The sequence below is a fragment of the Peromyscus californicus genome, unplaced genomic scaffold (assembly GCF_007827085.1).
Source record: "Peromyscus californicus insignis strain IS unplaced genomic scaffold, ASM782708v3 Scaffold_8__1_contigs__length_139910024, whole genome shotgun sequence".
NCBI lineage: Eukaryota > Metazoa > Chordata > Mammalia > Rodentia > Cricetidae > Peromyscus > Peromyscus californicus.
Window position 1 is genome coordinate 29,674,437 of NW_026294606.1, and position 72,089 is coordinate 29,746,525.

General features: G+C 42.4%; 1 protein-coding gene across 5 annotated transcripts; it reads left to right on the plus strand.

Annotated features, from left to right (window-relative positions):
* The first annotated feature begins 11,483 nt into the window (after positions 1-11,483).
* Positions 11,484-47,661, plus strand: LOC128103300 (enoyl-CoA delta isomerase 2). 5 transcript variants are annotated; one of them, XM_052727552.1, is made up of 11 exons: positions 11,484-11,591; positions 16,242-16,327; positions 28,243-28,405; positions 30,643-30,741; positions 31,067-31,255; positions 32,981-33,050; positions 35,596-35,695; positions 36,991-37,111; positions 40,716-40,805; positions 42,239-42,382; positions 42,991-47,661. In XM_052727552.1, the coding sequence occupies exons 3-11, from the start codon at positions 28,298-28,300 to the stop codon at positions 43,144-43,146; spliced, it is 1,077 nt and encodes a 358-aa protein (XP_052583512.1). In that variant the 5' UTR covers positions 11,484-11,591; positions 16,242-16,327; positions 28,243-28,297; the 3' UTR covers positions 43,147-47,661. The 5 variants fall into 5 exon arrangements, with proteins under 5 accessions (XP_052583512.1, XP_052583513.1, XP_052583514.1 ...); XM_052727553.1 differs by lacking the exon at positions 16,242-16,327 and having other exon boundaries at positions 11,493-11,591; XM_052727550.1 differs by lacking the exons at positions 11,484-11,591; positions 16,242-16,327 and adding an exon at positions 27,353-27,559.
* Positions 47,662-72,089: the final 24,428 nt, after the last annotated feature.

Sequence of the window (72,089 nt, forward strand, 5' to 3'; positions counted from 1 at the left end):
TTATGGTCGCCTGGTCAGTAAAGATCACTAAGGGGCATGAGGAAAACTTCCGTGGTGATAGGCACATCCACCATTTCCATTGTGGTCAGAATTTCACAGGTATCTGCACATGTCAACATCATCAAACTGTACACTGGAAACACATACAGTTTATTGACTGTCAGGAGAGTGCAATCTTTCAAATGCTGTCACTGTGCAGTTCTGAGGCCCTTGCAAGTAGCTTGGCCTTTCCTAAGTAGCTAAAGAGGCCACACCACCAACCATCTCCCCTTATCTGACAGTCATATTACAGAGGACCAGGTACCACAGAGCCAGGGACAGATGCTAAGGCATTAAATCTAAAGCTGTTTGAACTGATTTGGCTGGAGCCTGCCAGCCCTGCCTTTCCTATTCTTTCCTGCAGAATCCAGAGCCAGTGCATGTCCACAGTCTGACATCCTGGTCTGTGGACCCACTTGTGCTTCCCTGAGGGCCTCCGCCACTGCAGCCTTCTGCTTCTCTTCAGGGGGCTTTCCTCATATCTCCCCAAAGTCATGGAGTTAAAATATCTAATGGAGTGGGGGTACAGGCTTGCCTAGTATGTGTGAGGCCCTGAGCTCAATTCTCTGCACTGAAAAAAAAAAAGTTAAAGCATAGACAATTGTGCCTCCATAATGTTGCTATTGGGGGGGGGGGGTAAGTAAAAAGAAATATAAAGATGGCTTGAATTTAGCCTGTTGTTGCTTTTGCAGTGCTGGGAGTGGAGTCCAGGGCCCCTCACACAGGTCAGGCAAGTCCTCTGTCACTGGGCTACACCTTCAACATTTAGAAAAGGAAAAGGAAGGAGAGAACCGTCTCCTTCCCCTGGCTGGGGACAGGTGATGATGCGTAAACCATCTGCTGAGTCTTGTCCCTAGATCACTAGCCACACCGAGGGACCTTTACTCTCAACATCTCCAAGCCTCATTGAGTGGATGGGGAAGGAGAGTATCCCGGAGCAGAAAGCACATCTCTGCATAGAAAATGATCATAACAAAAACCCAGGCAGACAGAACAGAACCAGTATGCAAAAGGAGAAAGCAGCTGTGGCCACGTGTGCAGAAATTATATAAATGACAGACTCCAAACCATCAATGCAAGGCCCACTAAAGGTTGGGCCACCAGAGCATGTCTATCAGACCAGAGGAGCCTTTCCTCTTGGATGAGATTTGGGCAACAGACCGGTTCACATAATGATAGTCACACCAAGCAAAGGCCAGAGCTATTTGGCTACGAACAAAGACACAGGTGACCCATCCACACCCACCACAGACATAAAGACAGCTTTCAACCTGATGCCTCCCACCCCTAGTGGCAGTTCAAAGCAGTCCTCTTTCTTCTTGCCTTTGATACCCTTGCTGCATGCAGCATCCCAAGACTGCCTCTTCCCAGCATATGTTGACTGTGACACTGACTTCTGGTCCCATCCATCCTTGCCTGCCAGCTATAAACACAGCAGCCGTAGGAAGGTTCTGCCTAGTTGCAGCATGGCACACCAAACTCCAAGTCACCTAGAGGATGAGAGGGCCTTGTCTGCCTTTTCAAACCTCCTTGCCCATCTGTGGCGATCACACTATGAAACAGGCTCCCAGGGGTTTTTATCCATACCTCCAAATAGTGATTCTTTAAGAACTAATGACCAAATGACCAAATTTGCTAAAGGACTTATGGCCAGAGCCAATTTGCTAACATATTTGCTGAATGGGACTTTGAAATGATTGACTTGGGTCAACAAGCAAAGACCAGGAACTTGAGATGGAGGTAAATATTGGGATAATAAGCGGAGACTTTGCCCTGGGAATCACAACATCCTCTGTGTAGATCTAGTGAATTGTGTTAGCAATTGGTCCAAGAATTTGGGGATCCCAGGTCTTCACCACTGCCCTCTTGACCTATTACCCAGAAGCTGTGGTGCCCCTCACTCCTCTGGTATTGTTCATTAGAAGTCCACTAGCCCCTGGGTTGGAGGTCAAGATGGCTGGTCTCCAAAGTGGCTGGGGGTGGGGCACAAAATATTCATTTTCTTGGTGTCTGAAGGGTCCATACAGCAACCTGATGCTCTTGACAAATAAACCCCAGGGAGGAATTGGATTATGGGCTGGAAAGAGGGCAGCTTCCCAGAACCCTTGAATCTTTTATAGCTCCCAGTGGTAAAATAGCTTACTCCTGGTTGCTCTACCCTCTGCCTCTCTCAGTTACAATCTTATTATGACAAGGGATCACCAGGCTGTTAATGATTTATTTTGAAATGTACTCTTTGTCTTTTTTCTCAAGGATCAGATCTGCCCAAGGCTTGCTTGGAACACTGCCATGTTCTCAAGAAGCCAGGGAAGACTTTGTCACTCAGACATAGATTCTAATTTGATTATTACAAAATGATCTGGCTTTCTGTGGCCTGACCTGCATAGAGACCAATCCATCTCCTACTCCAGGCTTCAGAACCTCAGCAAGGATGTGGTACATAGCCTGTATCAAGGATGTAGTACATGGCCTGTACCACCCTCCTCAAGTTTCTGCAGAGACCTGAGGAATATGTTTTGTTGATCATTTTCCTGGCACATGAAACAGACTTTCCATGTTCCAGCAGCAAGCTTTCATTGATTTTATCTCCTCCCTATTCCCTTCCCTCCGCATTCCAGTTCCATATCTTCCCAGGGCTCCTTTCTCTCCAAAAGGAGAATTGGCTCTGTTTAAAGGCTGTCATCAAAAATACTTGTGTCTGATCTCTCCTTCAAAAGTTTTGTAGGACTAACATGGACTAATGAAAGACCTCGAGTCAAAGAGAAATGAATATGTACTTTAAGTCAGGAAATGAGGAAGAATGCCTCTGGCCCAACCTGTCTGCCATACCTCATCTTGTCAGTTTCAGGCACTTTCCATGAGGACCCTTCCAAGCAGTAAGAAATCGGTTTGTGTTTCTCATAAAAGCTAAACAAGAAACAAAAGCATCCATGGTAACAATCCATCTGGACAAATCTACCCCGTGAGAGCATGTTGAACTCAGCACTTTTGAAATGCAGATGTCAAAAGCCAGCTGTTTTCCCAGCCCCTTTAGTGGCCCTGAGCGGTTTGGAGTAGGGGAGCAAAGTTCAAGAACAAACATAGACAATGCGGGTGTTGACCTTCATTCCCATCACAGATAAGTGAGGGCAATGCCTCTGCTGTACGTTACCAATGCAGGGACCCAGCTGAGCTCTAGTGCTGGGTCAGATGCTCACAGAAATGCCTGGCGGATATCAGAACAAAGACTGATGTTAGTCTAAGTTACCCCAGACCACAGGATCTTCTGACTCTTACATTAGGACTCGTTCCCCAGGAGCCCCAGACCTCTCATCCTGCATGGTCACATGCCGCACACTGAGATGGCAGCCTTAGATGTTTCTCCTTTGAGCTATTTTTGCTTTTTGCATTTTATGGATTCCATTAACATCCTATGTGTCGTATCACCTGGGTCTCTACTATTCTAAAAACCAGGAAGAATTCCCTTTAAAATCAGTGAGAATCTGGGGCTGGAGAGATGGCTCAAAGGTTAAGAGCACTGGCTGTTCTTCCAGAGGTCCTGAGTTCAATTCCCAGCAACCACATGGTGGCTCACAGGCATCTGTAATGAGATCTGGTGCCCTCTTCTGGCCTGCAGGCATACGTGCAGACAGAACACTATATACATAAATAAACAAATAAATCTTTAAAAAAAAAAAAAATCAGTGAGAATCTGGCTGTCTCATATGTAGCCACGTAGCTTGCATCCTCTTGTGGCTTAGAGCCACATTCAGGTTTTCAGCGTGGACATAACAAGACAGAACAGACTCCAGGGAGTGGTCATGTGCCAGGAAAGCACCAGCAGGGCTGGGCTGCAGAGAAGTTGTTGAAGTAAATAGCTCTCATCTGAGTGAGGGAGATGTGGTGATCCCAGACAAGGGGCAGTCTTATATTAGTGCTAACAAAGCCCAAGAAGAAATAAGGGAAGTCGGAGGGGAGCCTGGTGGTAGCCAGAACGTGGTATAAGAGGCACAGATGTCTATGCACAGTGACCACCAGCCTCCCTCTGATGGCTGTAGGAAATCTGGCATCCTTACTTACTGCTGCCACCACTAATCTTCATATTTTCAATACGGTCTGACATTTCAAATTTGTAAATCTATCTTACTATCAAATATGTCAGAGTGACAATACCAATTAGCCCTTAATGCCATCTTCCCTCACGCAGAAGAGTTATGAGCAAGAATATGCGTCTTCCAGTGTTTGTGGACTCAGGGCAAGCACATAACGCAATCTGTTATGGTTGGAGTGGGGTTTGGTCCGCTGAAGACTCATTTGTGGAATCTCAATACTCAGTGTGGAGATCTGGGACTTGGTGGGAGGATGTCGGCTCACTGGGCATTTTGCTCTTAGGATTATTATAGTTCTCTTGGGACCCATCTCTGGCCTCCTGTCTTACTACATGATCTCTTTTTCCCATATACCCATGATGTCATTCGCTGTGCTGTGACACAGCCAGGCAAGCCCTCTCCAGAAAAATTGCCACTACTTCCAAAATGGAAAATTAAATGAACCTCTCCTTTTATAAGTCATACAGTCTCTGGTATTTCATTATAAAGCAGAAGATAAACTAATATATGATCCAACAAGCCATGAGAAGAACAGGGATTGCTTGAGTCTCAGTGAAAGCAAGAATAAGAATGTACTTGCCCCCAGGACACTTCCCTTCTCCCTCTCTCTCTTCACTTTCCTGCAGAAGACTCCATCCTCACTGTGGTGGAGTTTCTGCCTCAAGGCAAGAGATGTGGAGTCTCACATCCTACTGTTCTGACCTCCACAAAGGGACTTCACTGGCAATTTAGAGCACTCTAGAGACTGTCTGTACAGACTAAGTGTGCTAGTATGCTCACTTGAACCTGTGGCCATATCACCCACCTGCAATACTAGTTACTTGTAATGCTCCGGGAGCCCAGCAATGCCCAAACTGCAGGATTGTAGCAGAGGGGCAGCCGTGGTAGAAGGAAGGAAGATGCACATGTCAGTCCTATAGACAGATGCCCAGGTGGGTTCAGAAAGTTCTCCCTAGGGGTTCAGTAGGTAAGTGCTCTTGCTGTGCAAGCATGAGGAACTGAATTTGGATTCCCAGCACTGTGGGAAGTTTGGGGGTTTTTGTTGGTTGGTTGGTTGGTTGGTTGGTTGGTTTGGGTTTGGGTTTCTAAAGGGCTGGGTTTGGACACACACACACACACACACACACACACACACACACACACACACACACACAAGCCTGTAACCACAGCAGTGTGGAGGGGCAGAGACAAGATGATCATTTGTGCTTGATAGCTAGCTAACCAGTCAAAATATCAGCTCTAAGGTTAAAAGACCCAATCTCAAGGGATATGGCCAAGAATGATGGAGTAGGATACCCTATATGCTACACACACACTAAACATACATACACCCACCCACCCACCCCCACATACACACAGTACACACATACAAATACTACACACACTACATACTTACACACTATGCACATACTACACATACACCCATACACACTACACACACACTATATATACACACACAACTTGCACACATATACACCACACACACACACACTACACACATACAAATACCACACACACACACTACATACTTACACACTATGCACATACTACACATACACCCATACATACTATACACACACTATATATACACACACAACTCGCACACATATACACCACACACACACACACACACACACACACACACACACACACACACACACTCCTTATACATACGTCCCTCCTCTTCACCTGGAAAATGTCCATTTTTCTGTAAGGGTGTACCTTAAAAAAAAAAAACCTGATCCCCTATAGATCAGGAACCCTATAGATGAGCTCCCGAGCATCCATCTTTGAATCATTTCTCGTCGATTCAGCCCCACTCCCCAGACATGTGTCCTCCGGAATGTAACTCTGCATTTGCTCTAGTGTTCAGCCCCATGGCGGCCAAGTGGCAAGTGCTCAATAGGTGTTTCTTTAATAATGCACCAAAGAAGCATGAATAATAAACGCTGGTACAGCAGTAGAAGGGAAAAGGCCACACATACTCCAGCAACCATAAGGCAGCTCCAGGAGCCTCTTGAGAAGGTCCCAAGGGCGGCACTGCTTGTCAGCTCAGAGCAACCATCAAAAGGGGAAAATTCACTCCATTTAATGTTTAATATAGAGAATTTTTACAGATTTTAAGATTTACATTGAAAATGTTTTGATTCCTAAAAATACCTATTGCTCTAATTTCTATACAAAGTGCTTTCCGGGCCTTCAGCTCATTTTTAGTGAAGGGAGGTAGCAGTATCTCTCACATGACAGTCATGGGGCAGAGATGCTGCCAGACATCCAGCCTCAGGCTGTTGATGTACTTGGGCTGCAGAGAAGCCTGTGGCCCAAGTGAAGCAAGGCTGTGCAAGCTCAAATAAATCATCCCTGCCCTTGGAAACAAAGGAGAGGCATTCTCCCTCAAGATAAGTGGTTGATAGTCTTCCAGAAGCTTCATTAGAGAGGATGAAAGGTGAGTTAATTGGAGTTTTTACATTCTAAATACAGGATCTGAGTGTTTTACTCCAATTTCTGTTGCTATCTTGCAGAACCCGTGACTGGGCAATCGATAAAGAAAAGAGATTCTCTTGGGCTCATGCATCTAAAAATTCAAAACCATGGTGCCATCAGATGCTCAACTTCTGGTGAGGCCCTTATGATGGAGAACATGAAGAATATAGTAGAAGCTTCATATGTCAGAATAATGGGTGAATGGTGAGTAAAATTTAGAAGAGGGAGTAAAACCCCCAAGAGAGCCAGTGCCTTGAGAAAAACAACATTAATTCATTCATAAGGCCAGATCCCCTTCACAATGCATACCTCCCAAGGTCCCACCATCTCTTCACAGCATTGTACAGAGGACCAGGCATCAACATGAGTTTTGAAGGAGACAAATATATTCAGATGGTAGTGACTACCTCTAACCAACTCAAGCAAAATAGAACAGATGAAAAAGAATACAGTGAAGGCCAGCTCAGGCAAGCAAGAAGTTTGGCAGATCACGGAACCCAGCCAACAAGGACTCACTGACCAGACAACTGGAGTCCAGAGTTCCTGGCATGGGTTGTCCTTCCCTGTGACACTTCAATCATGTTGGCAAATCCGAGATGAGGACCCAGGAGCCCAGGCAGAGTTACACTGTAGCTGGAGAGCTTCTCTCCGGGTCCCGCCGAGCCCCAGCAGTCCGACAGCCCACTTATAAAATAAACACACAGATGCTTATATTATTTACAAACTGTATGGCCTAATGGCACAGGCTTCTTGTTAACTGTTCTTATATCTTAAATTAACCCATTTCTATAAATCTGTACCTTGCCACGTGGCTCATGGCTTACCGGCATCTTCACATGCTGCTTGTCATGGTGGCGGCTGGCAGTGTCTCCCTCTGCCTTTCTGTTCTCTCAATTCTCCTCTCTGTTATTCCCACCTATACGTCCTGCCTGACCACTGGCCAATCAGTGTTTTATTTATTGACCAATCAGAGCAACACATTTGACATACAGCCGATCCCACAGCATTACACCCTTTCTCCTTGGCCAGGCAAGGGCAGAGCCTATAGTTGGCATACTCACAGCCTCAGCACATGAGGTGGAGAGAACTCAGGCTCTGAAGAGTAAGGAGGAAGAGCTGTTGATTGTAGACTGAAAAACATCTGCCAACCCAGATATCAGGTAAGACAGATACCAAGGGGAGAGCTCAGTGGCTTTATGGAGAGCAGGTTTGTAGTGGGTAGCCATTCCAGCTTTGATCTGGAAGTTCCAACCCCCATTGAGTTCGGCAACTGTCACGCCTACAAGGCGGGGCCAAGGGAGGCGCCTGGAGACCTGAGATCTGGATGGGCCTGCACACTCACTCGGTTCTGGGACCCTGGACGGTGGAGGTTGACCGAGCAGAGCTCCAGAGAACACTGCTGGACTGCGATACACCTTCCCCAGACCCCGCGACCTACCTATCCCTTAATTTGTAAGTTACGACATTAAATAAATCTCCTTTTAACTACGTGGAGTGGCCTTAATAATTTCAGGTTAATGGTCTAACTACAGCAAAGGGCCAATGGGAATGGGTACAAGATTGTTTAAGAGGAGTAGACAAGGACCAGCCACAAAGCATCTTCTGGGCCACACCACAGTGCGTACCTTGTCCAAGCAACCTGAGGGACCACTGAGCAGTTGATGACAGGGAGTAAAATGATGAGACAGGCATTTCTCAAAGATCACCTGACAGAATCAAGTTGGCTGGGAGGTAGACAGACCTAGTAAAGAGCTACTGTGGGACTCAGGGCATGAGTGACCAGGGCCTGGGCAAATGGCAAGAACTATTGAAGGAGGAACCGTAGGACTTGATGGCTAAACATGGTATCACTGAAAAACATAGCTCTTCTTCCAAAGGAAATAAGTCATGGTTTATCCTGAGCCAAAGATGAAACTGTAGCATGGGACACTGATTCAGGCCCCCCTGAATGGTATGTTCCATTAAGGAAGAAGTCACTTCAACTTTCATGGTCATAGAATGAAAGAAAGTCACAAATCAATGAATGTACCAAATTACTTGGTGGGGGCATCACTAGGTGAGGTTACGACATAGTAGCAGGGATTTCTTCTGCAGGTTTCTGGTGCCATCCTGGGGCATTCTTAACTTGGGTTCGGTGGCAGCTAGTGGTCTGCTAAATTTACAGTGCATTCCAAAAGTTTTACTTGCCCTCACGAAGATGTTAGGTCAGATTCATAGGTTGGTAGTAAATGACCATTAAGAGGGCTAAAAATAGATGAACATATTTGACTCCATGTACAACTTTCCAACTTCCATTAATTGTGAATTCTTAGCCAGTTCGTTTGCAGGACCTTCCGTACAGATGCAGTTTCTTCTAGGAACTACAGTCCACTATGGGAAATAGGAGAAATGGGGTTTCCTAAGGTAATCAAAAGACTTCTACCTTGATGACTAAACATATGTGGGTTTGAAAAAAGATGGAGTCTGAGTAAAAGCTGAGCTCAATTTGGGACCTGTCAAGTCTGGGGTTCTAATGAAGTCTTAATACCCTGAATCCTACACACCCACATTTAAGCAACAGCAAAATGGCAACAACATCTCTTATTCATTATAAACATTTAATGACAATTCCCCTTGTTAAAGAGTCATTGTCCAGTAAAGACAAATTTACCAAGACATACAGTACAGGGAGATAATATGCTGTTACATAAATGTAAGTGTAGTGTGATTGCTTATGTAAACTTTCTCTTTCACCAACTGACTTAAAGCCAGCATTGGGCAGAAAACAGAGATGGATTATAATTATTATTATACTGCTGAGCTCATTTTCTTGGGATCCCCAAACAGAACATTTTCAACTTTGCAAATATCTTTAAATTGTGAAAATATGGGATTATTTTTAATTTTCTTCTACAATTCCATTTAATTTAGTTCTATCAAATAAGTATATTTATTTTTAAACATGTCCATATCTGTAGAAATGTATGTATATGTCACATTGCTGACCATGAACTCATGGAGAAGAGTCTGCAAATAGTGATAATAAAACAAAGATGTGGGCTATGAAACCAAGAGCCCTTCCAGCTGCCTGGCTGCAGGAGCAGAGCAGATCTTTGGTGTGTGGATGGCTTGCTCCTGTCTAACTGGAAAAATACATTTTGATGCCAGCTATGAAAAACAGAGCTGCTAGGTGCTTCCCTGGGACCTTGCTAGGGGGATTATTTTTCTGTGTCAACTTGACTGAATTACAGTATCCAGACACTGGATTGTAAGAGCCAGAGGTGATTAATGGTTCCGAGAACTGCATCTTCCAGACACAACAGGACTTATGATCATAGGAAGGAACAGAGACTGTGACAGCATGCCAAAGTCTGCATGGGTTCAAACCAGACAAAATACCAGCACTGAGAAGGGGTACGTGGACACACAAAGTCCCACCCCTAACTAAGAAGCTATTTGCAATTGATAACTGTTGGGTAAGGGAAAATCAGTTTTCTCCAATGGAATGTCACTGGTGTATCAATCATGTTCATGCCCAGGAGCAGTTGGCCAGCACAGAATGGACTCCCCGGTTTTTGTGTGCACTTTTTGGTTTGTTTTGGTAATTTTTTTGTCCTATTAATTTTTTTAGTTTCATTTTCAATTTTTTGTTGTTTTTTTTCTGCTTTTAGTTTAAAGAGAGAGAAAGAACATGAAATTGCGTGGGTAGCAAGGTGGAGAGGATCTGGAAGGAGTTAGGGGAGTGGAAAGAATATAATAAAACATGCTGTATGAAAAAAAATTAAATTTCTCTCTCTCTCTCTCTCTCTCTCTCTCTCTCTCCCTCCCTCCCTCCCTCCCTCCCTCCCTCCCTCCCTCCCTCCCTCCCTCCCTCCTTCCTGCCCCAGTTGGTTCTACTTCTCTAGAGAACACTGACCAAAGCATTCAAGTTCTTTCTAGCAATTTTGTCCAGGCATTTGCCCCTAAGACCTGCAGCCATTTCCATCACCTTAATCCCAGCAGTTTGTGGAACCTGCCATCTGTAGTGCAGAAGGGAAGGTGGACACAGGCAGACAGCAACAGCTGACAGCGTGTGGCTCTCTGAGAGCCTTCTCTACTTCCTGTGCCAACCACAGTCTGCAAAATACAGGCTTCAAACAATGCTGCATTTAATTTGGAAAAATTGCAGGGAAAGACCTCACCAAAAAGTCAAATCAAACCCAAACCATATGTAGCACCCCTAAAAGAGATCATTCAGTGTGTCAGCCCCCAACATATTCAAAAGGATTTACTAAGCACCTACTGTCACAAGCCGGTATTGATACAATGGACTCACAGATTAATAAAGTACAGTCACCAGCAGAAGCCTGCAATGTTTTGAAGGTACCTAAGACATTCCCTTCCTTGGTCAATTCCATAGGTGGTGTCACACACCTAGTTTGGAAATCTATGACTCCTGAGAGAAACATTAACCTCTGTGTAGAGTAACTCCAATTAAACTTCTAAATATACAGCATCTATAGATACATGTGTGTATGTATATATATATATATATATATATATATATCATAGGCTTCCACGTGTTTTTTTCAAATATTCTTAGTATTATTTATCCCTCTTCTGTCCTTTCCACCCAACCATATCCCCATTTTAGCCTTCCCCCATTCTTGCCCTACCTCCCATTATACAGTTTTTAGAGTTTTGAAAGTAAAAATAAATTCATTAAAAGGCAGATCTTTTAAGTTTTTGTGAAGGTAATGATTTTTAACTTTAGTAAAACCGAAGTATTTAGTAGAGAATTGCAAGCTTTGTTTCCTAATGTGGTTAAAAATTTCCCCTACACTGTGTAGTTGCTCTGTGACGTCACCAGGTGGCGGCAGAAGGACTTCCTGACTTTTGACCACTGGTTTTGGATGGGTTGGGGGAGGGGAGACGACTCAGCCTCTGTTGTGTTTTGCTGGTGGAGAGTGGTGGATTTTCGTCTTGGCTTCAGATACGTCGAAGCAATACAGCAGGTTAAAAGTAAGTACCCTGAATGGTGGGACTGACTTTACAGCTCACTGCCAACTGAGTATGTGGGCAGGAATCGCTGTGAGAACAGACATCAAAGAGACTGTCAGACCGGAGCAGTTGCCCCACCCCCACCCCCAGGCAGTCTTTCCTTGGTGTTCCTGAAGGGTAGTTTGAAGGCTGGTGGGCTCCTGTATGTTCTCTGCCGCTCAGGCATTAATTAGGATTTAGTTCTGTCTGCTCAGATTTTGAATACCCCAAAGATCTTTGTCCCTGATTTTCTAATCTGTGCTTCAGGAACTCACAGCTGTCTGTTGAAATTCCCAGGCGGTCAGACCCAAGATGCTCCTGTAAGAATCAAAACATGCTGACCAAATCCCTTATAGGGACCTAAGTAGCTTTTTCTGAAAATGCCTCTTGCTTTCAGAGACAGGACTTTTGCCAGACCTTGTAACCAGGTTAATAATATGCCTTGAGATCATTTAAAACTATTACTCAATTCTCTGTTATCAGCCTGGTTAAGTTTAACCAGCCTTTAAGAAAACAATGTAACCAACCTTACTGTCCTTTGGACTTTCCACGTAAACAGCTTTTACAACCTAAACTAAGTAGATAGATTTAATTTTAATTTTAATGTAACTACTCTTCCATGACTCTGACCCAGAAGAGTGTGTGTGTGTGTGTGTGTGTGTGTGTGTGTGTGTGTGTGTGTGTGTGTGTTGGAGTAAATATTTGCTGAAAGCAGCCAGCAGGTTGGAAGCAATCTTAAAAAACAACAACAAAAATAAATAAATAAATAAATAGTGTTAGGATTCATGAGAAGTCCCACAAAAGACCACCAGACACGTATGCAATCAACAAGAGTGTTTGATTCTCCAGAGCAAAAATTCCAGCATGCAGGGGTCAAACCAGTTGACAAAGTGGCAAAATGGTGACCCTGAGAGAAGCTTGCAGGCTCCTTTTAAGCATAGCTAGGGGATTCCAGCTGTGGTTTAAGTGTACTTTGAAGTGATTGGGTCTAGACCCTTACTAATACAGGAATCATTTTATGATTGGCTCATGATATCTGGTCAGCAACTGTGGTTGTCTGTCAGGGGTCTATTTGACTGAAAATAGCAAGAACGGTTCCTGCTTGTGGCTTGTGATTGGCTACCAGATTGGATGTACTTCCTGAGGGTCTGATTGAAGCCAGACATGAGTCAACATAGGATGGTGGGGTAATATGAGGCAGAGGTCTTAGCAAACTGGCCCCTGGAGCAGGGGGAGAAACAACTGGCCCTATTAGGGTCAGTCCTGTTAGAAGAGGGGATGACCCCTTCAATAAAAACACAAATATTCTATGAACATTGGAAATAATATTTGGATATAGGATGAGGGTTTGAGCACTGACTAAGGGTCAGTTTTCCTTCATAATATCAGTCAAAGATTTTTGTTTGGAAAAAGACTAGCCGGGCGGTGGTGGCGCAAGCCTTTAATCCCAGCACTCGGGAGGCAGAGCCAGGCGGATCTCTGTGAGTTCGAGGCCAGCCTGGTCTCCAAAGCGAGTTCCAGGAAAGGCGCAAAGCTACACAGAGAAACCCTGTCTCGAAAAACCAAAAAAAAAAAAAAAAGACTAATTCCTCATTTCTTTCCGACACCATGTTTCCTTTGCTATACAATAAATACAGAGCAAAGTCTTTGTTACTGACAACAGGAACAGACAGACATGATACATACACACCAGACAGACCACAGGCTGCAGACCATAAATGACATACAGAAAGAAGGCACACAAAGAAATGAAGAATTCAGATTTGGCCTCACTCTTGCTCTGAACTGCTCCAAGAGGAAGATTTGTTTTTATTCCTTAATGCAGTATCAATGAAGAAAATGGTGTGGTAACTTCATGCAACCTACCCATATTATCCCATGTACCTTAAATAGTCCATGCATTATCTAAAAATACCAAAAAAATTATAAATACCATGCAAATACTTGGTACACTATTGGTTAGGGACTAATGAACAGAAAAATATGTGCATGTTTAGTACAGGTTCAATTTTGATTTTACAAATGTTTTTGATCTGTGGTTGGTTGGATCCACAGATGTGGAATCATAAGATGGAAACAGAATAGTTGGTCTTTATTTGGAAATATACTTGGAAATGCCTGCACCAGCGGCCAGTAGGGGTGCTGTAGAGATGTTTCTAGCATGGGGGAAAAAATGAATAATAGACTAGAAGACAACCAAAGTCCCTTCTAGACCTAGGATGCCATTGTCTATAAACACAGCAATTGCAATAGCCATCCCCCACCCCTTACAATGAGCATCCCTGGGGAGAAGGAGTTCCCACATGAGCCACAGCTCATACCAGGCAGGCTTGGGCTAGAGAAGCTGCCTCATCTGCCCCTTCCTATGTTCCCCTCACTGCTCTGTGCTTCTCCAGGGCCTTTACCTCCACAGTGACTTCACATTTACTCGAGAGTTTATTACATCAAGGTCTACTTTCTAGTCTTCCCTGAGAACTAGTCTGGCTGTGGAACATCCCTTCTCTAGGACCTTACACATAGTAGGAGCTCAGTTATTACATAAATGTCTACCTCTGGTCCATTGTTTTTCATGATTTTGAAGTTATCTGAAGGCCTGTTGCTTTCATGACCATTTCACACTTCATTGAGCTACTCTTGGCTTTCTGTAGCTCACCTGCATGACAGGTGATCAATCATTTGAGAAATCCTTCTTCCAGCAAAGTTGACACTTCATTTTGACCTTCCTAGACGTTGCTCGAACCTGTTTTTTCTGCTGTAACTCCAGTGTCTCAGGCTGCCACTGTTACACAAATAATTTACCTTTCCAGTGAGAAATTACTCTGCACACTGGGAGATTAATAAAGGAAAAATTCTTTACTAAAAAAAGTGTGTAGCTAGCTGTGGCTAATGCCTGAAGAAGAGCCAGGCTTTAACAGAAGATTTTACTAACATATCCACATACCCTGTCATCCTTAAATCTCTTTGAGGCCCTTGTCCCAGATTACACTTTGAACAATTTAAACAAAGACAAGGAGACTGTGAAGCCCACCACTTTGGCAGATGATTTACAAAGCAAAGACCGCCAGAATTAGAATTATTTCTTAAATTCACCAGTGATGTTCTTTTCCCATAGTTGTTACCCAGGTTCATCTTGCTCATCTGGCAGAATTATGCTTCTCCTGATAAAAGCACAGGGGACTTAGCAGCCCTTGAGCTGCCCCTTAGAGGCACGTTCTTTGCTATAGGAAGGGGCCTAAGGGCTGATGATTATATCCTTTGTTAAGGGAATGGAGCCTAATTGGAGGTCAATTTTGGCTAATAAACATAAGCAGAAACTTTCTCAGCAACCCCAAACTCCAATCATGACACAGAATTTTCTTTCTTACAGTTTCTGAAAAGCCTGGCTAGTGCATCACTTTTCTCCAGTCACATTGGAGGTAGCACCACTTAAGCTAAAGTCTACTTTGTGTAGAATTACATTACATTGTGTAATGTAATATTCCCAGGCAAGCTTATCAGTAAATTCTTTATAGCATAAATTTTACTACTTCAAGGTGCAGGAGAAACATCACCACCTCCGTTTGGGAGAGAGTTACAACTATAATAAACACACATTCTCTCTACCTTTTACCAAAATGCATCTGAAGATAGCCACATTCTTTTCAACTTTGAAAATTCCTCAAATGATGTCTCAGGGGACCATGTGTAACTTAGTGGTCCCCAGAAGATAAAGCAGGAGAGATTTACTTCAAAGATCAGATAGTGTGCAGGGAAAGGAGCATGCAGAGTTACTATGTGACTCAATGTGACCTTGAGTAGTACTTTTTCACTTCCTAAAGTGAAGGCTTTAGTTTTGTTCTCAGTAACAGAAGGTTTGACCTTCTCTCTCCCATTCCCAAAAAACCTGTCATTATGGCTATGACATTTGTCTTAGAGCAACTACCCCATCCCACGTGAAATGAGGCACCAAGCTTACTTTAGTAAAAATATGTCTTAATCCCCAAGAGAAGTAATTCGCAATAGAGGTGTTGCCTAGATATCTGATATTGAAACATAATAGCTGGGTATTTAGCAGAAATATGTTGAGCAGGGCCCAGTGGAATTATTTCTCGCAATAGTAACAACCAAGTGGAGTTTCATCATCTGTCAGTTAACTCCTCACCCTCTTCGGTGTTCCCAAGTACAGACATATGATTACATGACATATAACAATGAATGATATTTTTTCTTGAGACCTGGTCAGGAGTATGGTATGCCAGAAACAGTCTCATTTGTGTCCTTCATAATGTCAGATTTTTTTAATAACAATATTATAAGCAGTATATGGGTGTTGTTGGCTGCAGTTTGCCTAGTTGTCCTACTTTCCTTTGGTAGATGGCTGTTGGCAACCTGGTTATTTTAGTATTAATTTAATTACTAATGTGGAGGTCTGGATAAGAATGACTCCCATAGACTCATATCTTTGAATGCTTAGTCGTCATGAGGAAATGGCCCAATTTGAAAGGATTAAAGACTGGGAGGTGTGTTCTTGTTGGAGGAAGTGTATCTCAAGGGGTTGGCTTTGGAGTTTCAAAAGCCCACCATGCTGAGTCTCTCTCTCTCTCTCCCTCTCCCTCTCCCTCTCCCCCTACTCTCTCGCTGCCTACGGAACAGGATATACCTCTCAGCTACTTCTACAGCACTTGCCCGAAAGCCACATGCTCCCTTCCATGATGATAATGGTCTAAACCTCTGAAACTGTAAGCAAGCCCCCAATTGAATGCTTTCTTTTAAAAGAGCTGCCTTGGTCATGGTGTCTCTTCACAGCAATAGAACAATGATAAGACAACTTATATTAACATTCAGGTTACACATCACACCTCACACAGTAATATGTATATGTGTAGGCTATATAACGGCTGCAGACACAAAGGATTAAAGAAGTCTCCGAGTTCAAATGAGACTCTAACGAAGCAGGACAAAGGGCTGACACACATGCATAGGGGTCCTGAGGCTGCTAGGTAAGATAGAAGATATAGGTGAGCTCCCACAAAGGATGGCAGGAGGCACACACCACTGTGTTGCAATGTGAGCCAAGCTGCAGAAGCACGGGATTGGTATGGACTGGACAGGAGGGCTGAAAGACAGCAGGATGAGCACAGGACAAGTCCAGTGGGCTCTGTCAAGCAGTAGGGACCATGCTGAGCTGTAGCCCAAAGAAAGCGTCAGTCTGCTTTTACTCTCTCTGTTTTCTTATCACAGCAATGCAGGCGTGGGAGTGGATGGCTACCAGTAGACAACCAGAAAAGGGACTTCCATTAGTCCAAAGGACTAGGGAGACATGGAGAGTCCGTGACATCAGGAAGGCATAGCCACCTGTCACTTAGACTTCAGTAGCCTCTTAGGACATCCCTTCGAGGTAGCCAGCTCTTTGACAGTGTCATAGAAAAGAATTTCAGGATGAGCCGGAGTGAGACAAAGTTAGTAGACTAAACATTTGGACAAGAAGTATAGTACACAATCCCAAAACAGGAGAGTGGACTCCTTGAAGGAGTCACACTTATATGTCTTCCCAAGGCATCATCCTTGCAGAGGTGCAGAGGCCCAAACCAATGAGACTGTCTCATTTTGACTTTTCCATGATAGCGTTTCACGTAGGCCAGGCTGGCTTCAATTTTGCTATATAGCTGAGGCTGGCCTTGAACTCTATCCTTCTCCCTCCATTTCCCAAGTGTTGATATTACAGATATGTGTGACAGCTGGCAAGTTTCCTTGCCTTAGCAAACAAGACCTCATGCCAAATTGATATGTTTCATTGAAAAGAAATGGAAATCTTGTAGGAGGTGAGGTGAGAAACTGGTCCAATGTTTTTTACAGCCCTGTGCGCTCAATCAAATGCAGTGTTCGGAAAATCCAGAGATTGCCCCCACTGCGTCACCCTGTCTCAAGGCTGTCCTCCGCAGTTGTCTATGGCTGCCCTCTATTGAACTGAGGGTTAATCACTCTGGGATACAGTATCTTCTAGCTGAGTGTCCTCAGCAGGGAGACACAGCCTCCAAATCAGAGGGTCTTTATTCTTATGACCAACTCTGGGGCCCGTTGTTACTGATGTCCTAACTTTCTGGTTGAGTCGATGAATGGCTATTACTTTCTGTAAGTAGAAAATGAAATGCTAGCTCACCCAATGAGAAACCAAGGGAATCACATTCCAGAAAACTAGCAGAAAACAAACAAACAAACAAACAAAAACAGTTCTTCCCACTAACTAAGCATATAAAGCTTATCTTCTAAGAAGGGGACTCCACAGATATGTGGGGAATGTTGGTTAGAAAAAAAAAAAAAATCAACAACTGGGTAGATGACCCTTAAGGCAAAAGCCGGAATAGTAAAGTTCATAGAAACAGACATAGAAAGATGGTGGGTAGGGTGGAAGTGGGAGCAAGAGGGAAGTTGCAGGTTCATGGGGCCAGAGTTCTAGCTTTGAAGGCTGAAAAGCTTCTGGAGATGGACTATACAACAGTGTGAAGGCTCCTAACACTACCAAGTTGTCCACTTAAAACTGTTCAAAAGGATAAACTTGGTATCATGCATGTTTTGCCACAAAAATAATAGCCTCGTTATTCATTGTTCATAAATGCCATGTTTTTGTTAAAATATCTCCACCTAAGAATATCAGATGATCTTAGACTCAAGGTTTTTTTTTCTATCACATCTTTTCAGTATCTTAAATTTAGCATTAACATTCCTGTTGGTTAATCTTGATTGCCAACTTGATAGGATTGGGAATCAACTAGGAAACAAACCATTTGGTAGGTCTGTACGGGTATTTCCAGAAAGGATTATCTGACAAGATGGAGACCCACCTCCTAAGAAGAAAGCACCTTCCCATGAACCTTCTCATGGGTGCCTCAGGTATGGGAAGGGCCGAGGTGAAATTGTTGCTTCTTTACCTGCTCTCTTTCGCCCCCTGCTGGTGATAGAGTGTATCTACTCTGTTGAGTAGAATACAGCTTGTATCTTCCACTGAGGACAAAGACCAGGAGACTCTACAGGGATCCACTTGGCCTTCATCCCTAGACGGGACTTCTGAGGCATTCAGCCTCGTGGATGAGCAGCTACTGGGGTCTTAGCCTCTCCAGTGCACATTGAGCCATCTTGGGCTACCCAATGTGCATTCTGTCTGCCAATCTAATTAATCCCACTTGTAATATATAATCTATCAGTTCTGTTTTCTGGAGAACTCAAATACAATATTGCATTCATTTCCCTAAATTCAATTTTACATAGATTAGTTCTGTTATCATTAAAGTAATAGATGATTTCAATTTTGATACAACATTTACATTTTCTAACTTAAAAAAAAAAGATTGCCTCTTAGAAACACCTAATGTTTTCATCAAAATTCTGGTTATTGACTCTCTTCACTCACAAGAATAATTAACAGATAAAAAAAAAAAAAAACCACTGTGGCCATGAGTTTTAGCTCCCAGATCACACAGTCACTAATTCTGAGACCTTGAATCTGAGACCTTGAAATCTGCTCAGACTCTGGGCTAATTTCGTGTCAGTAAAATAATAAAAACAATGTACTCTGGAAAACTGTGGCCCATTGATGATGCTGAGCTTAACTCACTGAACTTCAGCACCCTTGAACTCTTGCTAATGTTGCATAACAAAGATATGGACCCACACTACAAAAGCCTCAGTGTGTGGCTTTCTGGAACTGATATAGAGAGAAACATACTGTCCTTCTCTGTATGGCAAGAGGAGAAGAGACCCGAAGTCCACAGCCAGTTCATCAGGGCCTCAACTTTACTCCAGTGTCCTTTGCTAATACCTGGCACCTAAGAGATGATCAATAGATACTTTCTAAGGACATGATTGACAAATGAAAGAGTGAATGTTTCCAATACGCCAACCCTGTCAGTGCTGCCAACACCTCCTTGAAGCAGGTGCCTGTGGCAGATGAATAGCAGCTAAGTCATCTTACATGAATCATGTTAATGAGTTACTTGTCCTATTGGTCTATGATTGATAGCAATACTTTCATACATTAATTCCATCTGGCCTCCCATGACATCTCTGCACAGCATGTCATTAGATTTTTGAAGATTATCTTCAGTAGCAATTGGGCCTAAGATCTTGAGGGATATAAAATGAGTGCTGACTTTCTCTCTCAAAAAACTTGACAGGTGCTTAGAATTAAAAAAAAAAAGATTTATCCAAGAGAATAATTAGTAATAGAATATGACACTGACTGGATGGGACCCCTGTATTTTCGATCAATGAACCCACTATTTTAATATGATTCAAGTTGTTTATCACAACTGAAGAAGACACTATTGGGGAAGAGAACTCATAATTCAGCTGGGGGCCTGAGTCATGTCTCTGGAACTGACTGCCCTGTGCGGGTTTGGGCAGTGCAGGAAATGGAGTCCCGATGCAGGCAGGAAAACCAGAGGAGTCAAGTACACAAGACCAAACCTGTGTGCCACAAAACCAAACTAATCAGATTGGATACTATGAAGCAGCCACTGTCCTCACCCTGCATTTGTGAAGTGGGTTTATTAAACTGAAAAGACAGATACAAGCTGCTGCCTGAGAAATTATTTTCTTAAAAACCAAAAGGAAAACTGAGAATTAAAAAAAAAAGAGAGAGAAAGAATATCTCAAATTTTAAAAGGCATAATGCAGGAACCACAGCAAATTGAGAAAAATAAACTGGAAAATAGATCAGCAGAAATTAGCTAATCTGAAAAAATCAAAATGATATGAAAAAATTTTAAACAGCTACAAGAACTGGGGGTGGGGCATCTCATCATCACTGTATGCACAAAGGAGAAGATAAGGCCATTGGTTGAGACAGACAAGATATTTAAAGAACTCCTGACTAAAACTTTCTCAAACATGATGAAAGATAAAAATTCACACATCTCAGAAGCTCATCAAACCCTAAACAAGATAAATTCTCACAACATAATGTTTACATCAAAGCCAAACCGATGAAGGATGAAGACAGAGAAACAGATCCTAGCCAGAATGTATGTCACCTCAGCACTTGGGAGGCTGAGGCAGGAGGATGGCGAAGTACCAACCGGCCTGAGTGACATAGATTCTGGCTGGAACAGAGAGATCTTAGAAGAAGAAAAAACTGTAGAAAGACTGCAGTAAGAAGATGCATGCGTCCAGGAAGTAACAACTCAAAATTAGACAGTAGAGTACATGGAGGAGTCATCCAAACTCAAGCCTGGAATTCAAAAAAGTCTTTCAAGTGCTGAAAGGAAAGAAAGGTTGACTCCAAATTCTGCACATAGTGGAAATACTGTCTGGTATGGCGTATGTGGTGTGGAGCCCCCAGGTGAAGGAAGACAAACAGAAACCACTGCCAGTGTGCTGGAGGCAGGCTAGACATCTAAAGGCTGACACAATGCATTATAATTACATGTCAATAGTGTTGGCTGTTCCCATCATGCATCTGATCTCTTGGGCAGAAAGGAGGAGTAACTCCTATTCCAACCATAGGAAACACAATCTCCCCAATTTCGGAGTTTTCTGTCCCTCCATTCTACCTTAACTCATCAAAATTTGCTCATAGATGAGCTGCCTAAAGCCAGTGATTCACTCTGAGAACACCCATACTCACCCCTTGAGGATTTTAGCTGTGTAATAAAAGCTCTCCCCAAATTCCTCATACTGTCTCCTCTATGAATTCTTTCTCTAATAATAAGATCATAGAAATATTGGGCAGAGGTTTCTGTATCTCTTCATGAGATTTCCCTAGGCCCTCACAGTCAGCAATATACCCACTGTAAATGAACTGTTAAATAAGATTGAGACTGAGAGAAAATGATCTCAGAAAGAAACTCAGAATAATTAACAAGAATGACAAACCCTTAGACAAACTAACAAAAAGAAAGAGAAGACCCAGATTTTTAAAAAAATTAGAAATAAAAGGGATGTTCATCCCAAAAAAAAGGAAGAAAAAAGAGGAAGAGGAGGAAGGAAAAGAAAGAAAAAGAAGGAAGGAAGGAAGGAGGGAGGGAGGGAAGGAAGGAGGGAGGGAGGGAGGGAGGGAAGGAAGGAAGGAGGGAGGAAAGGAAGGAAGGAAGGAGGGAGGGAGGACGCCAGTAAAATCTATATTGTCATTGGGGAGTGCTCTGAAAACTTATATTCCAAAACCTGCGAAACCAGGAAGAAATGGATGGATTTCTAAATGTATTTAACTTAACCAAAATTGAAGCCAGAATATATAAGTAACTCCAATAGAGCCAAACAGAGCCATTACAGCAATGAGAGTGAAGCTGTAATTGGAAGTTTCACAAAGAAAAGTCCAGATCTGCAAGGATTCATAGCTGGATTCTACTAAAGCTTAAGGAAGATCTAGCTCCAACACTCCTCAGATTGTTCAACCAAACTAAAGGGGAAAGAACCAAAATTATTCTGTGAAGCCAGAATTATTCTCATATGAAAACCAGAGGATGACAAAAACAATATTATAGAGCAGTTTCCCTGATGAACGTAGCTGTGTAAGTTCTTAGCTAAATACTTGCAAGCACAAGTCAGGAACACATTAGGAAGACTGTACCATGTATACTTCATCCTGGATATGCAAGGATGGTTCAACATGTATAGACAGATAAACACAATACAGCATATAAATAAACTTAAGGAAAAATTACATGATCTTCTAGACAGATGCAGGCTGATACCCTGGAGCTTCTACATAATGAGCTCCACACCTGGAAAAGGAGCTGTGCTGGCCTTGCCCAGGGCATCTCAAACAAGACTGTTTAACAAGGCTGATGACCTAAGCCTTAGTCCACCCTCCTTGTGATCTAGGTGTTAGTAAGGACCCCACAGATCAACATTTTCTCTTTACTAGCACACCCTTCTCAAGCTTCCATCATGCACAGAGCACCTTCAAAACAGTCTCTTCTTCAAGGGCAGAATGCTGTAGACAAAACAAGAATTACAGCGACACACACTGTCCCTGACATCTAAACTCGGTTACAGTTTATTGGCCTCACAGCCCCGGGGTCACACACAGTTACTGCTGAGGTACAAACAGACATCCCTCTCCTGATGGAGGCTCTTGACTCCATTCAAGTCTTCTTGTCTTTCTGCTTCATCAATAAACTCACTAGCTGCTTCATTCTCACTCATCCTGCCAATGAGTCTGGGGGACACTCTTCTGTCTCTTGAGTAGAGGCCCCTGAGTCCTGAAGGAGTTCCTCTGTCCCTCAAGTAGATGAGCACCCCTGCATCCTTGAGGATGACCATCAGGCTACCCAGTTAGCTGCATCAGGTTCATTCCTGCTGCCAATGACAGGCCCTGAGGAAAACAGCAGTCTTCCCTGCCTCAGATCTCCACCTTCAGGGCCTTAAGGGCAGGAAGGGAGATTATGGGGCACATAGGGGCTACAGTAAGACAATGGTCAAGAGACCTTCCACAACAGGGGGCAGGGGTGGTATCCCTTTCAATAACTCTCATCTCTGTTTTCTTCCTCATAAAAATCAATCAGTCCTTGACCTCTGGGTACTAGTGTTAGAGACACATTCATTTTTTGCAGCTGAATCCATATGGGATGAGAAAGGAAGGGATCATTACCAAGGTCCCTCCTTAGACTTAGAACACCCTGTGGAGGGGGGCAGGTTGTTAAAAGATGAAGCAAAAGAAAAGCATATTGTCTACACCTGCAATCCCAGAAAGACTGATCCTTATTTAGAACCCAACGTGGGCTACATGGTAAGACTGTGATTTGGCAGGAAGTGAGGAGGAGGAGGAGGAGAAAGGAGCTAGAAGGGACAAGAGAAAGAGGAGGTTGGGCCTGGTGCCACCTGGAACGCTAACATTGGTAAGGCTGTGGCGCAAGGAGGCTTTGAGGCCAGCCCAGGCTACACAGTAAAGTCTGCCTTAAAGCAAAACAAAGCAAAACAAAACAAAAAAGTGGTAGTGGGGTGTCTGGGGTGTGGCTCAGTTGGTACAGTTCTTGGTGGATCAATCCTCAGTGCTGCAAATAATCTGAGTATTTGAAAAATGCAGGCAGGAGCATTAGAAGTTCAAGGTCATCCCCAACTAAGTAGAATATGAGATACACCTGGAATACATAAGACTCAGTCTAAAAGCAACAACGAAAGATTAGGGCAAAGAGAAGGGAGGAGTGGAAAGACAGACAGAAGTATAAATTTGGCTGGTTCTGTTAGTTAACACGGGTTTAATTCATCTCAAACAGCATCAGGAAACTGAAGCAGGCAACATGAGGGTGAAGAGAGAGTACAAAGACTCTTTAGTGACTAATTGAATCATAATCGGTCCTTTCTTCCTGCAATTATATGTGAATATAATTTTCCTTAGTACCTTTTTCCCTGGTGCTTTCATTATAGGAACCTGGCAAAAGTCCAATCCTTTGCTTGAGCTGTGACTCACTGAAAAAGAAATACCTGTAAGCATAGAGTCAGTTAACACTAGCTGACAGCTTACTAAAAAAGTGGCAATTGACCCAGAAGTTGTCATCACATATGGAAACACACAAGCTAGACAGAAACTGTCAACAGTTCACTTACACTCAACAAACTGACCTGAACCTTCAGGAATAACAGTCCCAAACACAAGGTGTTGAGAAGGAAGCCCAGGGATGAGAAATGAAGAAGACAAAAGCAATACCTGGGACTAGAGTGTCTTGTATGAGCTGATATGTAGATGAATTGCTAAACGGTCTTATTAAATAAAAACCTGGAACTAGATATCGGGGTTGAAACCTGAAAGATCAGAGGAACAGGAAAAGCCACAGCTAACCTCACCTCACCAACTCTGCAGCTTCCAAAGAGAGCTACTTCCTGTATATTCACACCTATATGCCTTTCTGTTCTGCTATCCCATTTGCTCTGTCTGTCCAGCTACATCACTGCCTCTTCCTGCCCAGCTCTGTCACTTCCTGTCTGTCTGTACGGACCTCCAGATCTCCATGGTTAACTAGTGTTGGAATTTAAGGTGTGTGCCACCACTGCCTGGCTCTGTTCCCAGTGTGGCCTTGAACTCACAAAGATCCAGACAGATCCCTGCCTCCCAAGTGATAGGATTAAAGGTGTGTGCTACCACTGCCTGGCCGCTATGTCTAATATAGTGGCTGGCTTTTTCCTCTGATCCTCAGGTACATTTTATTGGGGGACACAATACATCACCACACTGACGACTTATACAAGAATGTTTATTAAGAAATTCAGCATCTTATGCGCTATTAGCAGGGGATAGTTGCCAAGGTCAGCAGACAGCCAAATGAGATAATGCTAGGGAAAAGAAACAAGGTACATCAGACATAGCTGTGTTACAAGTGATACTCACAGCCCGCAAGGGAAGAGTCGTGTCTCCAGAAACTGCCATCTTGACTCCTTCAAGGCATTGGCTCCAGCTTCAGACCAACCTTGCCAAGTTCACTCCTGGACAAGCACACAGAACTAAAGTTCCTGTTGTTCTTTGGTCAGAGCCTCCTAAGTCGATCTACCTCCCTATAACAAACAGCCACAGTGTTTCCTGTCAAGCAGGGAGCCCGGAGAGACGGGAAATGGCATTTAATACAGGGCAGGTGAGGGCTGAACAAATTGCTAGTCGGAGATCAACTAGCCAGCTCTGGAGAGATAGGATCACAGGAGGAGACTGGAGCCAATGAGGGGCCCAGATTTCTCACACAAGACAGTGTCTGGACTGAGAAAGCATGGGCGGCCAAGACCCAGAGAGGCTGAGCACCCCATTTCCAAATGGAAAGAACAGGAGGGATGGCTACCTGTAATCCAAGGTTGAGACAGGAGGATCAGCACAAGGTCAACAAAGGCCCTCATTGTGAGATTTTTGCCTCAAAAGAAAGTTTTTAAATAAAAAACAAAGAGCTGAACACCATGGTGCAAGCCTATAATCCTAGTACTCAAGAGGCAGAGGGGGGAGGATCACTGCATGTTTGAGACCAGCCTAGGATAAATAGTGAGACTACCTCAAAAAAGTTAACAATGAATAAATGAGTGAGTGAATGAATGAAATGGAAGGGCAAGCATGAGAGATGATTAGACATTATGGGCCAATCTCAAAGGTCTTATGTGTTACACTAAGAGGTGTGGTTTACTTATTAGGCAAAGGGACCCACACAAATTCCAGTGACAGAGTAAGGATCAAGAGAATGTTGTGAGTCGTGTCAGTGTCTTGGTCCATTTTATGTTTCTACAACCAAAAGCCACCAAGTAAGAGCAGTGCAGAAACAGTCAGACCTGAAGGGCTGACTGGGGTGGGGGAGAGGAGATAAGGCCAGGAAACAGCTATGGAAGGACAACAGATCCACAGAGGGGAGCCAGCAGGGAGACAGAGGGGATTCCGGGCTCTTTCGGATTTCTAGCTTTTGCTGTTGGTTGGGCAAGTCAGAATCATTCCTGACAGTATATGTGGTAGAATTTTATATGCCATGATAATTACATGACCTGATAAGATTTTAATATCAGAAATAAAAACAATCATTATGGCTGACAGGTCCATCAATCATAGGTGCTATGCCACCATCTCAAGAAACATCTTTCAAAATACCGAGCGTATACGATGAAATAGAACCCCCAAGATTGTGTCGTTTGAAACTTTTCCTTGGCTCTTGTGACCGTTAGGCCTGGAACTCTTTATCAAATCCCTTCTTGGGCAGCACTGGTCCCTGCAGTTAGCCTCTAAGGTAGGATCTAACTGAGAGACCGTCCCCCAAGGTCTTCGTAAGAACCAGGAGCCCTTGCTCCTACAGCAGAGTGGCTATTAGAGCTCTCTGGCTGAGGTCTTGAGGATTCTGCCATTCTTACTCTTGTCCAGAAACAATACCCTCAGGGGATGTACTGGCCAACTCTGACTGCACTGTGAACTAGATCAAAAGCATGCCAATCTGATCTTTTTTTTAAAAAAAATGTATTTAACTTCTTTATTTAACTTTGTCTATGTGTTTATTTATGTGTGGTTGATTTTGCATACCTGTATGTACGCACACTGTCTGTGTGTTTGGTGCCTGCAGAGGTCAGAAAGATGGGGTCTGTTCCCCTGGACCTGGAGTTATGTAGGTTCAGGGAAACCAAACCGGGGTCCTCTGCAAGAGCAACAAATGTTCTCAAACAGCCGAGTCAACTCTCTAGCCCACTAATTAGCTTTTCTATGGCTCTCTAGTATGCTTAGCACAGAATCCAAACTCCTTAGCATGGACACAGTGATCCTCACGCTGAAATGGAGTGCTACCCAACCCACAGTGGTTCCCTTTCATTGAGAACTGCCCCACCCCCACGCCAGTCTCCAGTCAGACACTGTTTACACATGATCTCTGCTCCAAGTACCTTAGCTGCTAAGCAAGGCAGACACCTTCAGGGCAAACGTCTACATTAATGCAGTTTATACAGTGTCCTTCCATGTTCAGCTTAAACTTTATTGTGCAAGATAAGCACGTCCAAGGGATTCTTGTCCATTTAATCTTTTAAACATATGTTCCATTACCTTAAACTGAGCGTGCTCAGAAATGTGCTCCTAACTGAACCTGCTGAGAAATGGTCCAGTTTCTAAATGAATATGCTTAGGATCTCTGATTAAAATTCCCAGAGCCCGGTATCTGACTCCGTGCCCTGCTTCCAGCCCTCTTTGCCCAGTCTTGTGCCAGTCACCTTTGTACCAAGTTGGACCTGGTCCAGAAATTCTGGGCTCCTCCCCGAAACCCGCCTATTCTCCCCTCTGAAGGAGCGGCCAGCTACACGCCTTCCCCCCAGGGCTTGCATCTTAGCTCTGCTCTGCCCGCCCTTGTCGTCCCCGGCTCCTCTCACCGCCCGAGCTCACCCCCTGGCTCCGCCCACACCGGGAGCGCACATCTGGCTCCGCCCCCATCCCATTCTCGCTGGGCAGTTTTAGCCGGGCCTAAGCCTCAGGGCTCAGTTTGTCCTGAGCTTCTAGCTATGGCGGCAATGATCTGGAGACCGGCGCGGTGCTGGTGTCCGAGGTAAGCTTGCAGCCTCGGCTTTCTGGCCCGAAGTTGCCAGAGGGGGTTTGTCGCCCGCCCGCGGAGCCGCCCGCTCTGTCACCTGGTCTGGCTAGCAGGACAGCAGGATACTCGTTTGGCGGTGTCCCAGCACGAGAGCTCTAAAGAGTGACCTCGAATGTCCTTCCTCTGCTGAATCTGGAAGGGTAAGGAAGGACGCACTCCGACCACCTTTGCCCACCAGAGAGAGTTGCGAGCTCTGGTCCCGGCGGCGCCCATGCCTGCAGGCCCAGCCCGGAACTTCCTAGGGCGCTGAGTGCCTTGGCTAAGGCGACACTACATCCAAGAGTGCTAGTTAACTGAGTGCCGCCTCACACTCGCAGCCCGGGTTTCAAACAATCGGTTCGCTATACTGAGAGAAGTGGCAGGAGAGAGCGAGCCACATGTAACAGCCCAAAGAACCCGCGCATCAGGAGCAAAGCCTGGAACCTGGTGCTTGCAGTAAAGCGGTGGCATGAGTGACTTCCTCAAAAGGCAGAACCTACCTTCATTTGAATAAGTGTTTACCAGTCAGTGGGAAGTTGCTTACTTAGAGAAAATGTTGCAGATAAGCACGTCATTCTGATTAATAGGGGGTTGGGACCAATCGGTAATTCTGCTGCAAAAATGAAGGGCTAGGAACAAATAGAAACCACTGTTTGCAGTCTCCTGCAGGTCTTTAGGTTCCCAGTGGCTCAGGTGCACCTGGGCAGACCAACTATGAGAGCCAGTCAGCAGGACTTTGAAAATGCCATGAACCAAGTGAAACTCTTGAAGGAGGACCCAGGAAACCAAGTGAAGCTAAAACTCTACGCGCTGTATAAGCAGGTAATAGCCTGAGGTCTGATGTTACTTCAACACATTTTGAGCAAATGATTCCTGAAACTGATACGTTTCTTACAGGCAGCTTGAAAGGTTGGGCTGCATGGCTGACACCCCTTTGGGGTGTGTGCTGCAGGCTTTGTTTTGGTTTGCTTTTTATGTTAGGTCTTGATATACTATCAAAGCACAGAGTAGCCGGTCCCTCTGCTTCTCTCCAGAATAAAGAGATTTGAAAGATTTAACAATCACATTCATGTTTACATGTTTGAGTCCTTCCTGATTAAAGTAATTCGCTGAAAAGATGTTTCAGGGCAATTGGGGAAATCTGAATATTGACTGAGTTTTACCAACTATTATTTAGTGGTGTCCTGGATATTGTTAATGGTGCCATGATTATATAGTAAAATGTTGGTGTTCTGGGGAAATGGATAGTAAGTATTTAAGGGTGAAATAATATGGTGTTTGGGATGTTTGAAACCAATTAAAACAAAAAAGAAAATGGGTGAAGCACATAAAGTAAAATTTAATAACTGTTTGACTGATTAATTGGATATTATAACTCATATGTTTGTTCGAAAATTTTTATAACCATTGAGGAACTAAAGGTTGCAATGGCAAAGACTTCACTCATATGTCTGCCACCCTGGACTCTTGTGTTATCATTTATTAGTTTTGTCATTTCTACTAGGTGCTTAGCATAAGTGTCTCTTTATGTGGGTGTCCTGGTTGTTTTGCTTTGTTAGCTTGACATAAGCTGGAGTCATCTGGGAAGAGGGACTTACTGAGAAAATGCCTCAACAAGATTGGCTGGTATGCAAGTCTGTGGGGAGTTTTCTTGATGAATGATTGATGTGGAATGTATCAGAGAGCAGGCTGAGCAAGCCAGTAAACAGCATTCCCCCTGGCTTCTGCTTCAGTTCCTGTCTCCAGGTTCCTGTTTTCATTTGCTGCCCTGACTTCTGTGACTTATGGAATGAGACCTGAGTGTTGTAAACTCAAATAAACTCTGTCCTCCCAAAGTTGCTTTTGGGCATGGTATTTTTATCACAGCAATAGAAACCCTAACTAAGAAATGGATGTGTATATTCAAGAATTTTACTTGTTCAAAAAGACTTTGCCCTCAGCTGCTAGGAGGTATTCTCTAACCCCATGAACTCTCACAATGAACAAAACAAGCAGCTTTGTTTGCCTGGAAAGTCTAGCAGTCAATTTAGGGTACAGGGTGGTTTCAGGGTAGGCAGGTTTGCCTATGGGTTAGGGCTTTGGCAAAGACGGGACATGGAAGCTGCAGAGAATGTCTTCATTGTCAATACTCCATGTGTATTGTCATATATCTATCAGTCTGGGCTATTCCTCCTTTCCGACTCCTGGGGAGAGGACAAGAGAAGTGTCACATTGACTTTGCCTCTGAACTCTTTCATGTGAGCCCTTGCCCGTGGCTTAAGTCTCTATCCTTTGCCTCTGAGGAACTATACCATGAATACCACAGCTTGCAAGGGTACTAGGAGTCTTTCTAGTGGAATTGAACTGAGGTGATCTTAGAAACTGCCCAGTCCTAAGCTTTGCAGTCTGTCAGGAGTTAGGACCAGTCAACAGTTGGGATGGAGAAATGCAGGGACTAGAAACAAATAGAAGTCACTGTCCATAGTCTCCAGCAGGTCCTTAGGTTCCCATTGGCAGAGGGAAGAGCAGCCCTTTGTCAACTCGGTTCCCTGTAACTTCCCAGATGGTTGACTCCATTGAGTGACTTAGTATGAGCCTCCACTGGCTGTGACTTTCATGCATCTTCTGTCTTCCTTTAACTAACTCTAGGACAAAATTTATAATTTTTTAATTGTTTAAAAATCACTTCTGAAAAGTAGCTGCATGGGGTACTTACTCATTTTAGGATATTCACTCCCCCTATCCACAAACAAAATTAGTTTTCTTTGTGTTTCCTGGAGTGGCACTTAGCTAAGCTTCCTGAGGACCAGGAACTGAAGACCCCATCCCTACCAGCACCAGCTACAGCCCTTTGAGCAGTTAGCAGGAGTTTACCACTAAAGTTCTGGTTCTGTCCCCATCGATAGGACTTTAGAATATGGTGTGGACTTCCAACTGTTCTGTGACTTGAATATTGACTCAGTGTTTTCACTTCCTGTGACAACTGGTCAGGAATACAAAATCAATGAACTCTTAGGTTTCTAGAACCACTTTCTCAAAAGCTTTCTCTTTTATATTAACTACCTCTGTGCTCTTTATAGGCCACAGACGGACCCTGTAATATGCCTAAGCCAGGGGTGTTCGACCTAGTCAATAAAGCCAAGTGGGAAGCATGGAATGCTCTTGGCAGCCTGCCAAAGGTAAGTTTGTTGACTGTTATTAAATAGACCTCACTAGAAGCTTTTTTCCCCACATCTAATCTCTCTGAATAAGCCTTTGAATTGTTTTTTTATTGCCCCCCCCCCACACACACACACTAGATTGGTCTTGAACTCAACAATTCTTCTACCTCAGCCTCCCAGTGGCTGGAATTACATATATGGGTCACCTGTCCCATGATCTTTAAAGTCGTGATGTACCTCTGTTGAATCAAAGGCTCTGTTCTTTATTGCATAGTGGTGTTTATTAGCATAGTATATTTCTCAAATTGCTTATTTTAAAGACTGAGGTCTTTGTCACCCACAGGAAACTGCCAGGCAGAACTATGTGGATCTGGTGTCCAGTCTGAGTCCCTCATCTGAAGCCTCTAGCCAGGGAAAGCATGAAGCTGATGAGAAAGTCCAGGAGTCTAAGGACATTGTGGTGACCTCTGAAGATGGCATCACAAAGATTGTGTTCAATCGACCCACCAAAAAGAATGCCATAACTTTCCAGGTGATGCTCCTGCACAGGGCATGGACACATTTTTCTTTTTCTTCTATTTCTTTCATTCATCAACTGTAGAATTTCAGCATTATTCCTATTTTTGTAGAAGATTAGATAATTTGGCTTAACTCAGCAAAGTTGGGCATAGTTTAGAACTTGAGAGTTTCTGGTAGGTTCTACATATCCAGAAGGCTGTGAAGCTTTGCTTTGAATGGAAGCACAAATCAGTAAATCAGTCTAAATGAAAGAGCATTGATAGGAGATGCACAGGACCCCCTAAAGAGATCATAAATCCTAAGTCTTTTCCATGCTTGTGAACCATTTGTGGGAGGGAAGCAGGGAGAGAGACGTTATCTTCAGCAGAGCAGTAATAGCCCAGTTTGAATGAGCTGCTTCTGAGGGCAATTTTGAATTTCCCCTAGAACTACAATGATAATAAGTTAATCACTTGAGCCCCTCCCCCTGACTAGAGGGAGTTTATCAGATGCTTGGAGGTGAACTAGGAGTCAAGGCTGCCATCTGCAGTGTGGAACAGCATGCTCATTTGAAGGCTTAAGAATCTTGTAAAGTTGCTTGTCTGCCTTCCAATTAATAAGGCTTGTCCTGAGTTACTTCTGTGTAAGCAGGGTAGTATAGCTACACACTGTAACAATAAGACTCAGGACTTCCTGAACAGAGGACCCTGACACTTTTATTTAACAAAATAGTCCGAGCAGGTTAAGTTGGTTAACTTGGTAAGTTCTTATAGCTGATAAGCAGGAGAATCTAAATTGATCCATCTCTTTCCTGGCCCTGGCTCTGGCTAGTCACCTTAGCTGCTGTATCTCCCTTGCTGTAATTCTCAGGAATTATTTCCTGTCCCCTGCCTTGAGGGAAACAGTCACATCATTATTCACATATTAAGTACATGTTTCTATTTTTCCAGTGTCTTTAGAAATACCCACCCTCCTCATAACTCTAACCCACATTGAATCTTATTAAAGTAAAATCTATACCAATTTTGAAAACACACTAAAACTACAGCAAGATTTTTCAGAAATGTTCAGGGCCAGTGCCCTTGGATCCCAGCACAGAGTCTCAGAAATCCAGCCTCTGCGTTAGTTATTGCTTCCCAGACTGCCCAGGACACTTCTTGTTCCTTGAAGCCCCAGCTGAGATGCTGTTTCAGGGACAGTTTTCTCAGCCACCTTCCCTCTCACCTGCTGCAGCAACCTCAACAGTTCCTGCAAGCTGTGTGCTACCTCTTCCCTTCCCCCACCCCATCCCTGTTGGGCACAGTAACTGTCCAGCTGCATGACCCCAGGTCTGTGTCTCTCTTGTTCGCTTTTGGATACAGTGGCTATTTAGTGCACCTGTACATCGTGTGCATCCAGCGGTTGTTAGAGGAGCAGAAATCCTCTCAGGCATCTTCTTTTTACAATTACTGAGGCTTGAGAGAGGACTCAGTGCTTAGGAGCACTCTCGGCTCTTAGGTTTCCCAGCCACTCACAGGGTGATTTACAATCATCTGTACCTTCAGTTACAGGAGATCTGACACCCACTTCTGACCTCCAAAAGTGCCAGGTACTACACAGTGCATAAACATACACAAGGCAAAACACTCACACATATAAACTGAAAGAAGAAAGTCTTTAAAAAAGTTACTTTGGCACTGTGTTGAAAGAGAGTGGCTCAGTCCACTGGATGATGGATCTTATTTTTATCATTCTTTTCCCTATCTTTCCAATCACACAGATGTATCAGGATATTATACTTGCACTTAAGAATGCAAGCACAGACAACTCAGCCATAACTGCCTTCACAGGTAAGCCCATTTTCACAGACTTACTCAGTTTCTATTTTAGGGACTCTCTTATTAGGTAGAGAATTGGTATTGATTGAAGGTCTTCTCCAGTGCTTCAGTGGTTTGATTTATAAATGTAGCATGTTATCATGCACATAATAAAATCACTCTTTGATAATACTGATAAATCATAAGCCCCAGCCTGACTGACAAAGTAAAGCTTGTGGTATCAAAAGCCACAACAGAAACAACTCATCTGTCCAAAAACAGGTTGACTTTGAACTATCTGTAGAAAAGAAACGAATGCTTGATACATGCAAAAGTATGGATGATCCTTATAGAATGGCTTTGTGAAATTCATGAAACGCAAGAGTGCATATTGCTGGGTTCAATTTATATGTCTTATGATACTAGACAGAAATTCTACTCTGTGGATGGAGTCTGAACATGAGTGCCTCAGGCAGCTGGGATGGCAGGGTAGAAAGAATATCTGGAACATTCTGAGGTCTTTGTAGTTGTTTTTCTTTGTTTTGTTTTGTTTTCACTCTTTGGAGGCATGCCACCCAATTCCCAAATAAACACACAGAGACTTATTCTTATAAATGCCTGGCCTTAGTTTGGCTTGTTTCTAGCCAGCTTTTCTAACTTAAAATATCCTGTTTCTCTTTATGTTTTGCTTCTGGGCTTTTTACCTTTCTTTATTCTACATATCTTTCTTTCCTTCTTACTCTGTGGCTGGCTGGGTGGCTGGGTGGCTGGGTGGCTGGCACCTGGCATCCTCCTCTCCTCTTTTTCTCACTCACCACTCTTGCTCTAGATTTCTGTTCCTATTCTCTGCCCTCCAGCCCTGCCAGTTCTCTCTCCTGCCTAGCTATTGGCTGTTCGGCTCTTTATTAGACCAATCAAGTATTTTAGGCAGCTAAAGTAACATAGCGTTACGGAGTTAAACAAATGTAACGTAAAAGAATGCAGCACACAAAAAAATAAAAAATAAAAAAAAGGAATGCAACACATCTTTGCATCATTAAACAAATATTCCACAGTATAAACGAATGTAACACAACTTAAACTAATATTCCACAACAGGTGTCAGTACAGTAGCCCATCTTAACTGAATGCTCCTTTCTGTAGTTTTGCCTCCAAAAATTTCAGTTACATGTTGTCACCCTTGGTCTAGAAATATGTAGAAGTTTCTAGAAAAATTAACAGTATGTTTTAAATAACTCTTATATTTAAATATATTTATTTATTGTTAAAGTTTGTTACTGTAAATACCTTACCTAATCTATATATTGAACTTAGTCACAGGTATGTGCATACAGTTGCCCTCAGCATCCTCTGGGAATTAGTTTCATGACTCCCATCAATATAGAACTTTTCACAGTCATGTTCCCTGTGTAAAATCATGTGCTACTTGCATAGAAGGCCCACAAATCTCAAGGAACTTGAATCCCCTCTGGGTGTCTTATTATGTCTAACACAGAGTGATGCTATGTCAGTATTCATTACATTGTTTAGGAATGAACAGTCATGAAGGGAAAAGCTTGTGAATATTCAGTACAGATGATTTTTTTTGTCCTCAAATATTTTCTGTTGGTTGAATCCACAGATGTAAAACCTGAGGGTATGGAGGATCAACTGGAAAGGAGAAAACACAATACATATTGTAGAGCCTGGTACTATCCCCATGTTTCAGGGATTTTTGGACCATCTTAGAATGTATCCCCTGAGCATAAGGGGGAAACACTGTGTCTTCTTTTGGCCTGGGATCACTCCTGTATTTACAGTTATCAAAACTATTTAAGGGTGCTAGGGAAGTAGCCTGAGATAGAGTGCTTGCCTATCATGCAGGAAGTCCTGGGTTTGATCCCCAGCATGGGCACTGTGACACAGGACTTCAATACTGACAATCAATGGGTAGGGGCAGGAAATCAGCAGCCCAGGGTCTTCCTCAGCTACATGGAGAGTTTTGAGGCCAACCTGGGCTACTTCAGATCCTGTCTCAAAACAAAACTCATTAAGAAGTAATGGTTTCATTGTAGGCAAACTATACTTTAATAAACACACACCTTCAGTGGCTCTTAACGTAGAGACAGTGGCTCGTATTGTAATCTAGACAGCCCCACACAGTCTGGCTTCTCATCTTGACTATACCAGCTCCCCCTGCACCCTGTTTTTTCTTTGCTTCAGCCCTGGGGGCTCTTCTTACAGTCTTACAGTTGTACAGACCCTGGAGACCTCAGACACAGAACCTCATCTGTCCTGTTGCGTCTCTGCTAGTCTTGCCTGCTCTTCAGCTCTCAGTCCAGCTGTCCCTTCCTGAGTGAGCTCCACTCTGAACACCCCAATAGACCAACCCTGTTCTGTAGTCAGACCACATGTCCACCTGTCATGTTGTAGTCACACCATCTGTATTTAGTTATGTTCTTGCTAGTCCCTAGTGTGCAAATGAGGCTCCCTAGTCTTCTACTAGTGCCTGGCTGAGCCCTGCACACAGCAGATACACAGCAACCCTGGAATGAGTAGATACACGGAGGACCCATGGCTCTTGATTGACTGTTCGCAGGAACTGGCGACTACTACTGCAGCGGGAATGACCTCACTAACTTCACTAGTGCCTCTGGCGGAATAGAGGAGGCAGCTAGCAGGGGTGCTGTGGTACTGAGGTAAGAGTAATGTTTGTCTGATCCTAGAGGGTTCATTCTTTTTTCCCCCATGTTTCATGTGCCTGTGGTGAGCATGTGTGTGGGTACGAGTGCATGTGTGTGCATGTGGAGTCTGAGGTCGATGTCAGACATTTTCTTCACCGCTTTTTGTCACAGTTAGGGTTTCTGTTGCTGTGATAAAGCACTATGACCAAAAAACACTTGGAGAGGAAAGGGTTTATTCCCTTTACATTTCCACATGACAGTCCATCATCAAAGGAAACAAGCTCAGGAACCTGAAGGCAGGAACAATCCAGAGACCATGGAGGAGTACTGCTTATTGGCTTGCTCCCTCCTGGCTTGCTTAGCCTGCTTTCTTATAGCATCTAGGACTGCTGGCCTGGGGGTGGCACCACTCACAATGGACTGGGCCCCTACTTGAATCACTAATTAAGAAACTGCACTATAGACTTGCCTATAGCCCAATATTATGGAAGCAGTTTCCAATCAAGAGTCTTCCTTCCCAGTTGACTTAAGACTGGACGGCACCCTCTTCCACTTTAGTTACTGAACCGAGATCTCTCAAACCCAGCGCTCACTCACATGCTTACTCTAGGCTCCCATTTCCAGCTTCTGAGACCAATTACAAGTAGGCCTCCACACCCACCCAAAATTTATGGGGATTTTGAGAATTCAATCTCTAGTCCAGTCTTCACACTTGGCTAGCAAATGCTTTAACCAATGAGTCGTTTCCTCATCCCTCCCCCCAAGAGGGTTCATTCTTAACACATCAGTAAAATGCCCACTTGTCTGTGCTGATGCGCTTACTTGTGATTCCCGGTCAGATCCCCCTCTTCCTCCTGCTGTCTACATGAGGTTGACTGGAAAGTGTGAGGTGAGAAAGAGGCAGAGGGAGTCTGAATTCTTGTGCAGCGGGGTGAATGGACAGTGCCTGTGAGTGCTGGCTGTACTCGGGAAGTAGTCTTGAAAGGTGCTGAAGGAGGTTTGAGGCTTCGGCTTCCTATCCCAGTTCTGCTGAGTCTCTCAGTCCCCCTGTGCTGTAATATGCAGTCACACATGTAGTCCCCCACCATGGTCTCTCAGGTCACACCTGAACTCACTGCCCAGGGTATGAATTGGCCTTAGCCTGTAGGATCATGACCTGATATTCTATTAGGTGCCATTTACAGGGATCCTGGGCCAATCTGGGGAGGTGGCCTCTATAGAGTGATGTCATATCAGATTTATGCATTCCTTTCTATAGTTAGTGGTGCCATTTTGGGATGTTTAATGCTTTCCTATTTCCATTTCTTTAGGGAATTTGTAAACAGTTTTATAGACTTTCCCAAGCCTCTGGTTGCAGTAGTAAATGGCCCAGCTGTGGGAATTGCTGTCACCCTTCTGGGACTGTTTGATGCTGTCTATGCATCTGACAAGGTAAGTCCACTTCCACAAACAAAGGTCAATCAGTGAGTACTTGCATTCTCCTTTATGGTGACTATCACAAGGGGTTAGTGGGTGTACTGGTTAGTTTTTTGTCGACTTGACACAAACTAGAGTTACTTGTGAAGAAGGAACCTCAACTGAGGAATTTTTCTCCATTAGATTGGCCCATGGGCATGTTTGTGGGGCATTTTTTTGATTAATGATTGACATGAGAGGGCCCAGCCCACTGTGGGTGGTACCACCACTGGGCAGGTGATCCTGGGTTGTGGTAAGAAAGCAGGCTGAGCAAACTGTAGGGAGTCAGCCAATAAGCACTGTTCCTCTATAGTTCATGCCTCTGATTCTGCTCGAGTTCCTGCCTTGGCTTCCCTCAATGATGGACTGTAACCTGTAACCTAAACAAAGCCTTTCCTCCTCAAGTTGCTTTTGGTCAGTGTTTTATCACAGCAACAGAAAGCAAAACAAGACAGTGGTAGGATGCAGTAATTTAGATAGTTCATAAAGACTTAGTCTAACTTGACGATTTAGGTTTTTCCTTCGATGTTAATTAATGTTACTAAACACCAGTATTGTTGTGAACATTGCCCTATTGTTGATTTTTATTACTCTTTACTCTTTGGTTCTTTTGGGGTCCCTGCTACCCAGCTCCCAAATAAATACACACAGAGTTTTATTCTTACTTATGAATGCCCAGTCTTAGCTTGGCTTATTTCTTGCCAGCTTTTCTTAACTTAAATTACCCCATCTATCTTTTGACTCTGGGCTTTTTCCTTTTCTTACTTCTGTATATCTTACTTTCACTCTTACTCCATGGCTGGCTGGGTGGCTGGTGCCTAGTGTCCTCTGCCTTTTGTTCCCCCTCAATGTCTTTATTCCCAGATTTCTCCTCCCACTTATTCTCTCTGCCTGCCAGCCCCACCTGTCCTTTCCTGTCTTGCTATTGGCCATTCAGCTCTTTATTAGACCAATCAGATGTTTTAGACAGGAAGAATAACACAGCTTCACATAGTTAAACAAATACAACATAAAGGAATGCAACACATCTTTGCATCATTAAACAAGTATTCCACAGCATAAACAAATGTAACACAAATAAATGTAACTGAAAGTTTTTGTAATGCAAAGAGAAGCTGGGTATAATGGTAGATAGATACAATCCTAGGACTTGGGAAGAAGAGGGGCTAGACCATCAAGAATTCAGTCATTCTTGGCTACATAACAAGGCTAGCCTCGACTACATGAGATCCTCTCCCACACCCTTCCTTACCTCCCCCTCCAAAAGGCTAGCAGGATATGATAACTCATGCCTATAATCCCAGCACTCTTCTGGAAGGCTGAGGCAAGAGAACTGCTCTAAGATTGAGGCCAGCCTGTGCTACATTTGGATAAAGACCCTTTATCCAAAACATTATTTTTATTTAAAAGGAAAGATAATCCACAGACCTGTAAAAATTCTTTGCATGATACTTACTTGTAACCTGCGTCTATAAAGAATCCTTACAATTCAAAAATATTCTTTAATAATTTAACTTGAAAAATAGTAGGGAATACTGGGCAGTGATGGTGCATATCTTTAATTGTGGTGGTATTGTGTTCCCCAAAATATTTTGCACCCTAATAAACTTACCTGGGTCAGAGACAGAACAGCCACTAGATACAAAGGCTAGAAAATGGTGGCACTCACACCTTTAATTCTAGCATTCCAGAGACAGAAATCCCTCTGGATCTCTGTGAGTTCAAGGCCACATTGGAAATAGCCAGGCATGTGACACATGCTTTTAATCCCAGAAAGTGAGCCTTTAATCCCAGGGAGTTACGGTAGAAAGGAAAGCTATATAAGGCGTGAGGACCAGAAACTAGAAGCATTTGGCTGGTTAAGCTTTTAGGTTTTGAGCAGCACAGTTCAGCCGAGAGCCATTCGGATAAGAGGACACAGAGGCTTCCCTTCTGAGGAAACAAGATCAGCTGAGAAATTGGCCAGGTAAGGTTAGCTGTGGCTTGTTCTGCTTCTCTGACCTTCCAGCATTCACCCCAATAACTGGCCTCAGGGTTGATTTTATTAATAATACTCTTTAAGATTCCTGCAACATTTAATCCTAGCACTCAGGAGGCAAAGGCAGGTGAATCTCTGTGAGTTCAAGGCCAGCCTGGTCTACAGAATGAGTTCCAGGACAGCCAAGGCTACACAGAGAAACCCTGTCTTGAAAAACAAAACAAAATGAACAAAAAAATAGTGGGAAACATGTTAGCAGTTATTTCATCAAAGGTGCTACTACACACGGCTAATAAGAATACAAGAAGATTCTCAATATCACTAGTCATAAAGGATACATAAACTGAAAACATGAGGCACCACTATGCACATAGTGACATGATTAGGTTACAAGGACTTCTCCTAGTAAAGCTGAATAAGGACATGGACCGGGTGGCGCTCTCCTACCTCAATGTGGAATGTTGATGGCACAGTCACTCTACGCACATCTACTTCTTTTTGGTAGAATAAATCTGAAAAGGATTTTGTTTCAGCTTCACTGAGGTATTATTGACAAGTGGGAAATGTATTATTATATCAAGCAAGTTCATGGTTGTGACTGACCCTCCTGATAATGGCCACAATACTGGAGACATTAGTAAAAGCGTTAACTGGCATGTACACATGGTAAAAGCAACCATAATGAGAAAGAGGCTACCAGTTTGCAGTGCATGAGTGACTCCCAAACCTTATGCCAAGTGGCAGGAGCAAGAAACACAGGTCTTATTGTATCTAGGATTCCATGCATGTAACATTCTAGAAAAGGGCAAAACAGAAGGGACAGAGAGCAGATGCATGGGGACGGTAGAAGGAAGGGATTGCCCACAGGGACCATTATGCTGTGGGATGGTCTGTATGGCAATTGTGTTGCTGATTGGTCAATAAATAAAACACTGATTGGCCATTGGCTAGGCAGGAAGTATAGGCGGGACAAGGAGGAGAATAAAGCTGGGAAGTGGAAGGCTGAGTCAGAGAGACACTGCCAGCCGCCACGATGAGAAACAGCATGTGAAGATGCCGGTAAGCCATGAGCCACATGGCAAGGTATAGATTAATGGAAATGGATTAATTTAAGCTGTAAGAACAGTTAGTAAGAAGCCTGCCACGGCCATACATTTGTAACCAATATAAGTCTCTGTGTTTACTTGGTCGGGTCTGAGTGGCTGTGGGACTGGCAGGTGAGAGAGATTTGCCCTGACTGTGGGCCAGGCAGGAAAACTCTAGCTACACCATTAGGGGACTTTTGGGGTAGTAAATGTTTTCTCTGCTGAAATTGTTGGTGGCAACATAATTTACATATTTGTGAGACTCCATTAATAACATACTAGAAGTGAATTGTGTGTGCATAGTATAACACATAATTTTAATTTAAATGTCCTCATCAATTAAGAATAATGAGCTGGACATAGTGGTCCACACCTGTAACCCCTCTCAGATAGTTAAGTTCCAGGCCAGATTGGGCTACATAGCAAGACTCTGTCTCAAACACAAACATACAATTGTGGATTTAAAATCAAATAGTAATTTTTAAATGCTTTTCTTTTCTCCCCCCATCCCAACCAGGCAACATTTCATACTCCATTCAGCCACCTCGGCCAGAGCCCAGAAGCATGCTCCTCCTACACTTTTCCAAAGATAATGGGCTCAGCAAAGGTAACTCAGAAAAAACTTAAATTGTAGTGTGTCTGTCATCTTTGTTGCCAAGGCAATCATGTACTCTGTTTTCTTTCCCTTGGGCAAAGCTTGCAGGGTGACTATTTGCTCAGCAACATGAAGGAACCCAACTAAGGGGAGAGCTGATGTAAGGCAGGGGTCAGGATATTTTCTCTGCAGTTCCTAATGCAGGGACAGAGTCTGACACCTGGTGGCCTAGAGCTGGAGCACTGGTGGCAGCACAAGACCTTGTCCTCCACAGCTGTGTGACATTCCATGAAGGCCCAAGACTAGGAAGCCTTTACAGATGTGATCAGCTCAGAGCCACCTAACTGTGTGAATGAGCAGCATCCTCTGACATGACATGGTGACGACATCCTCTCTTTGGGGCCATGTGAAGTGCCAGAAGTTGCTGGCTCTTAGCAGCCCAATGAAGTCATAGTCCCTGTGACTCCCAGAGCTGACTTTTACCAGTTGTTCTGCCGTGTGCTGAGACTCCCAAGGTGGCCCACGGGCTGCTCCGGTTTAGCTCTGTATTTGTGCAAATCCAGTTGTCTGTGTTTCGAGGAGTGACTCCAAGGACACTAAGGACTGGAGACGGACAGAGGGAAGGACTCAGCAGACACTGGTCACCATCTCAGTGTGGTAAGGGAGCCTGTTTGGTGACTATTAGATGGTTTGTTGTGAATGCCCCCCACGTGCACACATATATAGTACGTGTCCGTACACTTCTTTAACCTCATTGTGCTGTCGTCACAGAGCCTGAGTTTTTAATCAGTTAAGCTTTGAAAAGTTGAGCAGAACCAGCTCTTCAGAGATAGAGCATTTGGAATTTGTTTATGGTTGTTGTTGTTGTTTTTTTTTGAAAAGAAAATGCAACTATAGAAAGAAAATTGCTCATTGGCCTCGGTTTTTGTAGAAATGCAATGTAAGCTATCCCCATGTCCCTTTATTCACATAGAAGTCATTTGAGTATGTGCAGAGAAAGAAGACATTCAAAGTTCAACCATTAGGACAACTAGTAAGGAATGGATTTTGGATTCCTCAACGGTTGACCATATGGATGTAGTTTTTATGCCCTGTCCCGCCCACCCCCCCCCACCCCCCCCCTCCCCCCGCTTGGTTATCATTTACAAGGTTTAATAGCTACTATGGCTTCAGGTCATTTCTGCCCTAGGCTTCCCATTCTTGCCTCTCCAAGGCAGACCCTCACAGAAGCGTTTGCTGTTCTAGCTTCTGGAGAGACAGAACCGGTTATGGCCTCAGCTGTTTGAAAACCCTTGCCCAGCAAGGCCATCAGCTTCCCTGTTCTGTGAAAGACAGGCAACCTTAAGAGCCATGAGTGCATCTGTGTCTCCCCGAGGCTGACTGTCCCGAAGTCAACTGAAGCCTTGCTTTATTAAGCTAGGGTCACATCTTGCTTTGCATTGCAGGCAACTGAGATGCTTCTCTTTGGGAAGAAGCTCTCAGCAAGAGAGGCTTGGGCTCAAGGCCTTGTCACTGAAGTTTTTCCGGAAAGCACCTTTGAGAACGAAGTCTGGACCAGGCTGAAAGCATATGCGAAGCTCCCGCCAAACGTTAGTATTTGTTTTTCACTTGTGGGAACATGGAAATCATTTCCCAAGGGGGAAATGTGCCTTAGGAGGACACATCCTAAAAAGATAAGACATGTGTTCAGTTGCTTTGAGCACCTCTGGATTTTGTATTAAAAGTTACTATAATGTTGGGAATAGTAATTTTTTTTACAAAGAACTTAGCAGATAGACATTGCATTTCTGTGCTACAGGGCAAATAGGAGATCCTTCCTGGGGGTGACTCCAGGAGGATGCCAGTAGACACCCAGCTCTTTGACTTTGGAATTCAGGTGGGAGGTGAGGAGGTTGGCTATATTTAGGATCCTCACTCTCCAGCACTTCCGTTTGTGTATGTATTGCTCTTCCATCCTTGCTGGTGAGTGTGTGATCCTGGAACCAGAAGCTTTGTGTCCATCTAGGGCTGTTTGGAAATGTACAGGAATAAGACCTATCGCCCACAACTACTAGCGTCCTCTCTGTATATATTAAAGGTGTACTCTATTTTATATGTCTCAGTAAAATCTAATAGGATACATTCATTACAGTGGAGGGCAAGAATGGACTAATCCTATTTTTGTTGGAATAACGTATTGCTGGTTTTGTTTCATCAGTCCATGAGAATTTCCAAGGAGTTAATCAGAAAAAATGAGAAAGAAAGGCTCCATGCCATTAATGCCGAAGAGTGCACTACCCTCCAAGCAAGGTGGCTGTCAGAGGAATGCATCAATGCACTCATGAACTTCATGTCCAGAAAAGCAAAGCTGTGAAGACCACCACAGCAGTTAGACTTCTCAGAGGAAGGGTGTGCTGCACGTTCCGGTTTCTGGTATTTGAATGACACACACTGCACTGTGTCTTTTCCTTGACTAACATGGCAAGTGTGATGAGAATGACACACAGCACTGACAAATAAAAACTTTCATAAGTCAAGCCTTAAGAACTGGGGTGGGATTTCGGCAATAGAAAGTCTTACATTGCTTAACATGAATGGATGCTGCCGTGAACCCCAGGGTAGTCTACATGGGGAGCTGTTTTGAAAAACGTTTACAGCCTTTCAGGCTGAGATCATATCTCTGACACCACGATAGCAGTTTATCATCCACACATAGTGGCTAAGTAAATTGGGCCAAACAGCAACAGTCTTTAGATCACCTACTTGAGGTATTCTTTGAGTTGCATTTTCTTTTCCAACCATCTGGCAAAGGAGGAAAATAAATAAGAATCCACTTCTCTTAGGGTTTCTATTGCTGTGAAGAGACACCATCACCACAGCAACTCTTATAAAGGAAAACATTTAGTTCGGGCTGGCTTATAGTTCAGTGGTTTTGTCCTTTATCATCATGGCAGGAAACATGGTGGCATGTAGGCAGACATGGTGCTAGAGAAGGAGCTGAGAGTTCTATATCCAGATCTGTAGGCAGCAGGAAGGGAGAGAGACATATGAAAACTCAAAGCCCTCCCCCAGTGACACACTTCCTCCAATAAGGCCACACCTACTCCAACAAGGCCACACTTTCTAATAATGTTGCTTCCTGATGACCTGGCATTGAAATCTATGAGCCTATGGGGGGTCTTTCTTTTTCAAACCACCACACCACATCTTCCTCAATACACACCTACACAATTTACTCAAGATGCAAGACAAGAACAATAGGTCATGTCATTGGAAAAGCAATGTTCCTCATTGGCTTTACCATCCTCATTCTTTAGTGTGGTGTTTTGTAAAGCACCTATAAGATACCTAACCTTCTAACTTGACATTTTGATTAATGCCATCCATGTCTTGATAGACCTTTGATGAGCTAGTTGAAGTCCATAAAATTGACATAGAATGTTGTGGGATATTTGATCACACTGTGAACCCTGAGATTGCATTATTTAAATAAAAATTAACTGTAGGCCAAGAGGCAGAGCAAGCAATCAGTTGACTGGAAGTAACCATGGAGAGTAAGGGGAAGTCGGGAGGTCAGAGAAAGAGAAGCACAGGAAGTAGAAGGGACGGACATCCAGGTGGAGGAATTTGGTTTCAGATGGTGTAGGAGAGAGCCCTCTTTCTGATACCATGGCAGAGGAGAAAAGTCAGCCAACTTCTTTCTCTACCTCTCTGAGCTAGCAGGCTTTCACCCCAGCATCTGACTCTTGAGTCTTTATTGGTACAAGAAAAAGATACTTAGTCAAAAACAGTATTTGCCCCCCTATGTGGAGTCAGCTGAGGCAGCAGTGGTGGACATGAAGGCTCCCCTGGGCAGAGGCCTCAACAGCGAGGTGGCAGTGACTGCAGAGGCATAGTCAGCAGCTGAAGCAGTGGTAGGTTCAGGTGCAGCCTCTCTACAGCAGATAAAAAACAATAGGATATTTTGCTTACTAAAATATTGCTACTTTTTTATCTTTCTTTCAACAATTAGGTTCCAGGTAGCTATGTCAAAACCTGCAGATACTTTAAGTCTCAGTTTTTTATTCTGATAATCTTAGCCTGCAGTATTCAGTTTTATGAAAATGTGAAGAGAAATAACCATTGATGCTTATTAACAAATTACTGGTGCCTGATGCCCATCATATTTTATCCCTTGGAAATGATGAAATAAGATGAGATTGCTACTGCTGTTTCCACAGGCTGAGATCCTAAGACGGTGAGAGTGGGGCCTTTCTAGAGTAAAATGACTATGAAGTACCAAAAATTCAATTAAGAAGCCAGGCAGATTCAGATAACACAACACCCCAGAAGCTAGCTACTGCCCAAACCTCTTATTCCCTACAGCCCAAAAGCTCTGTATAAAATATGGAAAGCAACTATGTGAGAATCCTTAAATTAGGAGCGGATATGAGGGGCTGGAGAGATGGCTGAGTGATTAAGAGGCATGGCTGCTCTTCCAGAGGATCCAGGTTCAATTCCCAGCAGTCATGTGGCAGTTCACACCCATCTGTAACTTCAGTTCTAGAGCATCCAAGCAGGCACATATGCGGTGCACAGACGTTCATTTGGGCTAAACATTCACACACATAAAAAATGAATCTTTTTTTCTTTTTTAAAGAAAGAACTCTCCTTAATTCTGTGCTTGAACCTCAAGTCTCAGGTTTATGAACAGGACAGATGCACACAAATATAGCAAAGCCTTGGAAAATCAAAGTGGTATTGTCACTACCACTCACAGGAAATCAAGAATGAGCTTGTTGTCTGAATCACACTAGGTTGGTGACTTGCTAAAACAGTCTTCCACAAAGACCCAAGGGCCATACAAGGTTATAGTCACAGTGCCCAAGACACTGTCTACACTCATTTGGCTTATAAAACTCAGACCATTCTCCCTGAAAAGGACAAGGTGTGTCAATCCTGAGATTACCAGAGGTTGGAATTGTCACACAGACCAAAGCAATCTTTTTTTGTTTGTTTTTTTGTTTTTGTTTTTGTTTTTGTTGTTGTTGGTTTCTCGAGACAGGGTTTCTTTGTGTAGCTTTGCGCCTTTCCTGGAACTCACTCTGTAGCCCAGGCTGGCCTCGAACTCACAGGGATCCGCCTGCCTCTGCCTCCCGAATGTTGGGATTAAAGGCATGCGCCACCACCACCCAGCCAAAGCAGATCTTTTAGCTGTCCTAAATGGCCAGGAAAAATCATACTTGATTACATGTGAAATTTCAGCTGATTAAAAATAAAGCCAGCTAGAAAATTTCAAATGAAAAAATTTCTGAAGTATAACTCCAAATAAACACACACACACACACACTCATTCCATAATATAGTAGGTGTGATGGCTCTTGTTTGTCAACTTACATGTATCTGGAATTAACCAAAACTCCAGCGGCTGGATGTAACTGTGAGAAATTTTTCTTGATTAGATCATTCAAGGTAAGACGACCCATCCTAAATCTGAGCCATGCCTTCTGGAGGCAGCCTATAGAAAGGACACAGAAGAAGAAAGCTCTTGCTCTTTGCCTGCTTGCCCTCTCTTACTGGCAAGTTCATCCCTTCACTGATATTAGAGCCCCGTTCTTCCAGATTCCAGTGTATGCTGAAGACCATCTGAGATGCCCAGTCTTCTGGACCTAACAACTATTGGATTCTTGAACTTTCTGTCAGGAGACAGCCATTGTTGAAATAGTTGGACTACAACCTGTAAGCCACTCTAATATAAAGTGTGTATGTATATATATACTTTCATATATATATATATATACTTTCATATATATATATATATACTTTCATATATATATATACTTTCATATATATATATACTTTCATATATATATATATACTTTCATATATATATATATACTTTCATATATATATATATATATATCTTATTCTAGAGGAACAAAAACTCATCAGTTTTGTTCCTCTAGAGAACCCCACTGATACAGGAATCTTCCATATGGCTTTCTCAAGCATCTTTAGTGCTCTCCCCCGACCACTCCTGCTCTGCCCTCCCCTCCCCCACCACCCCATTCCCTCTAAACCTTTTCTGTATTCTTCCTCTATCATACAGTTTTGGGGGTTTTGAAAGTGAAGACCAATTCCTTACAGGGCATATCTTTTAAATTTTTGCACAGTTAAATGGGCTTTAATTTTAGTAGAAGTAGAGCACTAGAAGAAAATTGCAAGCTTTCTTTTGGAGTGCAGTTAAAATTTTCCCTAAAAACTGTAGAATTACTGGCGGTTGTCACTAGGTGGCAGTAGAAGGACTAGGTGACTTCTGGCTGACTTGGAAGGCCTGGGGGAAGGAGCCGGTGGAATCACTGATTGTGTTTGCTAGTGGGGATTACAGGGCGTCTCTTGGCTTCAACTACGTCAAAGCACCACGACAGGCATTACTGTCCAAATCAACTCTGAGTAGTGGAACTGATTTTACAGCCCACTGCTAACTGAATGTGTGGGCAGGAATTGGTATGAGGACAGATATCAGGGTAGTTGGAAGGCTGGTGGCTCCTGTGTGTTTTCTGCCCCTTGGGCATTAATTGGAATTCACTTTTTTCTATTCAGACTGATGGGTATGCCAAGCTCCTTGTCCCCAACTTTTAACTTGTGCCTGAAGAAGTCATATGAAATCATACAGTTGTTTGTGGCTCCTTAGAAATCCACAGGGAAGTGATACAAAAGCCCTCATAGATAACAAAATGTGCTGACTCAAATCCCTTATAGAAAATGGAACAGCTACCCATATTATCCTATGTACCTTAAATAGTCCCTGCATTGGCTATAATATGTAAAACAGTGTGAATGCCATTGTAAATACTCAGTAGACTGTATTGGTTAGGGACTAATAAACAGAAAAATATGTGCATGTTTAGTACAGGTTCAATTTTGATTTTACAAATATTTTTGATCTGTGGTTGGTTGGATCCACAGATGTGGAACCATAAGATGGAAACAGAATAGTTGGTCTTTATTTGGAAATATACTTGGAAATGCCTGCACCAATGGCCAGTAGGGGTGCTGTAAAGATGTTTCTAGCTGGGAAAAAAAATGAATAATAGACTAGAAGACAACCAAAGTCCCTTCTAGACCTAGGATGCCATTGTCTATAAACACAGCAATTACAATAGCCATCCCCCACCCCTTACAATGAGCATCCCTGGGGAGAAGGAGTTCCCACATGAGCCACAGCTCATATCAGGCAGCTTTGGGCTAGAGAAGCTGCCTCATCTGCCCCTTCCTATGTTCCCCTCACTGCTCTGTGCTTCCTCCAGGGCCTTTACCTCCACAGTGACTTCACATTTACTCGAGAGTTTATTACATCAAGGTCTACCTTCTAGTCTTCACTGAGAACTAGTCTGGCTGTGGAACATCCCTTCTCTAGGACCTTACACACAGTAGGAGCTCAGTTACTACCTGAATGTCTACCTCTGGTCCATTTTTTTTTTCAAGTTCTCTAGAGGCCTGTTGCTTTCATGACCATTTCACACTTCATTGAGCTACTCCTGGTTTTCTGTAGCTCACCTGAGTGACAGGTGATCAGTCATTTGAGAAATCTTCCTTTCAGCAAAGTTGACGCTTCATTTTGACCTTCCTGGACTTTTCTTGAACTTGTTCTTTCTGCCATAACTCCAGTGTCTCAGGCTACCACCTCCATTCAGGGGAGAGTTACATATACGATAAACACACATTCTCTCTACCTTTTACCAAAATGCATCTGAAGGCAGCCAGATGGTTTTCAACTTTCAAAATCCCTCAGATGATAGTCTCAAAGAGCTATGTGTATTTTTGTAGCCCCCAGAGGATACAGCAGAAGGGAATGCATCCTAAGGATCAACTAGTATGCAAGGAAAGGAGCTGGCAGAGTTAGGATGTGCCCCCCCTGCCCCCTCCACACACACACCCCTCGTGACCATCAGTGGGCTCTTTCTTCACTTCCTAAAGTGGAACCTTTAGTTTTTTGTTTTGTTTTGTTTCTGTGTTAACAGAAGGTTTATTCAGGTAGACCTCTTCTCTCTCACTCCTGAAAAAATCTGTCATTATGGCTGTGACATTTGTCCTAAGAACAACTACCCCATCCCAGGTGAAGTGAGGCAATAAAGGCTGTTGCCTAGAGGTCTAATGTTGAAACATACTGACTGAGTGTTTCACAGACACATGTTGATCACGGCCCAGTGGAATTACTTCTCCCAGTAGTAACAACCAAGTGGAGTTTCATCATCTGTCATTTAACTCCTCACCCTTTTCAGTGTTTCCAAGTATGGCCAAATGGTTGAAGTTTTTGTCAGGAGTGTGGTATGCCAGAAACACTCCCATTTGTGTCTTTCCACAATGTCAGAATGTTTTGAATAACAAATTTATAAGCGGTATATGGGTGTTGTTGACTGCACTTTGCCTAATTGTTTCACTTTCCCTGGATAGATGGCCATTGGCAAACATTGGTTATTTTATTATGAATTTAATTATGTTAACCCTCAGATCCTATATCACATCTACATGATAATATGTATATGTATAGGCTACAGAATGGCTGCAAAGGCTTACAGAAGAAGCTTCAGAGTTCAAATACAGTTCTAACGAAGCAGGACAAAGGGTTGACCCACATGCATAGGGGCCCTGAGGCTGCTAGGTAAGATAGAAGATATAGGTGAGCTCCCACAAAGGATGGCAGGAGGCACACACCACTGTGTTGCAATGTGAGCCAAGCTGCAGAAGCACGGGATTGGTATGGACTGGACAGGAGGGCTGAAAGACAGCAAGAAGAGCACAGGACAAGTCCAGTGGGCTCTGTCAAGCAGTGGGGACCATGCTGAGCTGTAGGCTAAAGAAAGCGTCAGTCTGCTTTTACTCTCTCTGTTTTCCTATCACAGCAATGCAGGCGTGGGAGTGGATGGCTACCAGTAGATAACCAGAAAAGGGACTTCCATTAGTCCAAAGGACTAGGGAGACATGGAGAGTCCGTGACATCAGGAAGGCATAGCCACCTGTCACTTAGACTTCAGTAGCCTCTTAGGACATCCCTTCGAGGTAGCCAGCTCCTTGACAGTGTCATAGAAAAGAATTTCAGGATGAGCCGGAGTGAGACAAAGTTAGTGGACTAAACATTTAGACAGGAAGTTACATAGGGAAGTATAGTACACAATCCCAAAACAGGAGAGTGGACTCCTTGAAAGAATCACACTTACATGTCGTCCCAAGTCTGTATAAAGCCTAGTGGTTTCCTGAGTTACCAGCAAGACTTTAAAATGAAAGAAAACTTTAAATTTAAGTAAAGTTTAAGAGAGCAATTAAAAATATGTCAGCTGCTTTATTTATTCTTTACCATAAATAATTTCCTTTTGTAAATGAAATCAAGGTGGTCTTATGAAGTTCATTGTGTAGATTCAGGGGGCTCAGAGAAGAAAGCTTATATGATAAAACTCTGACCACAGATGTTCTGGCTCCAAGTAAGAATATCACATTTATGCTTTACATCCATGTTTGAGGCATCATTAGGAAGGCACCCGTTACAGGCAGCCTTAGCTTACCCAGTTATGTTGAATTTCCTTGACTCTCAGTCAGTGGGAAAGACAAGCAGATCCCAGGGTGAGGAGATTGTTCCCCTTCTCCTGTCCCCTAGGCACCCTATCTTCCTATCTGCTTCAGGGGAAGTTGGAAACAGTAACTGTGGACTAACCATGGGTAGATCTGGCCCTGATGAGCCTTCCAAAGACTTCTAGAACTCAGCTGACCAGTATTTTTCCTAGACTCAGGTTGACTGCTGTTCTGTAGGGGTGGGGGTTCGTGATGAACACACAGGATAAACATGAGTAGTATTTAAAGTATGGAAATTGAACTGACAAGGGGTTGAACTACGGGCCTTTGAACTTAAATAGGTAACTGCCTACCAAGACAAACAAAATGCACAGTGGTCAACATTCTCCAAAGGGTAAAAACAAGACTCAAAACTCAGCATATGAAGAGCCATGGAACTCTTCACACACTTGAAAAGCCAGTCATCGGTTACCAGTAACACAAAGACATGAATATAGAAATGATCTGCTAAAGCTTTAATTTTTTTATGTAAGCAATCTTGAATACCTTTAAAACAAAAGATAGAAGCATCATTTCAGAAATAAAAGATAAAAGAAAACAAAACAGAAATTTTTAGAGTAAAAATATAATAACCAATATAAAAGACAGAAACAAAAACAAATCACTCCCTTGATAGATACCACAAAGCATATGATAAATGAAGGAGTAGCTTCAATGGGTGGGGAGTAGGTCAGTGGGAGAGCATTGCTTAGCATGCACAAAAACCCACATTTAAATCCCAGCACCAATCCATGAGTAATAATATAATTGCCACAAACTTCTCAAATTTGGCAAAAGATTACAGATTTTTAAAAAGTAAGTAAATTCCAAATAGAATAAATATAAATAAATGTATATCTAGATACAGCATCACAAAACTATTGAAAAGTAAAGATAAATGAAATCTCTTGAAAATAGCCAGAGGAAAAAAACAGCATATGTTCATGTCTTAGTTATCTTACTATTGCTATGACAAAACACTATGACCAAAGTAACTTATAAAAGAAAGTGTTTAATTCGAGGCTCAGTGTTTCTAGAGTGTTATAATTCATGAGTATTCATGGCAACAGGCAGGTGGGCAGGGTGCTGTAGCAGGAGCTGAGAGCTTACATCTTGAGACACAAGCTTGAGGCAGAGAGAGCTAACTGAGAATGGCATGGGCTTTTGAAATGTCAAAGCTCACACCATTGGCATACCTCCTCTAAAAAAAACCACACCTCCTACTACTTCTGTCTTGGTGTTCTATTGCTGTGAAGAGATACCATGACCATGGCAATTCTTATAAAAGAAAGTATTTAATTGGGGCTTGCTTACAGTTCAGAGGTCTAGACCATTGTCATCACAGTATGAGCATGACATCATACAGGCAGACATGGTACCAGAGAAGATGCTGGAAGTTCTGCATCAGATCTCCAGGCAGCAGGAAGAGAGCTCTGATATTGGCATGGACTTTTGAAACCTCAAAGTCCACCCCCAGTGACACACTTCTTCCAACAAGGCCATACCTCCTAATTATTTCAAATAATGCTACTCCCTGGTGACCAAATCTACAAGCTTATGGGGGCCATTCTCATTCTAATCAACACCTTTGGAGACCAAGCATTCAAATATATGAGCACACAGGTGCTGTGGGATGTTCTGTATGGCAAATGTGTTGCTAATTAGTCAATAAATAAAACACTGATTGGCCATTGGCTAGGCAGGAAGTGTAGGCGGGACAAGGAGGAGAATAAAGCTGGGAAGTGGAAGGCTGAGAGAGAGACACTGCCAGCCGCCATGATGACAAGCCGCATGTGAAGATGCCGGTAAGCCACGAGCCATGTGGCAAGGTATAGATTAATGGAAATGGATTAATTTAAGCTGTAAGAACAGTTAGCAAGAAGCCTGCCACGGCCATACAGTTTGTAACCAATATAAGTCTCTGTGTTTACTTGATCGGGTTTGAGCGGCTTGGGACTGGCGGGTGAGAGAGATTTGTCCTGACTGTGGGCCAGGCAGGAAAACTCTAGCAACACACAGGGACCATGTTTTTTAAACCACTACAGCTCATTACAGGATTTTGAAGTTGAGTGATTACAGAGTTCTCATCAGAAAGCATGGGTACCATGAGAAAGTGGAACCACATTTAAAGTTCTAGGGGACAAAAGGAATTGTGAACTCAGAATTCTGAGAAATTAAAGGCATAGTTACATGAAGGAAAACTGAGAATTCATGACCAGCAGACCTACTTCAGAAAAAAGCTACACTTTAGGTAAGAGGGTAATGACCTGGAGAAAAGCTTGGGCTTCAGAGGAAAAGGAGGAATAGTGACTGTTATTTTGAGTTTTCATCTGTCTGACTATAGAAAGCATGGATTATAAAGTCCTGAAGCCACCACATTGCCTGATGGAATATTCAGTGTATAAAGAAGTAATGTCCAAAGTGACTAAAACATAAAATGGAGAAATAAAAAGACTGATACAATAGTAGTTCATTCCAATGGAAATGGTAAAATTCTGATATTAAATTGCCTTTGAAATGTTCTGTTTGCTGCCTTGGGTTGACTTTTTAATATCCCCACAAAGCCAGTATGTTAAAGTCTTGTTACCAGGGAATCCATCACAAGGGGTGTAGTGTACTTAAGTCATTATGGGTGTGCCCTTGAAAGGGGATGCAGTTCCTCTCCCCCTCTTTCCTCTCTTCTCCCCATTTCCCACTCCAGCCACCCCACCTTTCAGGGTTTCCTGACACAGAACTGAGCACTCACTCAACATACTTTCCTGCCATGAGGCATCACGCTATAGAGACCCAACCCAATAGGGCTGCCTGATGTTGGACTTGAATCTCTGAAACTATGAACCAAAATAAAAATCTGTTTCATTCTTAAGTACCCTATGTCTAGTATTTCACTGTAGTACTGTGAATTGATTCTCTTGTATTATTTTAAATCCCCAATGAAACCACAAAATCATTATAAGAAGATAAAGTTCAAATAAGATGAAATGTTTTTAAAAGTTCAATTAATACTGGAAGTAGAATATAAAAATCAGAGGAGGAACAAATAATAACATGGAACAAGTCCACATGTATTTATGATAAATGTGGCTCATCTATATGTGGTTAGTCTCACAGAGTGTTTTTTCTGTGCTAAATTTCAAAGACAAAAGTTTGATTTGGTGTAACAGGGTCCTGTGCTGTTGTTCCCTTTGGGGGAGGGGGCCAAGTAGGTGCAGAGTCAACGACACAGACTCTGGGAGAATGTCAAAACAAGCTCAGTTTATTTAGGAAGAGGCAAGCTTTATATACCCTCCACCCCACCCTGGGGGAAGGTCTGATGAATATGCATCTGTTGGTGTGACGTGGCTGCCTCTCATTTGTCCAGGTCATCTCCAGATCATGTTTCAGCTGTTGTTGCTAAGGCCCTTTGGCAGACCCAGGTTGGCTCTCAGAAAGTATCTTTTTTGCTTGTTTGGGCCAGCTGGCCCTCAAGCCTGTTAGGGATGAGTCATCCCACAATTTGGGGACTCAATAGCTAAAAGGTTTACATAACATCAATAAATATGAATAAAGTTAAATAAATGAAAAAATTATTCAGACTGATTATAACATTTATATTGTGTAAAATCAGCAATTAGTACTTAATGTGAGTTCAAATATGTACAAAAAGGAACGAAAAAGTAGATCCTGAAAATAAAATAACATTTAAGAAACAACTGTGTGAAAATCTGTAGTGTAAAAAATCCACAACAAAGAAAATTCTCTCCCCACTAGCGGCTTTTGGTATATTTTCTGTTTGCTGTTACTTTTTTTTTTTTTGAGACAAGGCCTCTCTCTATAGCCTAGGCTGCCCAGCAACCTGCATTCAGTCTTTCTGCCTCAACCTCCCAAATGTAGAGGTTAAAATATCTGATTGCCATTACTTTAAGAAGGAATTTTTTTGACTTTGAGTGTGATCTGGTTGTGACATCTGTCAGTGCTGTGATTGCAGGATTGGCTGGCACCTGATTTGGCTGGCTAGGAAGGTGTTCCCTTCCTCACCACCCACCAGGTGTGTCCCTCCCTAAACTTCAGGACAACTTCCCTCAGAACAGGACCATTCCCCTGCCAAAACCTGCCATCAGGCTCTCAGGAAGGAATATATTGCCTTTCAGTGCCTAGCATCAAGGACAGAAAAGGGGAAAGAGGACCTGGGTCAGCTAATAGTTTACCTACGATTTCTCTTTCAAAATACTCTTTTCTAAGCATGCTCTTGAATGTAGTAAATTATCTAAAGAAAGAAACCTTATTCTGTCTTGCTAAGCTCCTGTTCTTTGGGAAGTGTGGTACAGTAGAATTTGCTACCAGACACAGATACTTTAGAGTTCTTCAGTTTTAAGGATTTTTAAGGAGGACCAATAATTCTACTTCAAGCTTATCCTACAATACTGGGTATTACCAAGCTGATCTTGCTACAAAGTGTGAGCTTTACTTTACAAGCTTGTAAAAGAAAATAAAATTTCTTCTAGAGAAAGAGAACCCCCTCCTACTTCCATTTCTAACCACTCTAGTCCACATCAGTGGCTCCTATATCTACATTTTCCAGCCTGCTTTCAAAATCCTTCTTTATAATATGCTGATCCAAAATAACAATCATTTTGCTTTATTAGCTGTGGTGAGGAAGGAAACCCTTAGTGCATTGTTGATACCGGCACAGCCATATCAAGGTCCGCAATGCCTCAGACCTGTGGGAATGGCAAAACCTTATTCAGGTCAAGTTCAGGAAATTGGCAAAGCCTTCATCTGATACTAGTACCTAGTGCTTACAAAAGATCAGCCAGTAAGTACAGAAACTATTAACTAGGGCTTCCTCTTCCAGGTGACTAAAGCCTGAGGCTGCTCTCCTACAGAGACTGCCTGCTAAACCTGCCTCATTTAGCTGTATACCGTAACAAGCCCTCCTCCTTATTCAGCTGTAAGCAATCATTCCACCTCATCTACTCAAATGTGTAAAATAAACCCCCTGAGTCTGGGGGCTGCTGTTGGTGTCCTCCTTTAAAGCAAGCACATCCCCCATAAGCACAGCCCACTGGATCCCAGTTTTCCTCTACAAGTGTCTTGAGTCTCCTTTCTTCCTTCCATTGTCTCCCTTGTCAGGTGACATTCCTGAGCCAGGAAGAGTGCAGCAATTAACAAACATTTATTCAGTCTCACAGTAGTGTTCCAGGTACTTGGGGCCACAGCTTACCAAGAACATTTACAGTTGTATAAGTTTGTCCATTCCCTAAGGGAACAACCCAGTGGGACAAGATGGCTATGATCCAGCCGGCTATGATCCAGCCAGCTCAAGCTTGCATGTCCTGTACATGTGGGCTGCATGTACCCAGCTAGGTTACCCTCTGTAACTCACTTGGGAGAATGCACTGTGTGACTTAGATCTTTTCGAGAAGAGAAAGGAGGAGGGGGAAGAGGAGGAGGAAACAGATCTCAGCTGTGCTTGTTTTGTATCTTGCTTTGATTTTGAGTTTTTTGAGAGAGAGTCTCATGTAGCCTAAGCTGGCTTCAAATTTATTATATTGCTTAGGTTGACCTTGAACTCTATCCTTCTTCCTCTGCCTCCCAAGTATTGATATTACAGATATGTGGAACACCTGGCTTTATGGGCGGGGATGCAGTAAGAAACTACTAACATGATCATTCCATTATTAGGTGGGAGATTTTTTTTTTTTATTGTGAATGAGGGAAAAAATATCCAGAATTATCTGGAAGAGTACACATAGACAGATAGAGATGCAGCCTGGTTATGACCAGGGCAACGAAGAAAGAGAGAGCACAGAGAACAGTGTATTTGAGGGGGCACAAAAAAGAAACTGCTGACATGACCACTCCTTTATTGGGGAGAAGTTCTGTTTTGTTTTTGTTTTTGTTTTTTGAGACAAGGTCTCTCTACATATCCCAGGCTGTCCTGGAACTCACTATGTAAATTAGGCTAGTCTCAAACTCACAGAAATGCACCTGCCTCTGCCTCCCAAGTGGTGAGGTTAAAGATGTGAACCTGGCTACCACACCTGGCAGCAGGAAGGTTCATCAGGAAGAGTCCAGAGCATAGAGGGGAAAAAAAAGAAAACAAACAAACAAACAAACAAAAAAAAACAGACTGGACATGGCCAGGACTAGGAAAGGGGAAGTATAAACTGTAATTAATAAGGCAATTCCACATAATTTATCTGGTAATCAAAAGAGGTTATTTCTGGGGTAACTTAGAGCCAATAGGAGTTGATTACAGGATCTGGGAGAGATGAGGTACCATCCAGCAGAGAAATCTGTCTTGGTCTACCGTCCAGCTTCCAGGACCACGAGGTAACCAGAAGGGGCAAGCACATACATACGTACGTACCTCGAATCTTAAGGGGCTCCCTCTCAGCCATGGCCCAGGGGCAGGTCATAGGCAGGTGTTGCTGTGGATATCGCTCTGTATAAATAAAATGCTGATTGGCCAGTAGTCAGGCAGGAAGTATAGGTGGGACAAGCAGAGAAGAAAATTCTGGGAACAGGAAGGCTGAGTCAGGAGATGTTGCCAGCCGCCTCCATGAGTACCAACAAGTAAGATACTGGTAAGCCACGAGCCATGTGGCAAGGTATAGATTAATAAAAATGGGTTAATTTAAGATATAAGAACGGTTAGCAAGAAGCCTGCCACGGCCATACAGTTTGTAAATAATATAAGTCTCTGTGTGTTTACATAGCTGGGTTTGAACAACTGTGGGACTGGCAGGTAAGAGAGATTTGTCCTGGCTGTGGGCCAGGCAGGACCAGGAAAGCTATAGCTACAAGGTGTGGCAGTTACCTACTGTCACACTAGGGGCAGTGTTTCAAGGTCAAAGCTGGAACAGCTACCCACTACAGGGAAGAACTGTAGAGAATAATGGAGACAGCAAGATAGCAATAGAGACCAGAGCATAACAAGTGAGCAAAAGGGGGCGGGGGGGGGGGGGGGGGGGGGATAGACGAATCATGTGGATTCTAAGGAGGATGAGTAGCTGAGGGGATGCTGAAGTGCCAGGATGCTAGCATAGACTTTGAAATGTTGGTACTTGTGGTACTGAGAGAGACTAGAGGCCAGCATGGGCTTTGATATGCTGACAGTACCACAGGTATACCTCAATGTAGTGCCATGGAAAGTGACTCCTTTAAGGGCCAGAACACCAGTTCCTGAGGAATTCTAGCTTTTATCTAACTGCCAGAAATCCTTCAATAGTCCATCTTCAGTTCATTTCTGGACATATGGACATAGGTCCTAAGACCTAACCCTGGCAACTTTCCTTGTCTTAACCAATAAGAACTCTGATCAAATTTTGATTCATTTAATTGAAAAGAATTGGAAAAATCATAGTAGTTGAGGTGAGAAACTGGCCCACGCTTTTACAGCCCTGAGGCCTCAGTCACGTGCAGTGTTAGTGAATTCAGAGACTGCCCGACTACTCCACCCTGTCTCAAGGCTGTCCTCTGCAGCTGTCTATATTTGCCTTTCCTTGAACTGAGGGTCAGTCTTCCCAGGGTAAAGTGTCTTCTAGCTGTGTGTCCTGAGCAGGGTGGCACCTCCTCCAAAGTAGGGAATGCTCATTCTTCTGCTCTATCCTGGAGCCCATTGTGTTTGCTGTCATGACTTTCTTAACTTAATGACCAGCCATTACTTTTAGCCTTATTTTGTATTAGAAAATAAAATGCTAGCTCACTCAACTTAGAAATCAAGAGAAATACATTCCAGAAAACTAGCAGAAAAACAAAAATTGTTCTTCCGACTCAGAAAACATGTAGCTTATCTCCTAAAAAAGAGACTCATCAGATATGTGGAGAACATTGCTTAGAAAAAAACCAACAACTGAGTATGTGACTTTCTTAGTTAAGATGTCTATTGCTGTGGGATGACCATGAACAACCTGAGGAGGAAAAGGTGTATTTTGCTTTACAGGCTGTAATCTAACATCCTGGGGAGTCAGTGAAGGAACCTGGAGGCAAGACCCGATGTGAAGGCTATGGAAGACTGCTGCTTACTGGCTTGCTCCTCAGACTTCCTGTGTATTGACTCAGCTTTTCTTATAGCACACAGGACCACCACCCTAGCGGTGGTACCACCCCCAGAGAGCTGACCCTTTGTAGCTGGAGAGTTTTCTCTCTGGGTCCTGCCAAGCCCCGGCAGTCCAACAGCCCACTTATAAAATAAACACACAGACACTTATATTATTTAAACTGTTTGGCCTAATGGCTCAGGCTTCTAGCTATCTAGTTCTTACATCTTAAATTAATCCATTTCTATAAATCTATACCTTGTCATGTGGCTCGTGGCATACTGGCATCTTCACATGCTGCTTGTCATGGCAGTGGCTGGCAGTGTCTCCCTCCGCCTTTCTGTTCTCTCAATTCTTCTCTCTGTGAGTCCCACCTATACTTCCTGCCTGGCTACTGGCCAATCAGTGTTTTATTTATTGACCAATCAGAGCAACACATTTGACATACAGACCATCCCACAGTAACCCTTCTCATATCACCAGTCAAGAAAATGCTCCACAGACTTGCACATAGGCCAATCTGATGGAGGCATTTTCTCAGCTAAGGTTCCCTCTTATAAAATGACTCTCACTTGTGTCAAGTTGACATAAAACTGGCCTGCTGGTGACAGTGATGTCAAAAAGCAAAAGCTGGGATCACCAAATTCACATAGACAGACTGATTATGGCCAGAGAGAGGGGAGAAGGAAATGGAAGTCACATTGTCATTTTGAAAAGACTTCTGCAGACAGGGTGTGAACTAGTTCTAGCTTTGAAAAGACTTCTGCAGACAGGGTGTGAACCAGTGTAAAGGATTCTAACACTACTGAGCTATACATTTAAAATGGCCAAAAGGGTAGCCTTTGTGCCATGCTTGTTTTACCACACAACAATAGCCATCAATACTCATTATTCATAAATGCTAAATTTTCCTTAAAACATCTCCACTCAGGGAAATCAGATGGACTTAGACTCAAGCTTAGTTTTCTGAGAACTTTTCTATCACATCTCTTCAGTATGTGAAATTTACCATTAATATCCCTGTTGCTTAATCTTGATTGTCAACGGGACTGGATATAGAATCAGCTAAGCGTCACATACTCCTCTTGACCAGTATTTCCAGGAAGGATCGTCTGACAGGAGGAAGACCCACATCTAGAGTAGGCATTTCCTTCCCATGGGGGTCCAGGCATTGGAAGGAGAAAAACTGTTGCTTTGCGGCTGCTCTCCTTTGACCCTGATATGAATAGAGTGTATCCACTTTGTTGCTACAGCCGCTGCGGCTGCCATCCTCCACTTAGAGTAGAACTCAGCTTCTTGGGTCTTCCACTGAGGACTGAAGACCAGGAGCTCTATGGGAATCCCCTTGGCCTTCCTCACTAGATAGGACCTCTGAAGCATCCATGACCTGAGCAGCTACAGAGTTCTTAGTCTTGTGTCTTTGCACTGTGTCTGCCAAGTTAATGAATCCATTTTGTAATGTATGTTCTTTCTATCAGTTCTGTTTTCTAGATGATCCAAATACAATATTACATTCTTCTATCTAAATTCAATTTTATATAGATTAGTTTGTTAGCATTAAAATAATAGGTGATTTGAGTTCTGACACTATATTTATTTTCTAACGTTTTAGAAAAAAAAAAGTACTGCCTCCCAGAAACACCTCATATTTTCATAGTAATTCTTGCTCTTGACTCTGTTCACTCATGATAATAGTCAACTGATAAACCACGATGGTCATGAGTCTGAGTCCTAGCTCTGGGGCCTTGAAAAAGCTATTCAGACTCTGTGCTTCAATTCCATGTCAGTAAATAGCAAAAATAATGTTCTGTATCTCCAACGTAATTGTAGACAACACTTGTGGACAACTGTGGCTCATTGACAATGCTGAGCTTAGCTTATTGAACTTCGTCATCATTAACTCTTGCTAATGTTGTTGCAGAGCAAAGATGTGGACCCACAAATGAGGTCCTCTTTTGTGGCTCCCTGGAACTGACACTGATGGAAACTTACTGTTCTACTTTGTATAGCAAAAGGAACAGAGACCTGAAGTCCACAGCCAACTCAAAGCCTCAACTTTACTCCAGTGCCCTTTGCTATTACCTGGCACCCAAGAGATGAACAAGAAATACCAACCTTGCAAGTGCTGCAAAACTTCTATGAAGCAGCCTATTGGCCTATGGTTGAAAACAACCCTTTAATTGTTAAATTCTCCCCATCGGACTCTACAGATACTTAGGATTAAAAATAAAGGTATTATTTAAGAGAATAATCAGTAATAAAGTATAACATTAACTGGATGGGACTGGTGAATTTTCTATTAGTAAGTCCACCATTCTAACATGATTCAAGTCATGCATCATAACTGAAGAAGACGCTATTGGAGGAGATTCATAATTCAGCTGGGGATTCAGATCATGTCTCTGGTCTGACACTGTCAAGTGCAGAACTGCCCTGTGCAGGTTTGGGCAGTGCAGGAAAGGGAGTCCCAATGCAGTCAGGAAAACCTGAGGAGTCAAGTACAAGAGACCAAATCTATCAGGTACACACACACACACACACACACACACACACACACACACACACACACGCACGCACACACACATGAACACGAACACACACGCACACAAAACAAACAAAAAAACATGATAGGATTCAGTAATATAAAACAGCCATTTTCATTTTCCTGTGTACAATGTAAGTGGGCACACTGAGCTGGAGAAACATCGAGGAAGTTAGCTGAGAAACTTATCTTAAAAGCAAAAAGGGGCGTTGATGAGCAGGTGAGTGACCTGCCTGCCAGCTGGATTGCTCCCACTCCCTGTATTCTCTTCCCTCAAGATGTACTCCACCACCCCAACTCCTCCTACCTCATCAACCTCTCCATGGCCACTCCTTCCCCACAACTCAGGCAGACTCCATAGACTCAGTTACAGTCCACACCAGTCAGAAGAACAAGTAAGTGACCTATCTCCCAGCCAAGCTGTCCCACTACCCAGATCCTGATCCCCAGGGCACATCCCATGGCCTTCCCCCTTGCCCACAGCCCTGGCAGCCTTACCAGAAGTCAAGCTAGTCCTGGAGACCTTGGGTAAGACACTACCTACTGCCTGCTAACACTCTTTAAAAAACACCCAACAAACCCAGACTGCACCCCTTCTCCTGGGCTCCACATTCTGGTCTACAACTTTGGAAGAATACTTCAGCTTTATCAGAGACCAGGCTGGATCTAGGGCCCCAAGGCCCTCCAAAATCCCAGCAGAGACACCCTACTGGACCTGAAGACTTGCCAGTCACCAGAACCCTTGGCCACTTAGGCCAGAAGATCAGAGAGGAAACAGAAACCAAGGAATAAAACACCCATTCAACAAAGACAAAGACAGGAATCAATACCTAGACCTATAATCATCCCAAACCCAGATGCCTAAACACCAGTGTAAGAACACATTCAATAACAAAAAGGGCAATATGGCACCACCAGAACCCAGCTATCCTATGACAGCAAGGCCTGAACATTCTGATGCAGCTGAAGCATAAGAAAATGACCTTAAAAATAACTTGACGAAGGTGATAGAGGTTCTTAAAGAGGAAATGTAAAAAATCCCTTAAAGAAATTGGGGAAAAGACAAACAAAAAAAAATTGGAGGAAATCAATAAATCCCATAAAGAATGTCAAGAAAGCCAAGAAAAAACAAACAAGTGAAGGAAACGGTTCAAGACACGAAAATGGAAATAGAAGCAATAAAGAAAAACACAAAGTGAGGGAATTCTGAAAATGGAAAATCTGGGTAAGTGAACAGGAATTACAGATGCAAGCATCACCAACAAGAATGCAAGAGATGGAAGAGAGAATCTTAGGCACTGAAGATACAATAGAGAAATTAGACTCATCAGTCAAAGAAAATGCTAAATCTAAAAAATTCCTAGCATAAAACTTCCAGAAAATATCTGGGACACTATGTAAAGACCAAACTTAAGAATAATAGGACTAGAAGGAGAAGAATCCCAGCTCAAAGGCCCATGTGATAGTTTGAACATAATTGGCCCCCATAATCTTATAGGTAGTGGCACTATTCAGAGGTGTGGCTTTGTTGGAGTAGGTATGGCCTTGTTGGAGGAGGTGTGTCACTGTGGGGGCAGGCTTTGAGGTTTCCTATGCTCAGGATACTGCTCAGTTTTTTTGTCGACTTCCTGTTGCCTGCAAGATGTAGGATTCTCAGCTAATCCTCCAGTGCCACATCTGCCTTTACCCTGCCATGCTCCCTGTCATGATGATAATGGACTGAACCTCTGAAACTGTAAGTGAGCCTCCTTAAATATAAGAGTTGTCATGGTCGTGATGTCTCTTCACAGCAATTAAAAAACCCTAACTAAGAAAGCCCAGAAAATATATTAAACAATATCATAGAAGAAAATTTTCTCAACCTAAAGGACATTCTTATAAAGGTATGTGAGACCAAAATGAGCCATCTTAGAAATAAGACCAAAATACTTTCACCCTAAAATTAAGGCCTAAGATTTCTCCTTTTAGGAATAGGCCATTAGTTAATGAAACCAGTCAGTTCAGATTCCAGAAACCAGAAAGTGTAAAAGTACAGAGTCACAAGGTAGTCACAAGGTGATGACTGCTGGACTATGGAATGTCCTCTCCCTGGTTTCCAGGGTCACTGAACACAGAAATGTCCCCACCTGAGGGCAGCCAATGAGAAATGATGGCGAGTAACCACTCCCTTAGAAGTAAGATTAAGCCATGATTTCTAGAAAGCCCCTAGAAGCGAGCTAATCAGAATTGTACCTGTACTAGCACCCCTAAATGATGTAACCTTGTGGCTTTTGCCTTTAAAAACTGAGCTTGCAGACAGGCGGGCACTTCCTCCAGCCTCCACTGCGTTGGATGTATTGGACGAAGTCCCTGCCTAGGCTTGTATTGCTTTTGGATACCCAGAATTAAACCTTGCTTTTGCATTCCGGCATGCTCATCTTTGGTGGTCTCTCTGGTGGTTGCGATCTGGGCACAACAGGTATAAGAAGCTTACAGAACACCAAATAGACTATAGACATCTAATAGACAAATTGAAGGATAACTGGCTCAAGACAGAAATAAAGAAATTAAGACTCCTTAGAATTCAATGAAAATGAATGCACAATATACCCAAACTTATGGGACACAATGAACGCAGTGCTAAGAGGAAAGTTCATAGCATTAAGTGCCTGCATAGAGAATCTGGAGAAGTCTCATGCTAATGACTTAACAGCACACCTGAACGCTCTAGAAAAAAAAAACAAGCAAATACACCCAGGAGATGCAGATGGTAGGAAATAAGCAAACTGAGGGCTGAAATCAATAAAATAGCAACATAGAAGAATACAATACAGAGAATTCTCAACAGAAGATTCTCAAATGGCAGAGAAACACTCATAAAAATGTTCAACATCCTTAGCCAACAGAGAAATGTGAATCAAAACAGCTCTGAGATTCTATCTTACACCTGTCGGTATGGCTAAAATCAGAACCACAAATGACAGCTCATGCTGGAGAGGATGTAGAGCAAAGGGAACACTCCTCCACTGCTTGCTATGGTGATATTTTATTTGTATTAAAATGTTATTTGTATGTTAATAAATAAAGTTGCCCGGGGGTCAGAGCTATTAGCAAGCCATAGGAAAGCAGGGCAGTGGTAGCGTACGCTTGTAATTCCAGCACTTGGTAGGCAGAGCTGGGTAAGTCTCTGTGTGTTCAGGGATACAGCCATTATTGGATACACATGCTTTTAATCTTAATACCAATCATGGAAAACCTGGAGGCCTATACAGACAGGCTGTGAGGAGGCGGTCATGTGGTTGGGTTTACAACCAATGAGAAGGCAGGACAGGAACTCTATATAAAGACTTTAACACAGGGGTAGCTCTGGTTCGGAGAGGTAGGACCACCGCAGGAGGAAGGGTAAGGTTTTAGCTCTTAGCTCTGACCTCTTGGCTTTCTTCTTTGCATTGGTTCTGTGTTTATTATTTAATAAGAAGGTTGGATACATCTACATTTGGCGCCCAACGTAACAAGAATTCATTAAAAACCGCTTGGCTTGGCTTGGCGGCAGGTCCGGTTTCCAGCCTGGGCAGCCCGGCTGCCTAGCTTGGGCCCAGGCCTGACTGACCCGCAGCTGGAGCTACTTGCAACTGCTACAAACAACTATGCTCAAGCGGCTGCACTTTCTCTCTCTCTCTCTCTCTCTCTCTCTCTCTCTCTCTCTCTCTCTCTCTCTGGATTCACACCTCGAACACCAGGTGGCTGTGAAATTCCCTGGGATTCTACTGTTCTACCCAGACTTGGTAAGTCAATTAACATATCTATTTAAAAGAGAATTTTTTTCTACATTAAAAAAAATGGGCTTTATGTGTACATTGGAAGAAAATTGGGCTTTGTTTGAAATTTTAGGCACTCTGACAATGGAACAACTATATGAAAAGATTAATATTGATCGAATTATTCAGTTTATTACTTTTCTTATCCTCATTTTACTATTTAAAAAGATCGTCAACTTAAGTGCCAGGATAACAGTCTTAGTAAAACTTGTTAAACCGGTAAAAATGAATTATAGAGAAATTCAAATTCAGACAGAAGAAATAAATAGTGAAGTTGTTTCAAAATTGGATCATAAGGTTACAGAAAGAAAGCCAGTTTTCACACAATCACCCTTAATTTATCCAGTAGCCGTACAGCAGCTACCTGATGAAGAGAATGAACAAAATACTTGGGTTCCAGTTGAAATGTTAGACTTAAGAAGATTTAAGGAGGCAATAGCATCTTATGGCATGCACTCCCCATATGTAAAGCAAATGTTAAACACCTGGTCAACTTGTAATAGGATTATACCAAAGGACTGGCGGGAATTAGCACAGGCTGTTCTTGAACCCGGACAAAATCTCCAGTGGAAAATGTGGTTCAGTAATGAGGCTAAAAATATAGAAAGACAATGGAGGGATAGCGGAATACAAGTCTGCCAGGATCAGCTTATTGGCGAAGGCCAATATGCTTCAGTACAAACACAATGTTCATATGATGTCCAAACCCTACTTCTATGTAAAACGGCAGCTTTGAATGCATGGGACAGAGTTGAAAAACCAGGAAAAAAAACTGAGTCATTTACAAAGGTTATACAGGGCCCCAAAGAATCTTTCACAGATTTCTTACAAAGATTGACCTCAGCAGAATAAAAAATGGTCCCGAATTCAGAGGCTAGTCAGATAATAATTGAATCTTTAGCCTTTGAGAATGCAAATGCAGCGTGCAAAAGAATAATTAGGCCGTTAAAGGCAAGATCTGCACCTTTGGAAGATTGGATTAGAGATACAGTTAATGTAGAGGCTTATGACCATGATGATATGTGGGTAGGAAAAGTAATTTCAAAAGGTTTGAGCAATGTTAGATGTTTTAGATGTGGAAAGCAAGGACATTTGAAAAGGGATTGTAAACAGGTCATTCCTAGAAATAATGTTTCTTCAAGGAACACTGGCAACAGAATGCCCCTTCCTTCTGGAGTATGCAGAAGGTGTGGTAAGGGAAAACACTGGACCAACGAATGTAGATCAACAAGGGACAGACAGGGTAACCCTCTGCCTCGAGCTTCGGGAAACTCCCAGAGGGGCCTCAGGCAGGCCCCCACAGTAAATCCAGTTCAAACCTTTCCTGCAGTTGTAGAGGAAACCCCTACTCAAAGCAACTAAATAACCAAATGTCTATTGGAATAAATCATGTTAGTCGAGATGATGAAACAGATAAAATAGGAAATACAGGAAAAAACATAAAGAAAATTTTTTGGCAAACTTCTATTAATGAACAAAGACCAAAACTAACAATAAAAATAAATGGTGTTTTGTTGTCTGGTCTGGTAGACACAGGTGCTGACATTACCATAATTGCACCAGAATTTTGGCATCCAACTTGGCCTCTTCAGGAGGTAAACATTCAACTCTTAGGAATTGGGACATTATCTAGAGTGAAACAAAGTGTAAGATGGCTTGAATGTATAGGTCTAGAAGGACAGAAAGGAAAATTAAAACCATATATGGCTAACATAGCTATGAACCTGTGGGGGTCGAGACTTGTTACAACAATGGAATACTCAGATTAATATCCCTCCAATCTCAGAAACAAATCATAAATTAGTACATGTTTCTGAGAGAAATATTAAAAGATATTATTCTAATGAGTGCTCACCAGCCATCCATGTCATACAAGAACAGGGCACAACAACTGATAATCTTCCAAAAACATTAACAGCTCTACCTTTAAAATGGTCAACAGACAAGCCTGTATGGGTTCAGCAATGGCCTTTAACAACAGAGAAACTCCAGGCTTTACAAGAGCTGGTGGAAGAACAGTTAAATGCTCATCATATTGAAGAATCAACCAGCCCTTGGAATTCTCCTGTATTTGTTATAAAAAAAAAAATCTGGTAAATGGAGAATGGTAACAGACCTTAGAGCAATTAACAAAGTAATTCAGCCAATGGGCTCTTTACAATCTGGAATTCCTTTACCTACTCTGTTACCAAAAGGCTGGCCTCTCATAGTTATTGATTTAAAAGACTGTTTCTTTTCAATATCCTTACAAGAAAAAGACAGAGAAAGATTTGCTTTCACAGTGCCTACTTATAATAATTCTCAACCGGTTAAAAGATTTCAATGGAGGGTTCTCCCACAGGGAATGTTGAATAGCCCAACTTTGTGCCAATATTTTGTAAAACAGCCATTAGAAGTGGTACGTAAAAAATTTCCTAAATCTATAATTTATCATTATATGGATGACATTTTATTAGCTGATTCAAATGCAGATACTTTAGAAAGAATGTTTGAAAAAGTAAAGAAAATTTTGCCTTGCTGGGGATTACAAATTGCTTTAGAAAAGGTACAAAGAGGAGATTCTATTAATTATTTAGGATATAAAATAGAACTTCAAAAAATTAGACCTCAAAAAGTGCAAATTAGGAGAGATCGACTACAGACTCTTAATGACTTTCAAAGATTATTTGGAGACATTTCTCATCTAAGAACTATTGTTGGGGTAAAAAATGATGAACTGAATAATTTGTTTAAAACCTTAGAAGGTGATAAGGACTTAAATAGTCCAAGAGAATTATCACCTGAAGCTGAGAAAGAATTGGCCTTGGTAGAAAAGAAAGTACATGAAGGGCACGTAGATCGTATTGCTCCAAAGCTGGACTGCATTTTGGTTATTTTACCTTCTAGGCATTCCCCAACAGGAATATTAATGCAAAGGGAAGATATTATATTGGAATGGATATTTTTACCAAATGAACCAAATAAAAAATTAAAAACTTATGTGGAAAAAATCTCTGACTTGATTTGGAAAGGAAAATTGAGACTTCGTCAATTAGCAGGAATAGACCCAGCAGAAATTGTCGTACCTTTAACTAAGGAGGACATTGAAAAATTATGGATAGAAAATGAAGCTTGGCAAAAAGCTTGTAGTAATTTTTTGGGAGAAATTAACAGCAAATATCCCAAAAGCAATAGAATTGATCTCATAAAGAGAGCTGATTGGATCTTGCCTCGAATTGTGAGGAAAAAACCCATATCTGGAGTTCGTACATTTTATACAGATGCCAACAAACAAGGAAAGGCAGGTTACAAATCAGAAAATTTAAGTAAAGTGGTTCAAAGTCCTTATAATTCAGTTCAAAAATCAGAATTGTATGCTATTCTGTTGGTATTAATGGATTTTTCAGAACCTCTCAATATAGTAACTGACTCTCAGTATGCTGAAAGAGTAGTATTACATATTGAGACTGCAGAATTTATCCATGATGCTTCAGAATTAACTTCATTATTTATTCAATTACAAGATACAATCAGAAAAAGGAGTCATCCTTTATATATAACTCACATCCGATCCCATACTGGTCTGCCAGGCCCTCTAGCACAAGGCAATGATGAGATTGATAAATTATTGATAGGAAATGTGCTGGAGGCCTCAGAATTTCATAAAAAACATCATGTAAATAGTAAAGGTTTAAAAAAGGATTTTTCCATAACCTGGCAACAAGCCAAAGAAATAGTAAAGAAATGTCCTACTTGTTCCTTCTACAATCAAACACCATTACCAGCAGGATGTAACCCAAAGGGTACTCAGAGGAATGAAATCTGGCAGATGGACGTGTTTCACTTTGCAGAATTTGGAAAACTGAAATATGTACACCACACTATCGATACTTATTCAGGATTTCAATGGGCAACTGCTTTGAGTTCTGAAAAAGCTGATTCTGTAATCACTCATTTGCTAGAAGTTATGGCCATTATGGGTATACCTGCACAAATCAAAACTGATAATGCTCCATCATATGTCTCTGTTAAAATGAAACAGTTTTTTGCTTATTATAATATAAACCATGTTACAGGTATACCACATAATCCTACAGGTCAAGCAGTTATAGAAAGATCAAACAGAACTCTAAAGGATATGCTAAATAAACAAAAAGGAGTAACAAAAACCCCCAGAAATAGACTACATAATGCTCTATTAACTTTGAATTTTCTCAATGCCAATGAGAAAGGAACAACAGCTGCAGAGAGACATTGGATAATAGAAAAAACTACAGAATTAAATCAACCTATATACTTTAAGGATGTGCTGACCTCAGAATGGAAACCAGGGTATGTGTTACGTTGGGGACGAGGTTTTGCTTTTATTTCTACAGGAGAAGATAAGCTGTGGGTACCATCAAAATTGATAAAGGTTCGATTTGAACAAGAGAGACCTCTTAATTAGAGGAGGTGATAGTTCATCAACTATCGTAAACATCCAATTTAAACTAACTTACACCAGTAACACATGCCTTTTCATTTAATCAGATAACTTGTCAAAAAGGAACATCCCCAAAAAACCTTGGGGAAAGGTTTTTGTTTTTGTCTTTTAGGAGAATGAAGGTTAACGAATTTGAAGAACACTGGACAAATGAGACAACTGAAGAAAAGGAACAAATCATCTATCCTAAGAAACAGAGTGAAAAGGGGTATGGGTATGTTATCTAAAAAAATTTTATGTCTTCCTAAATGTTTGTTTCTGCTTTTCTTCAAAGATTTAACACTATTTAACTTCTAATAGTCCCAGTTCAATTAAAATTTAAAGCTGACTTTGGAGTTGGAGAATGGCTCTCTCCTTCTTTAAACTCAAGCATGTTGTTAAAAGGAAAATGCAAACTCCCTGTATCATGCCAGAGGAAAAGAGCCATCTTCTGCTATGGGACAGGAGAAAAGCCAAATTAATTAAGGGACTATTCTATTACGAATCTCAACTCTTTGATTCTATTCTGATTCTTTAAACTTTTCTTAAAGTATGAATTTTATATCAAAATTTACAAGATCAATATATATAGATATATATACATTTAAAACTTTGTTAAGATATAAATGGTCATATAGAGTACTAACTAATTCTAAAAAGTCGCATATATAGTCTTTGTGTTCGAGTCTCTTATCAGTTTTTTGCAGAAAATCACGGTTAGGCCTAACATCAACTGAAGTCTCCAGGAAGAAGATGGGGCCCCACAACAACAACAATTCCACGTGGACAATAATAACATCACTAAGCTGACAAACATCATCTACAGATCAGCTTTGAACTACAAAGTGCTCAGAGCAATTTTGAGAAGAGCTAGCTGAGATAATCCAGTCTCAAAGACTACTTGAATAAGGATTTGAGATAAACCCTGAATTTTGGTATTATACACAGACTGGATAACGAAGGATATATTTACCTTTCCTAGAATTTGACAATTAACCTAAAATTTGTCTTTCAGGATAAAGATACCTTCGCCCATACCCAGCAGGAAGCAATTTCAAGAATACGACGCCCACATTCCCAAAGAGGTGGTGTGGGGCGGTTGGTTTTTTTAGTCTTTTAATGGGTTTTGGGTCTGGGATAATTTTCATTGATTAGGGGGGTTGGTTACAAGTTGTTGTCATGGGTTAGGAAAAAGGCTAAGCAAAGGAGATTAGATTTAAGGTTCTTATTAAAAAAAAAAAAAGAAAAGAAAAATGTAAATACTTTACATTGGATTGGATTGTTTTATATTGTATACAAATTATATATATTGAAATTGATATTGTTAGAAAATGTTATATATATTTTTCTAATTGTACCGTTCATCTAACAATGTAATGCAATTTTCTGATCCTTGAATGTTATTACCAACTATTAGGATATAAAGAAATGAAAGTTAGTAGTTAGATATTATAATAGAACTTGTAGTTATATTAGGTATGTTTTCAAGATTGAGTAGATATATTTTAGATAGACAGGTTATCTTCAAACCCTTCAGAGATCTACAGAATATGGCATTTAAAATGTTTTAATAACTTAGAAAATTTTTCTTTTTTGTTATGACTATGAGACATGTCGGCTCCTGGCAGTACCAATCTACTTCAGAGAAAATATGGGCATTGAAGAAACTGCATATGGAGTTAACTTTCATTGTGGCAAAAGTTAGCCACTGGACAACAAAGTATCCTCGAATCAACAGGACAAAATGGACAGACAGGACATAAAACAAAGGATTACTGATTCTTGCCAAAACAAGTGTGGTTATGGCTTTATCAAAAGGCATCTTCAGAGGCCAGGACAATATGGCACCATCCCTGAAGTGGCCTTCGCAATTTGAAAAAGGTACAGTGCCCTTTTCTTCGAAGGCAGCTGAACAGGCAGTGGGCCGATGGCCTCTGATGTGCAATGGAACAGCAGCTGAAACAGTTATTCTTGAAGAGTAACTAAGCTCACGCCTCTCAATAGTAGACTGGCATTTGATAGAGGGATATGGAGAAGAATGGGATGCTGAGATGAAGCCATATATACACAGCCAAGAAGAATGGACAGCTGAATTAAAAAACCATCAACAATTCCAGAATTTAAAATCCTGAATCATGACATGACACTAGTGGAATTCAGGTGTTTCTGGTACATGGACTACTCTCATTCAATGTGAGGTTGAACTGTTGACCTTGTGTACATCCTACTTCACAAATGAGTCTGTCAGATATGCTAAGCCTATAGGCTGAAGATGATGCCCCAGCACTTCGGAGAAACCTCAGGTGACTGTCCAGACAGCTGTCTGTTTCTGTCAACTCACAAATTTTTTGGAAGTTGCTTATGTGCACTTCCTGTTTTTATTTTTGTTAGCTAATATTATTTCCTTCTTGGGTCTCTGAGGGAGTTGAAGATTAGTTAGTTATAGTTGAAGGTTAGTTAGTTATAGTTGAAGATTAATTAGGATACATTTTGGACTTACCAAAATAGGATAGATAATGAAATTATTTTCTCTGAATTTGTCAAATACAAATGGACTAGACATTGTTTAGGTATTTATTACTTGTATATATTGTATATAGTTATTGTACTTTTGTATATAGTTTTTCTTATATTAGTTATAAGCTTTTTCTTTTTTTTCCTTTTTATTAAAATAGAAAAGGGGAAATATGGTGATATTTTATTTGTATTAAAATGTTATTTGTATGTTAATAAATAAAGTTGCCCGGGGGTCAGAGCTATTAGCAAGCCATAGGAAAGCAGGGCAGTGGTAGCGTACGCTTGTAATTCCAGCACTTGGTAGGCAGAGCTGGGTAAGTCTCTGTGTGTTCAGGGATACAGCCATTATTGGATACACATGCTTTTAATCTTAATACCAATCATGGAAAACCTGGAGGCCTATACAGA

Bases quoted from the DNA above. Each gene is read 5' to 3' on its own strand.
- LOC128103300 (XM_052727550.1), top strand. From the start codon at position 27,516: ATGGCGGCAATGATCTGGAGACCGGCGCGGTGCTGGTGTCCGAG. The intron at 35,696-36,990 runs GTAAGAGTAATG...CCATTTCTTTAG, and splicing joins AGGGGTGCTGTGGTACTGAG to GGAATTTGTAAACAGTTTTA. The intron at 37,112-40,715 runs GTAAGTCCACTT...CATCCCAACCAG, and splicing joins CTGTCTATGCATCTGACAAG to GCAACATTTCATACTCCATT.